This window comes from Heloderma suspectum, chromosome 1 (genome assembly GCF_057233095.1).
Source record: "Heloderma suspectum isolate Gila_16-S chromosome 1, 16-S_ref, whole genome shotgun sequence".
NCBI classification, from domain to species: domain Eukaryota; kingdom Metazoa; phylum Chordata; class Lepidosauria; order Squamata; family Helodermatidae; genus Heloderma; species Heloderma suspectum.
In genome coordinates this window covers 100360311-100432399 of record NC_139458.1, presented here as the reverse complement: position 1 = coordinate 100432399, position 72089 = coordinate 100360311, and the positions used below count along the sequence as shown (strand labels likewise).

The window sequence follows — 72089 nt, the reverse complement described above, 5'->3', positions numbered from 1 at the left end:
CCATGAAGCTCACTTGGTGACTTCGGGCTAGTCACAGACTCTCAGCCCAACCTACCTCACAGGGTTGTTGTAAGGATAAAATGGAGAGGAGGAGGATCATATAACCAACCTTGAGTTCCTTGGAGGAAAAAGGGTGGAATATAAATGTAGTAATAAAATAATAATGGGGAGAGCAATCCTCTTGTCCCTGGGAGAGTGTCCCAGGGAATGTAGGATTGTTTGGAGTCCCCCACCCAAGGCCATAGACACTGCTATGACCTTAGCAGGGGGACTCTGGGCCGATCTACATTGCGCCTGTCATCGCAATGAATTCAGTGTCCCGTCGGGTTAAATGCTCTCGCATTAAAATGTGATTATTCACACTCACCCATTTTCCCCGTTGCAGTGCTTCATCAAATGCACAAGCTCGGTTCACACTTGAGCGCTGTGCTGTTTTCCTGTGCGCACACGTCTGATCTCGGCTGCTAAGCGGGGTCGGCCCCGGTCAGTAGTTGGATGGGTGACCGCCTGGGAATCAGGCTTTCTGCACTGAGCAGGGGGTTGTTGTATCCCCTCAAATGAGACTAGGTTTTACCCCCTCCTATCCCCCACTCCGGATGTTTTTTTTAAAAAATTAAGGTGTTATCCTCGCAGAATCGGGGCTTCTCTGTGATGTTTTTTTTTTTCCTAATTCAGGCATGATCTCTGAAGCTTTGAAGATGCCTTAATTTAAAAAAACAAACAAACATCCAGAGTGGGGGATAGGAGGGGGTAAAACTTAATCTCATTTGAAGGGATACACATCCAGCCCTTTGCTTGTTGCTGAGAAAACGAGGGCTACTGAGGAAGCTATGCAATTGGTAGCCAGAAGAAGGCATGGGGCCGTTGAGAGCTGTGATTGGACAGGAAGGAAATACAAACACTGCCATATATGGACAGGCGGGGGAGGGGACTATGACTGCATATGGTAGCGAAGGTGGAAAATCAGAGCACATTGAGGGGAATTACCGGGATATTAGGGTATTGAGAGCCGGAGCACGGAAGTGGGAAATTCCGGTTCTAATTTGAGGCTGGTACTGCGTAGTGTGAAAGGCGGGCAGTGAAACCCCATTGGAATTTGGAAGCGAAAAAAGGTGGTAAGTGTAGATTCAGCCTCTGAGTTCTGTTCCCCCACCCATGGCCCCTTGCAGCCACTGTGGAAAAGAAAAGTGCCAGCTGGTTCCCAAGGTCACAAATGCAGCCTCAGAGGAAAAGAAAAGGGAGTTTTCCACTGGGTGGGGAAGATAGGGGAGGCCAGGATACAAGAAATCCTATGGCTTCTCCAGCCCCAACCCAGCCCTCTCCAGAACACCCTCTCTAGACATGCTCAAAGGCCCTTCTAGAGGAAAAACATTTAAAAGGAGGACACCTCCATCTGCCTTCTGCCTTGCCAGCAACAACCCAGCAGGGCATTGGATATGTGGAAGCCTCTGAGATCAGAGACATCTGTCTAACAAAGGGGCAACCCATAGGATCACACCCAAAATAAATAAAATGACTGCAGATCTTTCGGTTGGAGCAAATGAGACTAATTTGTCTTTAAAGTGAGTACTTAGGCTTAACTGGTTGTGGATCAGATTGATAAGGTGATTAAATTCTTTAGGTGTCCCTTTGATCCAGCTTCGCTGAAGGAAATTTACAAAAGGAAGGAGAGGATTCTTTCAAAGCAAAAAAACAAAAAAACAACCTCATGAAAGAATCAAGATATTGTTTGCTTGTCAAATGCATGCTTCATTATGTGCAGTCATTACTCTGCTCTCATTTGGTTAAATCTGACAGCTGGGAATGTTGCAGTCTTTGATGTGAATCTGATATATAATATTTGTATACACACACATTGAGAGAGAGAGAGAGAGAGAGAGAGAGAGAGAGAGAGAACATTTGGGCCAAATTCTCAGCTGCTGATTCTGCTACTGGCTGCCTTAAACGTCTGGTGGATTCACTCCAGATTTTGTCATGTGCACACTTATTGGAAAACACTGAACGCACACATTTTCTTGGCATAATGAAAGAAACACATAGATATTAGCTAAAAGCCCTCTTGAGTAATGTGTTGGCTTGCTGCATTGGCAATGGGAGACAATCATTCTTCACCTCAAGGCTGACAGTTCAAAATCCATCCTAGCGTGATAGGGAATGAACGCTGATACCAGCTGTTGACTATAATATTTTGAACATGAATACATCTCCCAGTCAAATTCCCAGTGCACAGGTGGCTGCTTAATATAATATGAAAAAACAATTACAGCTCCAATGGGTTAATTGTTCCCTCTGTTATTTCCTAATTAAAGCAAGTTACCTGAGAATCTTTTGGATAAAAAATTATCATGGGGCTGCATGGGTGGGCTTCTGGGATACGTTGGCAAGAGACAGTGCTCTATATTTAAAATAATGGGTTATAACAGGGCTGCTTTTGGACCACCAGAAGTTGCCCAAGAAGACTTAGAGATACTTCACAAACTGGGAATTTGGAAAGCTACAAGTGATGTTACTGTTTCAGTAATGCTGAACCTTAAGTTCACAAACATTCATTTATTTAATTTTACCCAGAAAAAAAAAAACCATTTTCCAATTTCCAGTATGAACTAAATCCACTGTGATGGTTGCCTCTTAGATCTAGCCTAAGATGGTAAGACACACGCTCCAATCCAGATAAGGAGACCTTCATGCAAAAAAAGCAGGGTTACCTGTGTGTATTGCTTGCTAGATCAGGAGCCATAAATGTAGATGAAATGCACTCCAAAACTGGATATCATCAATAGAGGCTGGTGGCTCCTATTTCAGTGAGGCAGTAAATCCACTCTGGGTTTCAGTCAGAACCAGTCAGAACTCTGAAGGAGCTATCCCTGGTGCCAAACCTAGTTTGGGGATAGGTTTCAGCACTTTGGATAGGTCCTTTTGTGATCTGATTGGTTCTGACTGAAACCCAGAGTGGATTCACTGCCCCACTGAAATCAGAGCCATCAGCCTCCACTGGATATCATCCACCTCCATTGTACTACTTTCAACTGGATGTGCACTCAGATGTGCTGTGAGTCCCATCCACATTCTGGCATAACAAGTCACATGTCACTATGTCAAGAGCTGGATTGGGGTAGTTTTCTAGTCCTCATTATATTTTCATTTTGTATCCCGTACCCATTCTGTAGTGAGGTCCAGTTCATCATTATCCTTCTGTCTCTATTATATTCTTCTTACCTTGTATTCCCACCCTAATGGCAGAACACGAAGAGGATCTAAAGAGCCTCTTGTTGAGGGTGAAAGTGGAGAATGCAAAAGCTGGTTTGAAACTCAACATTTAAAAAAACTAAGATCATGGCATCTGGCCCCATCACTTCCTGGCAAATAGAAGGGGAAGAAATGGAAGCAGTGACAGATTTTATTTTCTTGGGCTCCAAGATCACCGCAGACGGTGACTGTAGCCATGAAATTAAAAGACGCTTGCTCCTTGGGAGGAAAACTATGGCAAACCTAGACAGCATAGTAAGAAGCAGAGACATCACCTTGCCGACAAAGGTCCGCATAATCAAAGCTATGGTTTTCCCAGTAGCAACGTATGGCTGTGAGAGCTGGACTATAAGGAAGGCTGAGCGCCGAAGAATTGATGCTTTTGAACTGTGGTGCTGGAGAAGACTCTTACGAGTCCCCTGGACTGCAAGGAGGTCAAATCAGTCCATCCTAAAGGAAATCAACCCTGAGTGCTCATTGGAAGGACAGATACTGAAGCTGAAGCTGAAATATTTTGGCCACGTAATGCGAAGAGAAAAGCCACTGGAAAAGACCCTGATGCTGGGAAAGATTGAAGGCAAAAGGAGAAGGGGACAGCAGAGGATGAGATGGCTAGATAGCATTACCGATGCAATGAATATGAACTTGAGCACACTCTGGGAGACAGCGGAGGACAGGAAGGCCTGGCGTGCTATGGTCCATGGGGTCACGAAGAGTCAGACATGACTGAACGACTGAACAACAACAAACCTTGTATTCTCACAGAATTCACATGGATGACAAACTGAGATCATACCAACTGAAATCTGCCATGTTAACCACGGGGGCAAAACTGATTTTGTTATTTCCCTCCCACCTTTATTTTTATTTTTTTCCTGCTGTGATGGTTAAAAATAATTGCTGAACACTAAAGGCCCGTGTTACGTGTAAAGTGCCTTAGTTACTAAAGGCACTAAGGAGCTCCAAATGCAAATAGTAATTGCATATGTGATGTGCAGAGACAGCAATGATATACTGCATTGTCTATTTTGACATAAAACACACAGTTTAAAGGCTGGAAATAAAATGGCCTGGAATATGTAAGTTCATGAGCAGGAGGAAGTGAAGCATAACTGTAAACATGAAAAAGGAGATCAAAAATATCTCTAGCCAAAAACAGCAACAACAAACAGCAGTAATTGCATATATTACTTATACCTAAAAGTCAGGAGCATGATAAATAGTACTTGTGTAGCATTTACTCTAGGGTGCTATTCTAAATGAATGTCAGAACTTAGTATATTGCTTTTAAGGGCAGGAGGGGGTGGGGAGAGATAATATTGATGCACTGTGCCTGCCTCTGAGGACAAATGTGCAAAGTCAAGACGGCAGCTCTGCTACTGGCCTATCTTGATTCAGTACTAGCAAAAAGTATTTTTCTAGTTACTAACACTGGCTTCTGTGGCCACGTACTCCCACCAGCACACAGTCATCTTATTAGAATCATCCCAAGGTGAGAACAATGTGGGACTATTCTAACCTTACTGCCTCTTTTGTCATTAGGGTTCTTTAAGGGTGGGTTTACACCAGGGATGCAGAACAGTTTTATGGTGGGGGACCATTTTATGGTGGGCTGGACGATGTCAGGGGGCATGGCCCCACCCCCAGCTTCATCCCCCTTTTTTCTTTTCTGAGTTCCATGCCTTCTTCCAGTACAGAGAAAGGGACTCAGCTAGCGCCAAGAGAAGCAGCCACTCCTCCCAGGCCTGGCAGACTCCCTGGCTTCGCGTGGCTCCCAGCATCTCCTTGGATGGCTGGGCACCACACAAACCTACATGGCCTATGCCAGGGAGAGTGGCTGCTCTTTCTGCCACAGGCCAAGTGCCACCACACCTCTTCCCCTGCTGTTATCTCGGATCTGAGATTGGAAATAACTGTGGAGGTTCCACTGCTGGCTTGCAGCGCTCCAGGAAACCCCTGCTGTTACCTTCAATCTCAGTTCAGAGATAACGGTGGGAGATGTAGGGATGTGGGGCAGCTAGACTTAGCCCACAGTGGGAAGAGCAGCCATTCTTCCCAGAATGAGCGAGGCCTGCTGCCCCACCACCCCTTCCATCTCAAATTGGAGATAACAGCAAGGGTTTGCCTGTGTGCACCACATGCCAGCAGTGAAACCTCCACTGTTGTCTCCAATTTGGATATAGATAAAAGCAGTGACAGCAGTGGAACTAGGGATGGGCAAGCCTCCTGAAGTCTGGTCTCGGAGAGGTCCAGCATGGGAAAATCTGGGCCGCTCGGGTTCACCAGATTTCCCCAGAGTCCTGTGAGCACCCACCAGATTTTGCATGGCACCTTTCCAGTTTTAAAAAGGCAAGGATGGCAAATGGCAGCTGCCGTTCATGGACCTTGGGAATATTATGGCCGTAAATTGCACATTTTACACCATTTGCAGCCATAAAACAGTTACATCTACATAAATTGTTACCGTAAATCACTTTTACTGTGAATGGCAGCCACTTGCCCTTTTAAAACCCAGAAGCAATCCTGCGTGGAGTCCAGTGGGCATGGAGGAAAAGGGGACTGGTCCGCTGCGGACACTGTGGGTCAGATTTTTGGGAATCTAGCCTTATTGGGGTCTGCAGTGGATTTCTCCAGCATCCTCAAGTGGAACCCTTGATTATGTCCATTTTGGACTCAGCCCATACTGGGAACCCTTGCTATTATGTCCAATTTGGACTCTTCCTAGCACGGGCAGGTCTCACCACTCCACATCCCTGCTATGATTGGAGATAGCATTGGGGGTTCTGCTGTGCTGATGGTGTGCACCAGCAGGGAAAGTGCCACTGTTATCTCTGATCTCAGAGATATTGGTGACCCATAAGCTGGATTTTTGCACTGGCCTGCTTCTGTACTTCTGGGTGGAGATAATGTTGCTGTTGTTATCAGCAGCAGCATTCTGTGTCACTCCCAATATGGCACTCTTTGTGCATATCTACTAGTTAATCAGATAATTGCTTCAGAAGGGTGTGCACCTAGTTTAGCTTCTTCACGGGTCTGCTGAGAAGTTGCTGGGTAGTGCCACTTTCAGTCTTGTGGTGGTGTATTTTATTTTTTACTCAGCTGCAGCTCAGACCGGTCCGGCAAATGTATATGTTGAGACTGCCGTCCAAATCCTCTCTGATGCATTATGCAGCAGGAAGAGTGCAGAGGAGAGACAATGAGAAGGAGGGTGTGTGTGTGTGTGTGTGTGGCGGGGGGAAGTATTGAAACAGCCAAGTCATGATGGGGGTAGGGATAGAGAAAATTAAAACAAAATACTGCAAAGTTTAGCCCAGAGTTGTTGTTGTTTTCAAAAAAGGAAACTGGGAGGAGAAATTTACTGTGGTAGCATTTGATGGTTTAAACATATAGTGCTTTTTATAGGTAACTACAGCTTATAACATGCTGTAAGCTAGCAAATAGCACTTGGATAATTGCATTCTTTCCCCCCTCTCTTCATTGATAATGGAACCTCAAATTGGATTTGTCTGGTACATTTTGCAATGCTCTCCTCATAGGCCTCTCTAAGCAAAGTTAGCTTGATTTCAGAAATCTGAAAAGTTTGAATTTTGTACAACAGATCATCCATCATGCTCAGAATAAAGTGGTAACTGCTGCAACTGAATAGCTGTTGTTCGTTCACTCCACATTCCAATAAGGATGGGGTTATCCGTTGAGCAAGTACAATGGTTCCTTAGTTTCAACTACGATCTATAATATGGGCTCAGCAGAGATAAATATTAAGACTTGGCCCTCACAATATCCTTATGAAATGGTTGTGGGGAGGAACACACTCATTAGCTTAAAGCCTTAAAGCTTTTTAATGACCCTCAACTTGAGTGTTACAGGATGGCTAAGGAGGCAATCCTAACTAGATAGGCGGCCACCTCCGAACTCAGAGGCGACTGCCTATCCAAAGCAGGGTAGGAGAAGCACGGAGGGGATCGCTCCTCGACGCTTCCCCTGCCCTGTTTTTTTGGGTAGACAACTGATTGCAGCTGTCTAGCCACAGGAGCATGGAGTGGGAAAGAAGACTGCTTTACAACACATAGGATGTGTCCTATATGCAGCTACGCTCTCCCTGCCCTGGAACACCCCCAGACATGCCCCTTTCCAGCCGCTCCATGCTCCTCTTGTGAGCATGGAGGACATCAGTTCTCTGGGAACTGACCTCGGAGCGTGGGCTCTGAGGTCGGTTGCCAGAAAACACCAGATCCTATGGCCGTCTAGCCTCTGTCTAGCAGCCATAGGACTACTCCCTCCAGGGTGTTAAAAATGAGAGGTGCTATAGGTCCATGGTGCAACCCATGCTTTGCATTCACTTTCTGGCATCTCCAGGTAGAGCTGGAAAACTTCCTGACTAAAACCCTGGAGAGCCATGGCTAGATATGCTCTGTGTGTCCCCTTTTGCAATGGGTTGCTGTTCCAAGGGCTGCTTTTCCACGTTAAACTCTGAGGGTATAATTATTAACAACAACAACAACAACAACGTTGTCTTTTGTGTGGCTCTGTGAATCCCGCAATCACCACCACCTTAGCACTTACGATCTTAAAGTTTATGCACCCCAGTTTCCCCTTTTTGTAGTATGGGTCACTGGCTATTGGGGATTCAAAAGACTGTTCCGCCTCTGCTGACCACTTGTTTCTGTCTCTACTGACTCACTCTCCTCCCCAACAGTCAGATTGGCCACCAGCCACCACTACCACCATTCAGATAAGACATTTCTGTTTTTGCAGACCTTCAGCCTGCCAGGGTAAGGAGCTTTTAATACTGACCTCTTGTTTTAAGGTTATATGCTGTGGCCTGTCCCTAATCTTGTAGTTTTAACATTTCTGATAAGTTTTTGTTTGTGGTTTTAATATGCTGTGATCTACCTGAGCATTGGGTGGAATCCAAGGGGGTGCTTACGTCCCCACCAATTCCTTTTCCTCCCACTGATTCCCTTCCACAAGCAGCGGGTCTTGCCAATTTGATTGCACGAGCAGGACCCACTGCTTACACAAGGGAGATTTAGTGCTTCCTAAGAGAAGCCCTGAAACAAGTGGAAATTCTTATTTTTGGTAGGAGGCAGCTCAGCAGAGCTCCCTTGTGTGAGCTCCGCCAACCTGCCACCTTCCAGAAATGAGAATTTCTGGTCATTTCAGGTTCCCCTGGAAGTGATGAATTGCTATTGTGCAAGTGCTGGGGGTTGCTTGTGTAACACAATAAATGGGGCAAAAGAGAATTGGTGGGAGCATAAGCATCCCATTGGACTTTTCCCATTGCTTTTACAATGGAAGGGTGGGATATAAATACCCTTCCACCTCCCTCCCTAAAGATACCAGCAAAATCCAGGATTGGCCTTTCATTATTAGCTGTTCAGTGCAGTATTGCAAATATGATGTTAACCAGCAGGGTAGCAGAGCCTGTGGAAGCAGAAGATCACGTACTGTGAGTCTGCAACGCCATTTTTGACTATTGTTCATTCTTCAGGCCCAACAACCCCCACTAAAGAAAGTGGGTTTAGTAGATGTTTTATCAAACTGGTAAGTATTAATATTATCTGTTGTTAATATAATCTATTAATACTACCAGCCATGATGGCTATATGCTACCTCCAGTATCAGTGGCAGTATGCCTGTGTACACCAGTTGCTGGGGAACATGGGTGGGAGGGTGCTGTTGCACTCATGTCCTGCTTGTGGGTTATAGAATCATAGAATAGCAGGGTTGGAAGGGGCCTACAAGGCCATTGAGTCCAACCCCAATGCAGGAATCTAAGTCAAAGCATCCCTGACAGATGGCTGTCCAGCCTCGTCTTGAATGCCTCCAGTGTGGGACAGCCCACCACCTCCCTAGGTAACTGGTTCCATTGTCAGATTGCTCTAACAGTCAGCAAGTTTTTTCCTGATGTTCAGCTGGAATCTGGCTTCCTGTAACTTGAGCCCATTATCCCGTGTCTTGCACTCTGGGATGATAGAGAAGGGATCCTGGCCTTCCTTTCTGTGACAATCTTTCAAGTACTTGAAGAGCACTATCATATCTCCCCTCAGTCTTCTCTTCTGAAGGCTAAACATGCCCAGTTCTTTCAGTCTCTCTTCATAGGGCTTTGTTTCCAGTCCCCTGATCATCTTTGTTGCCCTTCTCTGAACCCTCTCCAGTTTGTCTGAAATGGATTCACCATTTAGAGAAGGAAATACAACAGTCTTGCTCTGTGCTGTTACTCCAAAGTCAGTCTTATTGAGCTCAAGGGGGTTTCTCCCTAGTACAGCCTTCCCCAGCCTGGTGTCCTCCAAATGTTTTGGATTACAACTCCCATCATCCCTGATTATTAATCATTCTGTCTTGGGCCGATGGGAGATCAGATAAACTAAAATAATACCTCTCAAAGCTAATTTAGCCTCTCTAGGTTCCTTGAGAGAGCCAAATATCTCCCAGCTTGGCCTTAAACAAAGGATAACTAGCTCATCACAGAGGCTGAATTTTGTATTATACTCACTTCCAAAATCATTCAATCCACTTCTTAGTCCTGTTATTTCCTGCAGTCTTTCAAGAAACCATGCTTGCCTGTTTGCTTTCCGCCCTTACTAATGGGACTCCTTGCCTTTTCTCCTGCCTCCTCCACCTATATTTCCTGCTGCTTATATCTCATCTTCTGTGGCTTGGACTCCTTGTTTGCGCATGACAGCTGAACCCCACCTCCTTCTGGAATGCTGTAAATGACTTCAGGTGGAATAACAAGCCTAGCAGAGTTTCCACTCATGCACAACTTCTCACAGGAGATTTAGTCCAAAACATCTGGAGGGTATCAGGTTGGAGAAGGCTGTTCTAGTAACTATGCTTAGGATTTCAGTTTTGGCCTCAGTCAGATAAGGTGTACAGATGTCACAAATTCCATCTGCCCTTTTCAAGAGGAAAGGGCCTTTCTTTCTTTCTTTCTTTCCCTCAATAACTTATTACTATGTGTTATGCCCTGAAGATAACAAGCACCTGTAAAAATACCACCAGTGAAAGCAGGATGGACCTAGGCATAAGTGGATAAATAGCTCTCTTTCTCTTCTGATTTCAACCCATGTGCAATTGAGAGACTTTACATTGCCTGTAGTTAGCTGTATTGATCTCTAGCGCATTTGTAATTTACAAGATTTTCTTTTTTCCTGGCAGTGCCTAATTGCTCTTAAGCCAGAGGAGAATGTCATTGGAGTTGAATTTTTAACCTCACAATGGAACTCAACCATTGTTGTTGCTCAGATGGGGTGCTGAGACAGCACCCACCCACCCACCTACCCACCAAAAAATGACAAAAAAACAACAACTAACCACCACATTTCAAAACCAGTGGACATGGCCACCTTTTGGTGGGGGCATTTTTTTTCTTGTGCCTGTGTCAATTTTTACCAACATTAATGCTGAACCCACATTACAGAAGTTTACAGTGGCATGCAAAATGAAAGGCTTTGTTGCTCAGAGAAACTGAGTAAGACAATCCAGGTTCCATGAGCAGGAAAACACTATGGGAAAATGAATAAAGTAGCTGCTACAAACCAGGCAGTTATAAATATTAGGCTCGAAAGCCAAAGGAGTGATACACAAATGGCTTGCAAGATCAGATTAACAGTTCTTTGGGTGTTGAGCTGTAAAAAGTGAAGATACCACTGCATATCCCCAACTGAAATTTATCTGTATTTAATGTAACTATAAGGAATTTACAGCCTAATTCTATGCATGTTACTTGGCAGATAGTCCCAATGAGCTTAATGCGACTTATTCCCAAGTGCATATAGGACAGTAGAGAACAATAAAATAAGTGTCATAAGACTGCATGTATTACACAGCAAGGTCCCCCCCCCCCCAACTCAATAGAATAAAATGCAGGAACACGATTCCAGTCAGTGGAGGCTGGTGGTTCCTATTTCGGTGGGGCTGTGAATCCATTTCAGGTTTCAGTTAGAAGCAGCCAGAACTCTATCCAAGGTGCTGAACCAATTTTGGGGCTAGTGTTCAGCACCTTGGATAGCTTCTTTAGAGTTCTGGCTGGTTCTGACTGAACCCAGAATAGATTTACAACCCCACTGAAATTGAAGCCACCAGCCTCCACTAAGGCTGGAGCACTCCACTAAGTGGTATCTTAGAGACTCAATGGTTTGTCTTCTGGATATCTGCATTACTATACATACCTGCTCTAAATTATTGTTACAGTATCCATTTCCACATCCCAGATGTTTTAAATAAAACTGTTGCTCAAAATGAAACATGCCAACTTCAGATGTACAGCTGGAAATTCCAACAGATGGAAATTCAGTGATTTCATGAATGAAACCAAACAACTTTATCACATGGGAAATCTAGGGAACTTCAGGATGTGTGAGAACAGACAACACCATCCATATAGGGTGAAAAATAATATTGGTAATTGGTATGACCCCATACTGTATTATACTTTCTTTCCTCAAATGCTACTTGCTTATTGAAATTTCGAAAAGTATAAATGCAAGTACTCAGGCCTAAGTGATGCATTAACCATTGTTTATATCAGGAATTCAATTCAGAACCTCAGGCCTGTGTGGTGTCCCAGTCAGGCCCTCTGGGGCTTGGCTGATAGCCACACCCCCTTTCCCTGGCTCCATCCCCTTTACCCCAAATGCTAATAGTTTGGTGGTTTCCCAGCTTTTGTGAAAAAAATTTCCCATTATATAAGGTTGAAATGCCTCTCCTAAGTCTCAGCAGGAAGATCTGTAGCCCAAATATGATGATATTTTTGGAATTTTTGCCCCTCCCCTTTCATCTTCAGCCTGCCACCACTGGAATGCAGCCCCCAAGAGCTTCTCAGACATTGAATTCAGCCCTCAGCTGAAAGAGGTTCAACACCTCTGATTTATATGGATCATTAGATAACCTTGCAGTAATATGGACACAGTTGAGATTGGTGCTACCTTTCCCTCTTATGAGGAGCATTATCCTTTGTGTGTTGATAGCATAGTAAGGTAGTCACCAGTGATGTCTGTTGTGACTGGGTCTCTGTGTCCCTATCTTGTATACCCAGGCATGGTCTGAAGGGACATGAGACAGCTACCTTGCTGAAGCTAAGCAGGTGTGGGTCTGGTCAGTGCTTGGAGGAGAGACCACCTGGGAACCACATGTAGCCACCTTGAGTTCCATGATGGAAGAAAGGTGGGATATAAATGAAATAATAATAATAATAATAATAATAATAATAATAATAATAATAATAAACAACCTTTGGGCTTTGCAGAAAAATGCTACAGAACTACAGCTGCTACCTTTTGCATGCAGGGCTTTTTCTCTTGTTCTTGCTGCCCATGTATATATCGGTTTGGTGACTTCATTTATCTGATGGATGTCAGTTCTAGTCTACAAACAGTTATGCCACAATGAATCTTTAATGTGCCACCAAACTCTTTGTGGTTTTCACACAGCAGCTTCTCCCTAGCCACTCCAGGTCCTGGAAAGGAGTTTGCCTCATGTTATGACTTAAAACAATGGCAAGTAATCCTATCACATAAAGACCCAAATGTCACCTTACTACCCATATGATTACTTTTATTTTCATACTGGCTGGATTGACAGTCAGTGCAAATTCCAGACCTGGAAGTCCAGATTACTCATTCTTGACACATACATACACATTTCTTTCTTTTTTTGAAGTTATCCAATAATTTCTCTCCTTTTTGTTTTCTGTGCATTCATTTATCTTTTGTCAGAAGAATTTGTAAACACATAAAGGCTGCAATCCTTTGAACACATACTTCAGAGTAAATTTGGGGATGTCAGTCTGTCAATTTCAGTTTTTTATGGTTCCAATCTTACATTCAGTTCATCTCAAACTTTGATAATTTCTCCAGTCTTAAGTTTGGTTTGTCTTGAACTTTGAGGATTTTTTTAAAGTTTCATGAAAATTCATGAGCATTGTGGCATATATTTCTCCTAATGCATACATTTTGTATGCATTTTTCTTATATACATATTTTTTGCAAGCAATTTTCCTAATGCAATGCATTTTTTATATTATTTCCCCAAATATACACATTTTTGTACTCCTGTTTCGATTGCAGAACTCCTTTGCAATGTTCTTGAGGATTACAACTTTCAATGGCTAAATGCGTTTTGGTTCACATAGTGGTTCAAAAGTGTGAAATTAGTAGGTAAGTTCACATTAAAATCCAACTGAACAAATTTATCTGCATTCCCTAAATAAATTCCATTCATCCTAGTGAGACTTCTGAGTAAACATACATAGGACTGCTATACAATTTAGCCATTTATTGGATGTAGCCCAAGCAACATCTGACTTCAGGAAGAATATCCAGAAAATGTTAATGCTTTTGAGAAAAAAGTCCCACTAGATAATTCATTAAAATACTTGCCAGGTTAATGCAATTGAAAGTAGGGATGTCAGAGAATTCCACCACGGATCTCGGTGAGGCCGAATGCCAGTGCATTCGGCCCCACGAAATCTGTGGCGGAATGGCCTGCCACCCCCCTGCCTCCCCGCGGATCCCCCCTGGGATGAGACTTACCTGAGGCAGATGTTCCGGGTGGCGGCAGCTCCGGCAGCGGCTTCGGTGGCGGCAGCGGCTGGTCTTCCGACCGGCTGCCGCCGCCATTTGCATTCTTGTCGTTTTTCTCCCCCCCCCCATAGATGTGATAGGCTACATAAAGACTTACGTAGCCTATCACGGCTTGGTTAAAAAAAAAAATGCATACGCAAATGGCGGCGGCTACGGCCGCTGCCATTTACATTCCTTATTTTTGGCCGTCTTAGTCTACGTAAATATTTACGTAGACTATTATGGTGAAAATAAATGGGAAAGCAATAGTGTAGCGGGCGCTATTTGCGTCCCCTTTTGATTCACCATTTTAGCCTACATAAATATTTATGTAGGCTAAAATGGGGAATCAAAAAGGGACGCAAATAGCGCCCGCTACACTATTTGCGTTCCTCTTTATTTTCGCCATCATAGTCTACGTAAATATTTACGTAGATTAAGATGGCCAAAAATAAGGAACACAATTGGCAGTGGCCGTAGCCGCTGCCATTTGCGTACGCGTTTGTTTGGTTTTTTTACCCAGAGCCCTCCGCGGCCGGAAATCCGGCTGCGGACGGCTCTGGCCTGGGCCTGGCCAGCTGCTCCACAGAGCTGCCGCAGAGCACAGCTGGCCATGGAGGATTCCGGGGGGAGCGACGGAACGCCTCCCCCCCACCATGAACATAATCCGCGGAAAGATAAGTGACTTTCGTACATCCCTAATTGAAAGTTTAAATCCCCGCACATAACTGTTTGCATCAGTGCTGACATATAAAATTGATTCTTTTGTATTTGTTATCTCTTTCTCTTCAAGAAGGTTATCTCATCTTAGTGTAACGCTCCAAGTGGTGGGGAGGGAGGAACTAAGCACCTACTGGGAGATGTGATAGCTAAATCTGCACTGGAGCATTGACTGATGTTCAGGTGAGCATTCCAAAACAAATCATTCTAATGTCATAAGATGCAGATCAGAAGAGGAATGCTTAGGAAATGGCAAATTATTTAGAGCTTCAGATTGCTTTCTAAACTTATCTATAAACTTTCTAAACTTATAAGCTTTATAAGCTTTCTAAACTTATCCAACAGGTGATCTCTCAGCTGAGAAGTGGGACTCAGTGCTGGATGTGAAACCTGTACTAATCCTCCCTCCACTGCACAAGAGTGTATTTTTCTCTAACGAGTAGTCTCCATTTTCATTCATAACCAAGACTATAGACCCCTGTTTGTTTCATTCATAACCAAGACCAGTGGAAGTTGCAGTTCAACAACATCTGCGTTAAAATAAATGGAGCAAAGAATAAAAGGAACATGGTGGTTGGAGTTTACTACCAGCCACCCAATCAAGGAGAAGACAAGATGAAACTTTTGAAAAGCAAATAGCCAATGTTTCAAGGAAGAATTATGTAGTAGTCATAGAATCATAGAATCATAGAATAGTAGGGTTGGAAGGGGCCTACAAGGCCATCGAGTCCAACCCCCTGCTCAATGCAGGAATCCAAGTCAGAGCATCCCTGACAGATGGCTGTCCAGCCTCGTCTTGAAAGCCTCCAGTGTGGGAGAGCCCACCACCTCCCTAGGTAATTGTTTCCATTGTCATATTGCTCTAATAGTCAGGAAATTTTTCCTGATGTTCAGCTGGAATCTGGCTTCCTGTAACTTGAGCCCATAGTGATGGGGGACTTCAATTTTCCCCATATTTGTTGGGACACAAATTTTGCAAAACTTGGCCCCTCCAAGAAATTCCTGACTTGTGTGTCAGAAAACTTCCTCCTACAGAAAGTAGAGGAAGGAACTAGAGGATCGTAGGGATGGACGAAAGGGACTTACCTCGTCCCGCAGCTTGCTTCGCGGTGGGGGGGAGGTGCTTCGCTTCTCCCCCCGAAGTTCAGGTGAGGGGGGGGAGGCGCCCCGCCTCACCCGGCTGAAATTCAGGCCGGGGGGGAGGCGCCCCATCCCTCGCCGCCGAAATTCAGACTGGGTAGGAGCACCCCGTCTACCCAGCCGCGAAAAAAAAAGTAAAACACACACACACACACACCCGTGATAGGCTACGTAACGATTTACATAGCCTATCACGGCTAGATTTCCAAAGTCAGCCGTGATAGGCTATGTAAATCATCACGTAGCCTATCACGGGTGACTTTGGAAAAAAAAAAAGCGCATACGCAAATGGCAGCTCCGATGGGGACCGCCATTTGCATTCCTTATTTTGGCACATCTAGTCTACGTAAAGATTTACGTAGACTACGGCGAAAATAAGGGCAACGCAAATAGCGTTGCCCTTATAGCGTAAATCTTTACGTAGCGTAAATAGCGTAAATCTTTACGTAGACTAGACATGCCAAAATAAGGAACGCAAAAGGCGGCGCCCCATGGGCGCCGCCATTTCGTACGCGCTTCCCCCCCCCAAAGTCAGCCATGATAGGCTATGTGACGATTTACGAGGCCTATCACGGCTGACTTTGCAAATCTAGCCATGATAGGCTACGTAAATCGTTACGTAGCCTATCACGGGTGTGTGTTGTTGTTTTTTTACTTTACTTTTTTTTTTGCAATGGCAGCGGTGGCAGCTGGTCGGGAGACCGGCCGCCACCCCCGCCCCCGCCGAAACGCCGCCGGGACCCACCACTGAGAGGGATAATCGCCGAAGGTAAGTCCCATCCCGGGGGGGACGGGGGGCCGGCGGAGAATTTCCCCAACACTTTCGGGGGGCCGAATGCGTCGGCACTCGGCCTCCCGAAGATTCGTGGAGAAATTCTCTGCCAACCCTAGAGGATCGGCTATCCTTGACTTGATCCTAACCAACAGAGATGACTTAGTGGATAAAGGAGCAGTTATAGGATCTCTAGGGGAAAGCAACCATGTTATACTTGAGTTCATGGTTCTTAAGGAAGCAAAAGCTGAGTGTAGCCAAACGCGTACCCTGGATTTTAGGAAAGCTGATTTTAAAAAACTCAGAACAATGATAAGTAAGGTCCCATGGCAAGCGACTCCAACAAGAAAAGGAATCCAATGCGTGGGAGTTTTTTTTTAAAGGAAATTCTCATTACACAATTACAAACAATTCCAACAAGAAAAAAAGGTGGAAAACAACAGAAGAAGCCAATGTTGCATCACAAAAAGCTTAGAGATGACCTGAAAACAAAAAACTACACATATAGGAAGTGGAGGGAAGGCTATTTGCGTTGCCCTTATTTTCGCCGTAGTCTACGTAAAGATTTACGTAGACTACAGCGACCAAATAAGGAACGTGAATGGCGGCTCCCTATGGGGGCCGCCATTTGCGTACGTCCTTTATTTTTTTTTTAAGTCACCACCCGTGATAGGCTACATGACGATTAATGTAGCCTATCACGGCTGACTTTGCAGATCTAGCCATGATAGGCTACGTTAATCGTCACGTAGCCTATCACGGGGGCGTTTTTTTTTTACTTTTTATTTCGTGGCCGGGTGAGGCGAGGCGCCTCCTCCCCGGCCTGAATTTCAGCTGGGCGAGGCGGGAAGCCTCCTCCCCGGCCTGAATTTCGGGGGGAGCAGCGAAGCGCCTCCCCCCCACCGCAAAAAGCTGCGAGACCAGGTAAGTGGCTTTCGTGCACCCCTAGAGGGAAGGCCAAGCAACAAAGGAAGAGTACAGGCAGGTAGCACACAATTGCAGGGATGGTGTCAGGAAGGCTAAAGCTGAGAACGAGCTGAGGTTAGCGAGGGATGCTAAAAGCAAAAAAAAGGCTTTCTTCAGCTACGTGCATAGTAAAAGGCAGAGGAAAGAAATGGTGGTTCAGCTATTAAATAAGGATGGCAAAATGATAATGGATGACAAAGAAAAGACAGAAGAGCTCAATTCCTACTTTGGCTCAGTCTTCTCCCAAAAGAGGGTCTATGACCTCTTCGCAAAGGCAAAGTACAGGCTGATGGTGAAGGAACACTAATTACTTTGAATGAGTTCAAATCTCCAGGGCCAGATGAACTGCATCCTAGAGTAATAAAGGAACTGGCAGAAGAACTCTCAGAACTGCTGTCTATTCTCTTTGAGCAATCATGGAGGACGGGGGAAGTGCCAGATGGCTGGAGGAGGGCTAATGTTGTCCCTATCTTCAAAATGGGCAAAAAGGAGGAATCTGGGAACTACAGGCCAGTCAGTCTGGCATCAATCCCTGGGAAAATTGTGGAGCAGATTCTAAAGCAATCCATCTGTAAGCACCTTGAAAACAATGCAGTGATGACTTGAAGCCAACATTTATTTGTCAAGAACAAATCCTGCCACACGATCTCATGTTTTGATCAGGTAACCTCCCTTGTGGACTGTGGGAATGCTGTGGACATCATATACCTCGACTTCAGCAAAGCTTTTGACAAAGTGCCCCATGATATCCTGATGAGCAAGCTAGCTCAAAGTGGGCTAGATGAAACAACGATCCGGTGAATCCACAGTTGGCTACAGAATTGGACTCAAAGAGTGCTTATCAATGGGATCTCCTCCAGCTGGGGAGAGGTAACAAGCAGCGTAACGCAGGGCTCAGTCCTGGGCCCAGTGCTCTTCAACATTAATTAATGACTTGGAGGAGCAGGTGCAGGGAATGCTGATCAAATTTGCAGATGACACAAAATTGGGTGGGATAGCTAATACTTTGGAAGACAGAAACAAAATTCAAAGTGATCTTGACAGACTGGAGCTCTGGGCAGAAAATAACAGAATGAAATTTAATAGGGATAAATACCAAGTTCTGTGCCTAGGAAAAAGAAACCAAATGCACAGTTACAAAATGGGGGATACGTGGCTCAACCACACTACAAGCGAGAAGGATCCTGGAATTGTTGTAGATCACAAGCCGAATATGAGCCAACAAGGTGATGTGGCTGCAAAAACGGCAAATGCTATTTGGGGCTGCATTAATAGAAGCATAGCTTCCAAATCCCGGGAAGTACTAGTTCCTCTCTACTCAGCACTGGTAAGGCCTCATCTGGAGTACTGTGTCCAGTTCTGGGCACCTTACTTTAAGGATGCAGACAAGCTGGACTGGGTTCAGAGGAGGGCAACAAGGATGATCAGGGGACTGGAAACAAAGTCCTATGAAGAGAGACTGAAAGAACTGGGCATGTTTAGCCTTGAGAAGAGAAGACTGAGGGGAAATATGATAGCACTCTTCAAGTACTTGAAAGGTTGTCACAGAGAGGAAGGCCAGGATCTCTTCTCGATCATCCCAGAGTGCAGGACACGGAATAATGGGCTCAAGTTGCAGGAAGCCAGATTCTGGCTGAACATCAGGAAAAACTTCCTGACTGTTAAAGCAATACATCAATGGAACCAATTACCTAGGGAGGTAGTGGGCTCTCCCACACTGGAGGCATTCAAGGTGAGGCTGGACAGCCAGCTGTCGGGGATGCTCTGACTTGGATTCCTGCATTGAGCAGGGGGTTGGACTCAATGGTCTTGTAGGCCCCTTCCAACCCTACTATTCTATGATTCTATGAGGTCAGGTTTCTCAGAGAAGCAAGACAGGAAGACATCAGCACCATGGAAAGCTCCAAGTGGGGCTGTAGGCCAGACAGGATTGTCTCTATGTTGCTCCTATAAGGAGAAGATCAAGATTAAGCCCTAAATAACAGTTTGGCTGCCTTTAGGCTGGTTGACTCAGGCTCCACACTGACTGAGGCTTTGTCTCTTAGAGCGGTCTGGCCTGTTTTAGCAGCCTCAAGCTGCAACAGAGTGGGAGTGGCTGTGGCATTTGAGGGTCACCATGGCAGGAGTCCTCAGAGGACCTGTGCTATCCATCACTGATCTCACCTCACCAATAAAAGGAATGGAGAGTAGGGCTCTTTCACTGGATGTAAGAATGCAGGGTGGCTCATATCGGGAATGGTACTCTCAAAGATAGGCAAGTCTACACTCAAGTGAGCTTTAAGGGTAGGGATCAGCTCCTGGATTGAGTCTAGAAATCAATTAGCAACTAATGTAGCTACCGCCATATTCATTCTGTGAATGTGCCTTGATGAAGACCTCTCCAGCTTATAAAACAGTGCCAACAATTAATCATCTAAGCAACCATGTATCCAACTACAGTGCTAAAAAAAAAAACTTGGGATGTGATCCCTGACAATTGTGAAAGCAGAAGAGAGCAGCCAAAGCTCCATTACAACTCTGGACAACTAAAGTAAAGGAATATTTCATTGAAGCCCTTATCAGAGTCAGAATGTTTTATTGCATTTGACTAAGAGCCATTACAAACAACATAACTTAATACATTGTTCAATAACAAAACATAGACAGAAATCAAGTTAACAAATCACCTGCACAGTCAGCCGTAATAGCATTCAGAGCAGTTGCACAAATGTTTTGCAGCCTTAGCAAACAGGGCTAACAGATGCCAAAATCTGACCCAATAATCTCTCCCTGGGGTTTTGATATAAATGGCAGTATAGTAAATAACATGAGATATTCTCTACCTCTTTTTTTTCTCAATGGTATTGCCTGTTTAAAACAGGTCATGAAAGAGCCTAATACCTGCAAACTCCGGCATTTGCTTCTTTGAGAACCTCGTTTACAGAACCATGTTTCCAAACCATACCCACAGCATTCCATCTTAGAATGCTGTGGGCATGGTTTGGAAGCGTAGTTCTGTAAATGAGGTTCTCAAAAAAAGCAAAAGTGAGAGTTTGCAAGTATTGGGCTCTTTCACAACCTGTTTTAAACAGGCAGTACCACTGAGAAAATAAAATAAAATTTAATTAGATCCAAGTCCTGGTTATTATCTATCCCATATATTCAATCTCTCAATTTGTTTTTGGCTCCCAGCATGGTGAAAATGTGTCTGGTGGAAGTTTTTGGAGACTAGCAACTATTGGCATGACTTAGTTCAGCCACCCCTCTTCATTTGTTCTCTCAAGCAAAGCTTGGGGAGGCAGTCTTCAGGCGTATCCAAGACCCTCTTGTAATACAGGAGGGCTGCCTTCTGAGCCCTAGCTTCTATGGTACCAAGTGTATCTCTGCCCTGAGGAAGGGAGCCCTGCCCTGTATGTAAGTATGCCAGTATGTAAGTATGAAGCACTTATAGCACTATTATATTATATCTTATGTATATAATTCAAAGTCGGGAGTTAGTTGGTCATCCCTTTTTGACTACCTTTCCCGTTGACCGATTCTCATGAAACACACTTCATTGGAAAGCTCTTGACATGCAGAGTCCAGTAGTAACAATGGTTTTAACTAGAGTTCAAAGTTGGGAATTCATTTATGTCCATAAAGCTTTTTTTTTTTTTTTTTTAAGAATTAGGCTATCTTCTATCACAATGTACTATTTAGTTTTAATATCAAAAAATGTCAAGTATAATTAAACATAAGAAATTGCATTAACTGTGTTTGTGGCTAACCAACTGGTTATATTATACTATATGATTCCTTTCCGTTTTGTGGCCTTTTCTTAAGAGTCCTGTATCAGCTGCCTTGCCTACACAAATTATACCTCAACCACTATGGCCTGCCTTGATGGCAGGCACATATAATTGTTTTTCAGTGAAGAAGCTGCTTCTTAAAAGAGGTCTGTACCGATCGAATGCTTCCTTCCGTTCCCCCCTGCAAAATATTGATGATTCACATCTTGCAGTGACTTTACTGTGATGAGATTTTGTAACACTAAACAGTGTTATTCCAAATTGTTGTCGATATTATGGAAAGCAGAATTTAGCCTATCGAATTTGCTTTCCCAGGCAGATGTAAGTAAAGCACAGATGTAGATCTATATAGGCTAACTCCTATCAGCATGTCCAATGAATCAATGTATGGTGAATTTATTCCTATAGAATGAATCTCCCTGCCCTGTATTTTCTTTTCTTGCAAAAGCTAAGCCTGCTGGAATTCCTTTGTGATTTGGAACTGTTTTGTACATTTTCTATTGTTGTCCCACAATGAAAACATCTGCTAAATTTTGTATGAAGAGGTCCCTTTCATGTTTCTGCGACATACTTTCCTTGTTAAGTGAGAATTGTGGGAAGTTCTTTATAAATATTTCCCAAACAAAAGCCATCTCTGGCAAGGGTAACCACAGCTTTCTCCAGTGGTATATAAGCACTAAATACCTCCAGCATTATCCCTGTCTGCACAAAAGAGAAGATGGTGGGGCAAGCCTTGCAGAGGAAAGGGAATTCTGCATAGGCAGAGAACCTTAAACATTCTTGTTTATAGAATAGGGCTCTTGAACCTCTTTCAGCCCAAGGCCCTAATTCAATTTCAGGGAAGCTTTGGCTGGCAGGCTTGAGTGTCAACACCTTGTTAAAGAGAATACAGTCTAGTCCGGGAGAGGATTAGCACACAGCCATGAAAAAAAAAAAAGGAAACTAAGGGGGTGTTTCCACCAGAGATTTACTCTGAGCCAGCTGCGTGTGGAAGTTGTTAGGGATACATGATGTCGTGGCCATCCTGCATCCACCTCGGAGCTTATCAGGAAAAACCTGGATTTCCTGTGACTGCTTGAAGTCCAATTCTTTGCCTTAAGTCGGGTTCTCCCTGGTATAGTTGCTGTATGCCCCAACCTTCGCATTGACCTCAGGTATGCTAGCCCTGCCCAGGGGTGTGCCTTTCAACATGACCCCAGTCAAGGGGTGTTTCCTCCCATTGTGCTGAATGAGGTTTGCCCTCTGAATGACCACAGAAGTAACAGAGAAGCCCCTCAATTGACAGGCACATATCAAAGCCCATTTCCTTAAGTGCAATTAAGCGTGCTCTTGAGGTTCCGATTCATTGCCTCAGGAAGTAACTACTTCACAGCTTCCTTATAGAGATTCTGTGCATTAAAATGGGGGCTGGTTTCTGTCTCTTACCCTCAAGAAGCCCATTAGTGTCTCCCCAGAAGTAACTCCCATTGTGGTCAATAAGGCTTGTCTTTGAATGCCCACATAAAAATTTACAGAGATCCCCCTCAATTGAAATGGCACCTGTTAAAGCCCATTTCTTTAAGTGTGATTAAGCATAATCTTGAGGCTCCGATTCATTGCCTTAGGAAGTAAGTATGCGGATTACAATGGGGGCTGGTTTCTGTCTTTGTTTTTACTGCTCTCTTTCCCACAACAAACCCATTACTGTCTCCTCAGAAGTAACTCCCAGTGTGGTCAATGAGGTCCTGCAGGTTAAAATGGGGGCTCGTTTCCATCTTTGTGTTCTCCCCCCCTTTTCCAGTACAAGTATATGTGTGTCTACTCAGAAGTAATTCCCATTGTGCTCAATGAGGCTTGCTCCTGAAATGCAGGTGCATCTGGACTTCCAGGGGAAAGCAGAAAGGGGGAGAGAAGCAGGAAGCCTCTCTTATTGGTTGAGCAGCCCCTGCCAGTCAGACAACATTCACTCCAACCCTCAACCCACCAGGAAGTATGTTCTGTGAAGTGATTTTTACTGCTGCAGAGAATCTGCTTGTGGAACCCTGCTCACAGCAAGGCCGATTCCTTTTAAAAAAATCCGGTACTCCAACATTAGCTTCTCCTTCTGTTGTCATGGAAACACAGCCTAAGACAGAAAAAATACATATCACTAGAAAACTCAGAAAATGGCACAGGCAGTAGCAATCGAATGCCATCTAACATAACATCCTTGCGGTAGGGGACTGAAATGGCTTCACTTTAGAGAATTCTGCCACGGATCTCAGTGAGACCGAATGCCAGTGCATTTGGCCCCCCGAAATCTGTGGTGGAATGGCCTGCCCCCCGCCCCCCTGTGGTTCCCCCCTGGGACGAGACTTACCTGGGGCAGATGTTCCGGGCGGCAGCGGCTTCGGCGGCGGCTTCGGCTGCGGCGGCTGGTCTTCAGACCGGCTGCCGCCGCCATTTGCAGTCTTGTCTTTTTTCTTTTTTTTTTTTTACAGAGACGTGATAGGCTACGTAAGTTTTTACGTAGCCTATCACGTCTCTGTAAAAAAAAAAAAAAAAGACGAAGAAAAATAAGGAATGCAAATGGCAGCGGCTGTAGCCGCGCCGTTTGCGTACGTGTTTTTTTTTTTACCCAGACGTGATAGGCTACATAAGTTTTTACGTAGCCTAAAACGTCTGGGTAAAAAAAAAAAAAAGTGTACGCAAATGTCAGCGGCTATGGCCACTGCCATTTGTGTTCCTTATTTTTCTTCGTCTTAGTCTACGTAAATATTTACGTAGACTAAGACGAAGAAAAATAAGGAACTCAAATGGCGGTGGCCATAGCCTCTGCCATTTGCATACGCGTCCCCCCCCTTACCCAGAGCCCTCCGCAGCCGGAAATCCGGCTGCGGACGGCCCTGGCCTGGGCCTGGCCGGCTGCTCCGCAGAGCCGCCGCAGAGCACAGCCGGCTTTCGAGGATTCTGGGGCGGAGGACCGGATCACCTCCCCCCTGTCGAGGATTCTGGGGGAAGGGACGGAGCGCCTCTCCCCCCCAGCAGAACCTTGCAAAGCCATGTAAGCGCGGTTTCGTACACCCCTACTTCACTTTGGGGGACTGCGAATTATTATTTACCAAGCAGCATCTTGGATTAGCTGCCAGTAGAGAGCTATTCAACCACAATAGTAGTACATCTTGGGGCAATATCATCTGATTAGTTCTGTTACCTTTACCACTGTGGTATCTTGCCAGGAAAACACAGCATCTGAAAAACAGCCTTCAGGCAGTACTATACTGCACAACCCTTACTTGATACTTTCTAACTCTATTTCCTCTCCTTCACCCACTACTATTTTTTTTTCACTCCGCTCCTTCACCACCACTACCACTTCCATCACCCGATAACTGTAGTCAGGCTTGCCCACAGTAATTGGGCTACCCTGCACTGTCAGTAACTACAGCTTCCAGAACTTGACATGATGTATAAGGCAGGCTTCATAGGAGGAAGAGAGGGCATAGGAGAAGTGGGAGACAGGGTGGCCACATCTTGGGAGCTAGCCAGCCAGAGCCAGCCAAGCAGCATTAGCCACCATGGCCTACAAGAGACCTTAGCCTGGCAAGCCAGGAGGGAGGTGATAGAGCTCATTGCCTCCTTGGGCCTAGGAAGGGACAACTGTGCAAGGAATAACAGACTGACATAAGCTGTCCTCCAGTTGAGATAGGATGCTGGGCCTGATTGAGGCAACAAAGACTCAATTTTTTAATTTTTCTTTTCCGCATTAAAGTGTCAGAGGTGACACACTATGCTGAGGCCCAGGAAAGCCCTTGCCAACAAGGCTATTCAGTGGAAGCTCAACAAATCCTGCCCCCTACCACCACCTAGCTGGCATCCTTCTTCCAGGTGCACACCTTCCTTGGAGCACACCTTGAACCCGGGGACATGGCATGACTACAGAGTACACACTGCTTTGTTGACTAGCCAAAGGTGGATGCCAGGCTCCCAGTACCACCTATACTAGGTCTGGCCAATCCATCAGCTTCATGCTTTCTGTCAACTGTCAACTGCAGGGTCCACTGAAGGGCACTCTTCTTCCAATCTGCGCTTGAAGAGGGATCTGCACCCTGAACACACGCTATCTATGGCACCCTTCCCCAATCTCCTTCTCTCCAGATGTTTTGGACTACAACTCCCAAGAATCTTGACCATTGCCCATGGTGGCTGGGGCTAATGGGAGTTGAAGTCCAAAACATCTGGAGGGCACCAGGTTGGGGAAGGCTGATCTATGGTACCTCAGTAGTCTAGGTTGGCTCCTGACACCCTGAAATCCCTGTTCCCTAGATATGGCAGATAAGCCGTATCCCTTATGCTACCCAAAAACCTCCCTTAACACATTTATTTTTAAGGATTTTTTGTAGCATAAGACAAGCATATAACTTACTGTCTTAGAAGCTTTTGCCTATATATATGTTTCTCTTTTTACAGGAAAAAAACTACACTGGGAATTGTGGCAAAGGTACACTTTTAACGCACATTGAAATAGAATTCAGCTTTGAAACAAATTGTGTCAGCACAGCAACTGGCCAATTTAGGGAAGCTCAAAGCTACCCACCGCAAACATTTTGCTAGATTTCCAGTGGTGTACCAGCAACTTCCTTCCTTTTCAATACTCTTTGTTGTACACCCTAAGAGTTCGCTGGTTGAACTACGTAGGTATTATATTCATGGAGCTCTGCAAATGGATCAACTATTAGCTGAGTTCAGTGGCTTGCATTTCATCATGAGACCTAGCAATGGCTTCTTGGTGGTTAGCTTAAGAAGATGCTCACCAGGGGATCCTGAGGTTCTTGCTCTCAGACTTTTGAGGGAAACTATTTGCTATCTGTGCCAAAAATAAAATAAAAAATTTGGCAACTTTAGAAAGTGTGAGTACAATACTTTAGCAGGCCAGGTTACTTTCCCTGGCTACATTTCCTTTTGTCTATTATTGTCAGAAAGAGTGTGTGTGTGTGTGTGCGTGTGTGTGTGTTTGCAATTATTTGGTTCACTAGCTTTGCTTCCTTGATCCTACAGTACCCTCTTTATATCTATATTTCCGTCATTTGCTAATATTTTTGTCATGTATATCAGTTTTGTATACCATCCTGGAAGCATTATGCTGGATGGATGGATAGATAGACAAATAAATAAACCAACATAGACAGGAAACGAGATACAAATTGGGATATTTGCATAGTACAGAAGTCTTGGATTTTCCAGAAACTATCAGCAAATTCTAGCAACTTCCTTGTGCACAAGTGTGAAACGCTCCAGTCTATCAAGGCAAACAGAGCCTGGAAAAAATAATGTGTAGTGTGATCCTAAGCAGGTTTACTCAGAGGTAAATCCTGCTGAGTTCAACAGGACTCACTCCCTGTAAATATGCTGAAATGGGCGCTGCCTAAGCATTGCTGTATAGAAGCAGAGGCTTCTGACACATAGAACTCTTTCACACAAGTTGTTGTTAAACCATGGGTTGTTGCTGAACAGTGGGCTGTTGTGCTGTATGAACCCAGCCACACTAATAAACTATGGTTTGGTAGCACAACTGGGTTCGTACAACACAACAACCCACAATTCAACAACAACCCACAATTCAACGAAAACCCACATCAAACCCATACCCTGGCTTGTCATGTTGTGTGTGAACACAGCCATTGAAGGAAGACCTTGTGCACTTTGGAAATGTCCCCATGCTGTGCTGAGCCTCACCTGACGAGGCAAGTTTACTTGTGTCCACCTTCTCTTCTTCAACTAAGGCAAGCTTATTGCTGCCACTCCATTGGCTGGAAACAAGTGGTGGGAAGGAAAAAGACAAGGTCTGGCTCCCATATTGTTGCCTTTCTGTCACAAGGCAAAACCAGTGTTATGCAGGCAGACCTTTGGCATGTGAGCCAGTCTGCTGATGAAGGGGGCTTAACTGGCTGGGTGCTGGCTATGTCTTTCACTGTTGTGTTTTCAATTCCGTTTTCAGTTGATTTGTTTTTATGTTATGTTTTAACCAAAATGTTGTTTGAATTTGTATTTTATTATTGTTAGCCGCCTTGAGCGTCTTTTTTAGTGGAAAGGTGGGATCTTTTATTTATTTTTATTTTATTGAAAACATTTCTTGGCCACCTTTCAGGACAGTAGCCCTCCCAAGGCAGCTTACAGCAGTAAAATACATAAAAACAGTTAAAATATTAAAAGTGATAAAAACATAAAAAACATAAAAATAACAGTAGAGCCAACAATAAAACCAGCAACAATGTTAACAGCAGTAACAGTAACAATAACAGTCATTTTAAGAGAAAGCCAAGGTAAAATACTAAGTTTTCAAGGCCTTCTTAAAAGTCTGCAATGACGGAACATGGCGGACCTCTGATGGCAGCTTGTTCCAAAGGTGTGGGGCAACTGCAGAGAAGGCCCTCTCTTGTGTGATCACCCACCTGACTGCTTTCATGGGTGGGTAAATGAGAAGGGCCTCTCTTTCTGATCTTAAAGTGAGGGCAGGCTGATATGAGTGAAGGCAGTCCTTCAAGTACCTTGGTCCTAAACCATTTAAGGCTTTAAAGGTCAACACCAGCACTTTGAATTGGGCTCAGAAACACACCGGCAACCAGTGCAGTTGGCACAGTATAGGTATTATGTGATCGAATCACCTTGCCCCCACTAAAACTCGGGTGGCTGCATTCTGCACAAGCTGGAGTTTCTGAACCATCTTTAATGGCAGCCCCACATATAGCGCATTACAGTAGTCCATCCTGGATGTGACTAGTGGACATGGATAACTGAGGCAAGGTCCATCCTCTCCAGATAGGGCTGCAGTTGGCATACCAGCCTAAGCTGGTAAAAAGCACTCCTGGACAACGCAGCCACCTGGACTTCCTCAGTTAGCTCAGAGTCCAGGAGGACTCCCAGACTGCGCACTTGGTCTTTCAGGGGGAGTGCAACCCCATCTAAGACCAGTTGTAAACCTCCACCCAAAGTAGTTGGTTTCCCATATAAATTTAATGAATAAATAAATAAGGCCATTTCCTTCAGCACACAACAGAAGGCAGAGGTTAACGCAGGGTTTTCTGGAGTAATGGAGAAGTGAGGTTAAACATTTAAAAACAGGTTATCCTAAGCAAAACTGAGTGGAGGAAAAACCATTTGTGCAATCAATAGGAAACTTGAGATTTCTGTAAAAGGCATCATCTGGGGACATACTGCCATGTCTTCCCTGGACCTGTGACATGTCTCCTTTCCTACTGGATGAAATCATAAAGGAGTGTGCAGGCAGCAATGCTTCACAGCCAGTCAAGGCAATAATGAACAACAATCAGATAGCAGTAATAGAAAAACAAATTTGTTAACATCAGAGGCTGAAAAAATCACAGCCTGTCTTTAACAGAAAAATAAATTGACAGGAAAATAATTCAGACCAATGTTTCCTGTCCCTCAGAATCTTAAGCAAATGGAGTGTCAGGGATGAGTCCAAGCACCCTGAGATGTCTGACAGCTCCAACTCTGAATCAGAGATGGGAACAGCTAGATCAGAGCCTTGGGGAGGAACCTTCCCTAGAGCCCCAAGACACTGGGAGAGATTCCTCTGAAAGCCTGGATAAACAAATGGTCCAGGCTGAGTCACTACCTTCTCCCTCCACTGTTAGAACTCAGGTTTCGGAGGAGGAGGAGGAGGGATGTGACTTGAGAGATGCTAGGGCACATCACATTAGGGATGTACGAAAGGTACTTACCTTTCACGAATTATGTTTATGGTTGGAGGGGAGGCGTTCTGTCCCTCCCCCTGGAATCCTCGCTAGGGGGGGAGGCGCTCCGTTCCTCCCCCCCCCAGAATCCTGGCCGGCCGGCTGTGCTCCGCAGCGATTCTGCGGAGCCGCTGGCTGGCTCCGCCAGCAGCCAGACATCCGGCCGCTGGCTAGCAGGGATGCAAATGGCGGCGGCCATAGCTGCCGCCGTTTGCGCCCCTGCAGCGGCTATGTAAATGTTTATGTAGCCTATCATGGCTGACTTAAACAAACAAACAAATAAATGTGCGTACGCAAATGGCGGCGGCCACGGCCGCCGCCATTTGCGTTCCTTATTTTGGCACGTCTTAGTCTACGTCAAGATTTACATAGACTAAGACGGCGAAAATAAGGGGAACGCAAATAGCGTAGTGTCTACGCTATTTGTGTTCCCCTTATTTTCGCCGTCTTAGTCTACGTAAATGGTTACATAGACTAAGACGTGCCAAAATAAGGAACGCAAATGGCGGTGGCGGTGGCCGCCACCATTTGCGTACGCGCGTTTGTTTGTTTTTTTAAGTCAGCCATGATAGGCTATGTAAACATTTACATAGCCTATCACGTTTTTTTTAAAACCTAGCCATGATAGGCTACGTAAATCTTTACATAGCCTATCACGTGTTTTTTTTTTAACTGGAAATGGCAGCGGCAGCAGCCGGTCGGAAGACCGGCCGCTGCAGCCGCCACAGCCGAACCGCCACTGCAGCCACCGCCGCCGCAGCCACCGCCGCCATAGCTGCCAGGAAGATCCGCAAGGTACGTCTCGTCCCGGGGAAGGGGGCAGGGGGAAGGTACCCAAGGTACGTCTTGTCCCGGGGAGGGGGCAGGGGGGCAGGCTGTTCCGCCACCAATTTCGGGGCGCCGAATGCGCTGGCATTCAGCCTCCCCGAGACCCGTGGTGGAATTTTCGTACATCCCTACATCACATAGCAAAACTGGAAAAGTTAGGGATAGGACTCAGAAGCTCCACCAGGATAGCCACTCTTAGAAGTCAGCATAGGGAGGGGCATCACTGCAAAGCAAGTTTGGCTCTGAGGTTCATGGGCAAACTGTCAGCAACTTCACTATCCTCATCTTCTCTGAAGAGGGATCACAGATTAGTTGTTTAGGGCCTGGGGCAGTTTGAGAGCTTCCTTGAATATGCATTTGTAGAAAGGCTAGTCTCTAGCAAAATAAAGTCATAATAGCTTGAAGCTTTGAGCCTCTGTGGTGCTGATTGTGAAGGGGGAGGATGATCTATTCCTGTCATGGAGATTCACAAACCTGTTTTCAAACATTTCTCCATAGTAGACATTTAGTTGGTTATTTAAATTTTTAAAAGCACCTGACAATTTTTATCTTTTGTTTTGAATGCTTTTAAAAACTCCTCAAACTGCACGACTCTTGAAATGTGACATCTGAAAACTCAAGCCTATAGGCTCCTACCAATGTGTGCAAAAGTAAGAAATAATACAATGTGCTACAGTTATTTCTCTCAGCCTGTTGTGAAGCTGTCAAAAGTGTTGGCTGTTGTAATTCTCTCAGGATGCAGAGAAGCAGCAGCAGTGGGCGGAAGGAGTGATGCTGGCTCGGCCTCCCTTGCTGAGTGGAAGGGAAAGAGAAAGGAAGGGGTGACAAAGGAGAAAGCTTTCCCAGTGCACTCCTGCCTCCCTATCTAGCTTATCGGACATCCAGCAAGTGCCACAGGTCACACTACATACACTGCTACCAATTCTGGGAGGAGCAGAAGGCCTCAGGTTGCTTATCATTATCTTCATCATCAACAACATTAAAAGCACTGGTATCACATCTTTGGTTACCTACATATGGCATATAGTTCTATTCACCGCACCTCAGAAAGGTTATTGTAGGGTTGGAAAAGGTGCGGAAAAGGGCAATGAAAATGATCAAGGGGCTGGAGTGATGGCCCTATATGTTACACTGTTTGGGGCTGTTTAGCTTAGAAGAAAGGCAAGTAAGGGGAAACATGGTACAGGTGTACAAAATTATGCATGGAGAGGAGAAAATGGATATCTCTATCATGATACTAGAACCCAGGGTCATTCCATGAAGCTGAATGGTGAGAGATCAGCAGAGGTAAAAGGAAGTATTCCTTCACACAGTACATAGTTAAACTATGGAATTTGCTACCACAATATGTCCACCAATCTGGAGGGATTTAAAAAGAGATTAGGCAATTTCATGGGGGAGAAGGCTATCAGCGGCTACTAATCACGATGGCTCTACGCTACCTCCAGTATCAGAGGCTGAATGTCTCTGTATGCCAATTGCTGGGGAATGCAAGAGTGGTGCTATTGCTCTCATGTCCTACTTGTGGGCTTCCTACAGGCAGCTGGCTGGCCATTTGGATGAACAGCATGCTGGACTAGGTAAATCTTTGATCTGACCCAACTCTTCCTATGTTATTTTGTTCTTAAACAACTAAACACAAAGCAACAACATAATAAAACACAGAACATCACAGCATTATACATTATAAACTTAGTAATAAACCACAAGCATAAAACACACACCCAAAGAAAATAACAGGAAAACGTTTAAAAACAATGAATAGCAGCAGATTGCCTACATATGCAGCTGCAGGAAGTAGCAGACAACTAAATTAGCACAACCTAATTCCTTTTGGAATTAAAAAAAAAAACTATTTCCCCTCTGCTGGAAAATCAGCAGAGACAGATAGACAAAGGAGTATCTCAGGGTTGGGAATTGCAAAACCAGGGCATTAACTGCCCAAAAGGCTCCCTCTTCAGAGGCCAGGGAAACACTGAGCAGGAACTGTACTTCTTCATATACAGTGAACCCAGGCCGTTTAGGGCTTTAAAGGTCACTACCAGTACTTTATCTGTTGTTGTTGTCAGTCGTTCAGTCATGTCCGACTCTTCGTGACCCCATGGACCACAGCACGCCAGGCCTTCCTGTCCTGCGCTCTCTCCCGGAGCGTGCTCAAGTCCATATTCATTGCATCAGTGATGCTGTCTAGCCATCTCATCCTCTGCCGTCCCCTTCTCCTTTTGCCTTCAGTCTCCTTTTGCCTTCAGTACAATATACTACTTCCCCAGTAGTATATTGGACACCTTCCGACCTGAGGGGCTCATCTTCTGGCGTCATCTCTTTTAGCCTTGTGATACGTTCCATGGGGTTTTCTTGGCAAGAATACTGGAGTGGATTGCCATTTCCTTCTCCAGTGGACCACATTTTGTCAGAAATCTCTGCCATGACCTGTCCATCTTGGGTGGCCCTGCATGGCATAGCTTATGGCTTCACTGAGTTACGCAAGCCCCTTCACCACAACAAGGCAGTGATCCATGAAGGGGACTTTATCTGTATTGGGCCCACAATTTATTTATTCATTTATTTCATTTCTATACCACCCAATAGCCAAAGCTCTCTGGGCGGTTCACAAAAATTAAAACCAAAAAGCACAGGATAAAACAATATAAAATATATAAACATTAAAACCACAATATAACAATATAACCAGAATAAAACCTAGCAGCAATGCAGAGATTTAAAATACAGATTTAAAATACCAAAGCTAAAAGGCTGTGGGTTCCCCGACACTGAGCTTTTATCGTGCGATTGAGTTTGCTCCTTCACGGAAGTTTGCGGGCTCTTTACATGATGCCATGACTCTCCTGCAATAAATGCCCATTGTTCCATTTTTAAATAGATCATAGATAATGAGCTACCAAATTACCCCATTGTGTTCCACTTCAGTTTCCTCCGTGAAAAGAGTTAAAGCGGCAAGAAAAGCAGCGAGATCAATGAAAGACAATGGAAGACTCAGATACGGGGAGGTGGAGGGGGGGAAAGGAAGCACATGTAAAGGGAGTCAGTTGTGATCCTGCATTTAAAACAGACACAGAAAGCCCCATTTTAAATGCAGGATTTTAGGCTGGTGTAGAGATGCCCTATGAAGCTAAAATGCCTGGGAGAATAAAAAAGTCTTCACCTGGCACCAGAAGGAATAAACAAGTTGAATGCCAATGGAGACAGGAAGGCACTGGCATTATAGGCTGATGGTTCCCAGTAAGAATCTTCTCACAGCTACATTTTCAACCAAGCATTTTGTGATGCTGTAGCTCTGTGTATTGCTGTGTGGTGGTAACCTCTGTAACCTGCCCTGTGCATGTGGAGAACAGGATCACGCATTTTATTAATAATTACAGATAGAACAAGATTTCAAGTGCTCATGATGTGAACTCCCTCCCCCCACTCCCCCTCAAAGTGACTGGCCCCATTTTGTGTCTGGTATAGCCCTTGTTGAGCCATGCCTGATTCAAGATGGGTCTCCCATCCTGATTCTGCTGCTACCCCTATCCATGCCAGTGCTCTTTTCTCACCTTTCTCAAGCCAAAAAAAAAAGCCCCACCTCTTATCTTGGGGAAGATGGAGAGATCACTTTCTAAGAGGAGGGTCCTGAACAGCTTCTCTTTAGGGCTAAATGATGCGAAGCATGTCATTTCCTGCTGAGGGATTATGGGGCTGGTAGTTGTTGTTTCTAAATCTCATCCCCTATAATCCCACTCATAGCAGGAAACGAAGCTCCATGCGTCATTTACAGTGAAGGAGAGGACTTGTGGGGACTCTCCTATCTGAAAGGTTGGTGTGTGTACACTTTTTTGTGGGGGTGGGGGACTAGCAGAGAATGGGAAGATAGAGGCAAATTTAATTGGAGTTTTCAGGTGTTTATTGAACACACACAAAAATCTCGCGTTCAGTTGGAACATGCTGAAAGCCCAATTAATTTTCTGAGCGAGCCTGAGGAGGGCTCACACATCACTGTTAATGATGTGTTCAGTACCTCACCCCTAAGAAGCAGGCAAAGTGGTGGGGCACCAAAACTAATGCCATGTGTGGACCTCTGTTTCCTGTGCCTTCTCCAAATTGCTCCACATAGCAAACTGTTAGGGTCCAGAGGGCAAGCTTTGCTAGACTGCATGGCCGTTTTATCCTTGCCACTCTTTTTAGTGTTTCTGTGCTAATTTGATGAAAAGACCCAAAACTCTGTAGCGAGCTTCTGCATATAAAGGCTAAGCATGTGGAGATGGCAACTGCAAGGAGCAACTGTTTTCTATTCACTGGACCTTAATAAAAAGGCAACAAAATACCATGCCATGCACGCTAGATAAACAATATTCTTTATTCAACTGAAAGTAAAATCCTCCAGGATATGCCTTTTTATCCTATCTTCTTAGAAAGTTTTAGTTTTCTATGTGTCTTACTTTGATTCAAGTGCTACTGTCAGAAATAAATGCTTTTTAATTTATTTATTTTTTTAACAGCCACATACTTAAATCCTGATGTTCCAGTTCTGTTTGATTTCTCATAAATAAATGAATGTTAAGGAACACCTTTGGGCAATGACCATGCATAGAAAATATCAGGCCAAAAGGCATTTGCCTATGTTTGAAATGGTGTAAAATATTTATCATAGAAATTGTTTTCCACCAATAGCAGTTATCAAGTCCTCCTCCCTAAAATTGCTTAAGCACACCCCTGGATTTATTGCTGATTGACTTTGGGTATTGATTTGGGTTTCTTCCCAGTTCCAGCCTCTAAGGCTCAGAGAAAGTCACAATCTTTTAAACACACACACACACACACACACACCCCACACACAGTGTCCAAATAAAAATGAGTAAAAGTATATTTTACAACTTCACACTGTGCTCAAGGATTACACTGTATTTAATCCTTGCCACTTAAGGTCAGACTGAGCCAGACAGAAAATATTTCATGTGTCAATACAAATACATAGGGAGCATCTTGTACAGGCTAACAGAAATCCACATGCAAGATTAGGAGCACCCCACATTAAACCCTTCCCATCTCCCAGGACACGTTAGCGGATCTTAAAGCAGAGGTGCCAAGCCTCAGGCCTGCAGACCAGTTCTGGCTTGCCTGCAGTCCCAGTCTGCCTCCCTGGGTTTCTCAGTAAGCCAACCCCCTTCCACTGGCCTACTCCTTCTCCAGCTCCACCCCCTTTCTCCCAACTGCCAATCATTTGGTGGTTTCCAGGTCTGGGGAAGTTTTTTCCCATTCCAAAAGGTTGAAATGCCTCTCCGAAGACTTAGTGCCAGTAAGAGCATTATGCTAAAATATGCTGGTATTTGGGGCCATGATGATGATGTCAGTATCAGGTTATCTACTTACATAGGTGACCACTTTCATGCATCTGAGGAGGTGGGCTCTAGCCCACAAAGTTTATCCCACAGTCAATTTGTTGGACTTTAAAGGTGCCAAGGCTGAGCGCCGAAGAATTGATGCTTTCAAACTGTGGTGCTGGAGAAGACTCTTGCGAGTCCCCTGGACTGCAAGGAGGTCCAATCAGTCCATCCTAAAGGAAATCAACCCTGACTGCTCATTGGAAGGACAGATCCTGAAGCTGAAGCTCAAATATTTTGGCCACCTAATGCGAAGAGAAAACTCCCTGGAAAAGACCCTGATGCTGGGAAAGACTGAAGGCAAAAGGAGAAGGGGACGGCAGAGGATGAGATGGCTAGATAGCATCACGGATGCAATGAATATGAACTTGAGCACGCTCCGGGAGAGAGCACAGGACAGGAAGGCCTGGCGTGCTATGGTCCATGGGGTCACGAAGAGTCGGACACGACTGAACGACTGAACAACAACAAAAGGTGCCATAAGACTCTTCATTGTTTAGCAGAAGGAAGTTCTATAATTGTGGGACAGCACATTTGGTTTCTTGCTGTTTAAACATGCTGAAGATGGGAAAATGAAAAGGATATTCTCCATAGATCTAAGAGGCCACAATAAGATATGAACAAGGAGGTGGTCTCACAAGCACTGATATTGCTGTAAATGGGATGGCACAGAAAATAAATCTAGATGGGTGGGGCGGGTTGACCCCTGATAGGATCCAAGCTTTAGAAAATGGTGACTTTCTTTCTGAATTGAATCATTTCCCATTTTTTATGAGTATTTTCAAATTGGTTTCATAAGAAATACTATTAAAACCATATTATCAATGGTGCATCCTTATCATTTCTGCTCAAATTGAGCAAGGCTTCACATAAATATTCATGAGAAAAAGCTCATTCACTTGCACATTCTGCATTCTTGCTGGATGGTCTGGAGCTCAGTTTCCAGTACTGTTCAATGTCAAGGGCAATGCAGCTTTCTCTGAGCAAACCTTTATGTTCAGCTAAGAAAATTTAGCTGTCACCTTCTCATTTTGCTCAAAAAAGGGGGAGCAGTCTTGATACTGTATGTGCGTGTGCATGTGCGTGAGTGCATGCATGTGTACAATAGCATGAACACCTCTACCACTTTTTCTCTTATATTTATTTTATTTTATTTTATTTTATTTTATTTATTTATTTATTTATTTCATTTCTATACCACCCAATCGCCGAAGCTCTCTGGGCAGTTCACAAAAATTAAAACCAAACGGCACACAATAAAACAATTTAAAATATATAGAACTTTAAAACCACAATATAACAATACAACCATATTTATGAAACACATTGAGATTTATGTTTATAGAAATATTATTTGGATGCTTACTTTCAAGTCAGCTCTGCAAGTTCATCCACCAATGTTTCTAGGCCACAATATTTTTAAAAAAGTTTCCTTGCCTATGTATAGTTGTTTAAGGCACACTGAGAGCCTGAAAGAAAAGGAGAAGTAACTCTTTTTCCAGTGTAACTCAATTTAAACATTTGTGCTTGCATGTATGTGCTTCACACTCTGGGAAAGGTAGCATTATGGGATATTGCATTTGTATGCCTAGTTTTAACAACTCCCTGTATTTGAAGGCCATGCATACTGGCTACAAACAACTTTGGAGCCTAAAGACTGGGCAGGACCAGGAGAGGAAAAGAAAGACAAAGATCCCCTGACATCTACAGATGAACATTGGGAGGTCAGAATGATACTCTCCAACCCCTCAAAACAAACCAAGGCTTGTTGGTTGCCCGTGCAAATTGCACTCATGTAGCCAAGGGAATGCATGTGTGATGATCCTTCACCTAGCCAGGGTTGAGAATTAGGCTGAATGGCAGCAAGCAGCTTGACACTAACTCCTTTAGCCTGGAGGGAGGGGATTTGGCTTGGCGAATGCATGCCCTGTGAAACATGTCCTCCTGTGTGAGAACGTTCTCTTGCAAAGGGTCCCATTCAGCAGTGACCAAGGACACCCCCTTCACCACTGAAAGGATTTCTGGTGAGATAAGGTTCAGAAGACATACAACTCCTGAGCTAATCCCTCCCCCTGTGCCCATGAAATGTTCACGGATTTCTGCTTGCAATTACTGTAGTGCTCTCAGTGTACAAAATACATGGATTCTTATTTATTTATGTATTTATTTGCACAAATCCCCATGAGATAGTTTAGGTTGAAAAGTTATAACCTATGTGTCTGCATTTATTTGTTGATTTATATAGCCCCATCAATGTACAATGTACTTTACAGGCTATAAGAAAAGTCCCTGCTCCCGAAGAGCCTACAATCTAAAATTCAACACAGGGGCAACAACAGGGAAAAGGAAGAGAAATGGAGGCAGAGGAAAAGACTCTTCGAGTGCAGATCTTGAGTGTCTGTACCTTGTGTTGAGTACCCGGGACAGATTAGGGATTCTGTTGGTGTACCGCCCACCCCGCTGCCCATCGGACTCCCTGCCTGAGCTGACGGAGGTGGTCTCAGACTTGGTGTTGAGGACACCCAGGATGATGGTTCTGGGGGATCTCAACTTCCATGCCGAGGCCGCTGTATCCGGGGCGGCTCAGGACTTCATGGCCGCCATGACAACCATGGGGCTGTTCCAACATGTCATCGGCCCAACGCATATAAAAGGACACAAGCTTGATCTGGTTTTCTCAACTGGGAAGGTGGATGGTGATCTGAAAGTGGAGGAATTAACATCTGTCCCTTTGTCATGGTCAGATCACTTCCTGCTGAGGTTTAGACTTCTGGCGGCCTTTCCCCTCTGCAAGGGTGGGGGACCTATTAAAATGGTCCGCCCCCGGAGATTAATGGATTCCGATGGATTCCAGAGGGCTCTGGGGGATTTTCCTGCTGGTATGGCTGGTGCTCCTGTCGAAGCCCAGGTCGCTCTGTGGAATGCAGAGATGACTCGGGCGGTTGACACGATCGCGCCCAAGCGCCCTCTCCCTCTGAGCAGAGCCCGGCCAGCTCCTTGGTATACACCTGAGCTGAGGGCAATGAAGCAAGAGGGGAGACGGCTAGAACGCAGGTGGAGGAAAACTTGTGCTGAGTCGGACCGAACACAGGTAAGAGCCCACTATCGAGCCTACTCTGTGGCGGTGAGGGTGGCAAAGAGGCAGTTCTTTTCCACCAGCATTGCATCTTCTCAGTGTCGTCCGGCGGAGCTTTTCCGAGTGGTTTGCGGCCTGTTACATTCTGGGCCAGGGAGAGAGACGGTGGAACTCTCGGTAGCACGCTGTGACGAGTTTGCGCGGCACTTTGAGGATAAAGTCGCTCAGATTCGTCATGAATTGGACACCACGATTAATGCAGTTCCATTGGTAGAGGCGTTCAGAGCACCGTCTGGTCCAGTTTTATTGGATGAGTTTCAGTTACTGAGGCCTGAGGATGCAGACAAGGTGCTTGGCCAAGTCCGATCGACCACTTGTGTGCTTGACCCTTGCCCTTCATGGCTTATTAAAGGGAGTGGTGTCTGCTGCTTTAAAAGAGGCAGTAATTAGACCACTCCTGAAAAAGCCTAACCTGGACCCAGAGGATGTTAACAATTATAGGCCAGTGGCCAACATCCCCTTCCTGGGCAAGGTGCTTGAGCGGGTGGTTGTAGGACAGCTCCAGGCACTCTTGAATGAAACGGATTATCTAGATCCATTTCAATCGGGCTTCAGGCCTGGTTTTGGAACGGAAACTGCCTTGGTCGCCCTGTGGGATGACCTCTGCCGGGAGAGGGACAGGGGGAGTGCGACCCTGTTGATTCTCCCGGACCTCTCAGCGGCTTTTGATACCATCGACCATGGTATCCTTCTGGATAGGTTGTCTGGGTTGGGAGTTGGAGGCACTGCACTACAGTGGTTCCGCTCCTACTTGGATGGCCGATTCCAGAAGGTGGTGCTGGGGGATTATTGCTCTGTGCCATGGCAATGGTGCCATGGGGTTCCACAGGGCTCTATTTTATCACCCATGCTGTTTAACATCTACATGAAACCGCTGGGGGAGGTTATCTGGAGGTGTGGGCTGAGGTGCCATCAATATGCGGATGACACCCAGCTCTACCTCTCTTTCTCATCAAAACCAGGTGAGGCAGTGGCTGTTCTGAACCAGTGCCTGGGCACGGTAATGGACTGGATGAGGGCTAATAAACTGAAACTCAATCCAGACAAGACGGAGGTACTGTTAGTGGGTGGTTCGTCTGCCCGGCTAGGTGATATTCAACCTGTTCTGGAGGGGGTTGCACTCCCCCTAAAGGATCAGGTTCGTAGTTTGGGGGTGCTCTTGGATCCAGAACTGTCACTTGAGGCACAGGTGAACTCAGTGGCACGGAGCACTTTTTATCAGCTTAGGCTGGTATACCAACTACGCCCTTATCTGGACAGAGATAGCCTAGCTACAGTTATCCATGCTCTGATAACTTCTCGTCTGGATTACTGCAATGCGTTATACGTGGGGCTGCCTTTGAAAACGGTCCGGAAATTTCAGCTGGTCCAAAATAGGGCAGCAAGGTTGTTAACAGGGACTGGCCAACGAGCTCATATTACGCCAGTACTTTTCCAGCTGCACTGGCTGCCAGTCCATTTCCGGGCCCGATTCAAAGTGCTGGTGTTAACATTCAAAGCCCTTAATGGCTTGGGGCCAGGTTACCTGAAGGATCGCCTCCTCCCATATGTGCCTGCCCGGACCTTAAGATCATCATCAGCGGCCCTTCTCCGTGAGCCCCTGCCAAAGGAAGTAAGGCGGGTGGCTACTAGGAGGAGGGCTTTTTCTGTTGTGGCACCCCGGCTCTGGAATGAGCTCCCTAGTGAGGTTCGCCTGGCGCCTACATTGTATTCCTTTCGGCGCCAGGTGAAGACCTTTTTATTTTCCCAGGCATTTTAGCTTTCTAAATTTTTATCTTTGCTGTTTTAAATCTGTATTTTAAACTCCTGTACTGCTGCTAGGTTTTATTGTGGTTGTATTGTTATATTGTGGTTTTAATGTTCTATATATTTTAAATTGTTTTATTGTGTGTTGTTTGGTTTTAGTTTTTGTGAACCACCCAGAGAGCTTCGGCTATTGGGCGGTATAGAAATGAAATAAATAAATAAATAAATAAATAAATAAAAGACAATGTCATTAATTCAGTTACATGTATTTAGGCTTGGTTGCAGTAGAGCAGCCTTCCTCAACCTGTTGCCCTCCAGATGTATTGGACTGTAACTCCTATAATTCCCAGCCAGCTTGATCATGATGGGAGTTGCAGTCCAGCACATCTGGAGGGCACCAGGTTGGGCAAGGATGCAGCAGGGCATGGGAACTACAGGGCTGTGCCAGAGACTTCATGAAAAGGTGATTTTGAGAAGGGTTTGAAGGAAATAAGAGAGGTGGCATCATGCAGGTATTCTGGGAGGTAGTTCCAAACATAAGGGGCAGCAAGGGAGGAAAGATAGAATCATTTGAGGGAACAAGAGACCTTCAGCCAGCCGAGGATGGCAGAGATAGAGGAGCAAGATATAACAGCGAAGAGAAAAGAGGCAAGGCCATGGAGACTGTGACCATGTTCACCCAAAGACAGTTACAGCCTCTGCTCAGACCTCCCTGGTCAACACAGGGAGTTTGCGATAGAGAGGAGAGCAGTGAAGGATGCTTCTGGTCAGGGCTGGCCCAAGACCTTTTGCTGCCTGAGGTGAAGAATGAGATGGCCCCCTATGGGGGATTTATTCTCTCCCCCCCTCTGTGGGGAAACTGGTCCTTCACTGGGCAGTGCCACCTATGGCATTTCTTATTTGGAGCAAATGCTTATATTTTGGGGTCTAAGGGACTCTCTTCCACTATAACTCAGTTCCTCAAGCTAACCCTTTCCTGCTGACACCAATTCTGTATAGTTTAAAATCTAGTAGCTGGTATGAGAGACTTAGGCATGAGATGGGCACCTACAACAGAGACCAGATGAACAATTAAACAAGTAATTTATTGCAGGGATATTTTGTACATAAGGCGTTACTAATATTTGAAGTTTTCAAAAGACTGCTTAATGACAGTTCTTTAGGACTCAGGAGACACAGTTGCTGCTACAAGCCTCTTAATGACTTCTTTTACCTCTGGCCAAATTCCCTAAACCGCCACCTGAGCCAAATACCCTTACAACCAGGTCCAACTTCTGTGTACAGTCTTCCTCTGCCATCCAAACTCCTCCTGTTTGGTTGCTTGGATGGTTCATTTGGGTTTTTACTGCCTGCTTGAATAACCTTCTTCTAGCTAGATCTTAGGGTAGCCTCTTCTTGGCACAACACAGCCATCTGCTCCCTACTCCTGATCTTCACCAGCCACCTAAGATTATCTCAGAGAGAAAGAATAGCTATTCCCTTTCTCCTCAGCTTTATCGTAGTCCTTCTAAAACACCACATATCAGCCAACAGACCTTCTCTCCCTCTCTCTCTCCACAGACTAACTCTGACTAAACTTCCAGTTGTCAACTGTCATAGCTTAACTGTCATTCCCCAACTGCTTCTTTCCACCCAGCTAGAATCCCAAGCCTATCAGCCCTGAATTTCCCTGCTCCAAGCCCCATCTAACAATATTCAAAATGATTGTCTCTCTCTCTTCCACTTCAGAATGTCACTCAGCAACTACTACATGGGCCTTTTACCATAACAAAACAGGGCCTCGGGTCTACTCTTATACACTGTAGCTTCACAGAGGCCAGAGAAAGTAAACCTTATGGAACAACAAGTTATATATAAGTATCTGTTCACAGTCCCCCTCCCATTCCATGTATAAAAGCCAACTGGCCTGGCAGTTGAATCTTTCTTCAACACTGCTGATGGGACAGCGTCCTCCTGCACCACACCTGAAGGCAGCAGACTAACTTATGGAGCTCAGAGCAGGCTCCTTAGCACACAGCTCTCTCCTCCATCACCTTGCTACCAACTTCCAACATCTGCCGCCAGAAACGACTGCCTCACTCTGCCTAATGGTAGGGCTGGCCCTGCTTCTGGTCTTCCCTCCATGCATGTCCAACTCCCCTCCACACATCCTATTTCTGAGTGCTAAAGTTTCCTTAGTAAATACGCACAATACACACACTTTTTGCATATCTAGCTATGCAAGTCACTATTTGTACATTTATTATAAGCATTCTTGGTATGGTTTTTTGTTTCTGCCCTGGATGCAGCAACCATTACTTTTGACCTGATGAAACTGAACTGGAGTTCTGCTTGACTGAGGAGGAAGGTGGCCAAACCATTATAACACAGAGGCATTCATTCCCATATAATGTGTTGCTGCCCTGGTGCTGTTAAAACAATCCAAGGAAGGACCTGGGAACAACAGGATGCAAAAAAAAATCCATGTACAATGCAGCTCCCATATTTTTTCGCTCACATTTATTAAAGCTTATGAAATTAATAAGAACGATCGTGAGTACACTTAAACATTTTAGATTCGCTAGATCTCAGTTATCTGCACATATACATTATGTAGAACAATAAGGAAGAAAGGTAAAACAATTCCAGAAGCTAAAATAAAATATATTAAGGAAAGTGACACATCTGTTACGCTGATTGACACTTCATTATCTAAATGCCTAACATCCCTTTTGCTTTTCAATAATGAGTTGTCAGTTTGCAAAACCAATTACATTTTAAATGTTACCATAGTTATTCAAAGGACCACGTAGACTTCTTTTTTCTTGCAGCTGAATTGGTGTTCACATCTCAGCCAAATATATAGCCCTCTGAGGGATATGCATTGGCAAACAAGAGCAATGCCTGAGCACTGTTCACGTCCCTTGGACAAAGCAAAGATAAATAACGTTTTCAGAATCAAGGAGCACATGATACCATGCTGAGTACAAAGTAATTCTTCAAATGGAATTACTTTGCCTAACCTTGTACTATAGAAGCAAACTGTTCGTTTATCTTGGGTGCCTGGCCTTGTATTCAGGCTGTATCTGGTTCAAGCCCAGTTCATGGGGCTAATAATTGATTTGAAAGCTCACAGGATAGGTGGGGGCGGGGAATGCTATTTGGATCATATTCAAGAGCAAAAAAAAAAAGAAGTCAATGGCCATGTTAAGCAATAATGTTTAGGCTGCAATCCTGTTCACAGTTATCTGGGAGTAAAGCCCACTGAACTCTATGGGGCTTACTTCTGAGTAGATGGGAATAGAATTGTGCTGTTAGACCATTTTAATGCCAAAGTCAAACTCTTGCTTCATGCTGCATTTACTTGGACTTTTTGCCACCAAGACTTGTTGAAGGGTCTCTAAAAATAACAAAACAGTCTAATGACACAAGTGCACACTAGAGGTAAACACTTCCAGGAGATGCAATGAAGCTATTAAATGAGGAATATTATCTTGGACAGGAGCTGTCAAGTCCTTTTTTCCTTCTCATTATCTTTCTGCCACCTCCCGTTCTAAACTGTATTACTAGTATTAGTATTAAAATACTGCTTACCATACGTAAAAATGTCTCAAAGCAGTTTCCAAAATCAAATATTATATTACATCATAATAAACACAAATATTAATCCATTGAAAACATTGAAAACCAAAAACTCAAAACAATTAGCAAACTAGGCAGCGCAATCAATTAGAAAAGGCCTGGGTAAAGAGATGGGACTTTAGCAGGCACCTAAAGCACACCACAGTTGATACCACCTGAATGCCAGCTCCATTCTCACAAGCCCTCCACCTAACTATATAGAACCCCCAACCCTTCATGTGTTACTTGCATGAGGGGGACATTATGTGATTAATGAGGAGTGGGGCTGTGGTCCTGGCCCTGCCCCCAATGTATAGTGCAGTGCTGGCTCTGGACATCAACGCATCAGCACGGTGATCCTCATCTTCTGCTTGCATTTTGGCATCCATGTGATTGGGACATCTGATCATGCTGGTGTGCTGACTATGCTGCTGTTCTGATCACAGCTGCTCATGCATAGACTTCTTCTCTGAAGATAACCACCCTAACAGGCAGGCGTCCAGAGAAGGACCAGCAGGGTGCCTGATGCTGCAGGCAGGGCCAGGAGCACACCCCTGCTCCCCATTAATTGTGTGATGGCTTTGTCATACAAGGAAAGCATGAAGAGGGCTAGAATGTTGAGCCTTTGATGATGACAGTCCCGCCTCATTTCAATAGAAAGTTGCCTTGTTAAAAAAAAATAAAGCAAAAATAAAAGTGTCAGTTGGTTAAAGAATTTTAGGGACCAATCCTATGCAGATCGATGGCTGCCTCCAGACTGGGAGGCGACTACCTATCCAATGCAGGGCGGGAGGAGCATGGAGGGGATCATCTCCTCTGAGCTCCAGCCACCCTGCATTCGCGGCTAGATGGCCGATTTCAGCTGTCTCGGGTGAGGAGGCCGGACAACAAGTAGGTAGTGTCGTACCGGCACCTCTGCGCTCCCCAGCCCCAGAAATGTCCCCTTTCCCCCTGCTCCACGCTGGTCTTCTGAGCATGGAGCACAGGGACAACCTGCCGTGCCTACAAAGCGGGGAAGGGGGTGGGGAGGCGGTTCTTTGGGAATCGACCAATTGTATGGCTGTCTAGCCGCTGTCTAGCAGCCGTAAGGTTGTGCCTTTAATTGATTAATCACCTGCCTTTCCACCAATTAATGAAGGTTATAAAAAAAAATAGGGGCGGGGGGATTGCATTTCAACAATGTCCCTATATAGGTGCCTGTTAGAGATACAAAAGTGTAAGAGAAATAACAATTTGGTACTCGTTGTCAGAAGGAAAGACTGCATGTAATATTTTCTTGTCTAATCCCAATGTGATGTCCTTTGAACCTTGATGACTGAAGTCAGGTTCCACATGCCTATGGGTAACTAAAGTAACAGGTTCAGTTAAACAGGATTATATACGCTCCCTCACAGGACTCCTAACTCAGGCCTACACCAGGGTTTCTCCTAATCCATGGAAAGAACAGGAGGGGTGAGTCTAGACAGTAAGTTATATTCAAGGGAGCAGTGCGCATTAAGTTCAGTGTCCCTGAACACAACACACCTATTACAGTGACACACCAAAATGGCTCTAGAAAGATAAAAGAGAAGAGATGTGTCCTTACCTCACAGCCCTGCTGATCAAAATTGTCTTCAGCTAATCTGACAATGAAAGCTTGCACCCAGGGGCAGCTGGTGACTTCAGTTCCAGAGAGTCTGTGATTTCAGTCAGGGTTTTAGTTGCTACCATCCAAAATTCTAACAGTGCTATCTCAGGTGCTGAAAGGTTCTATTCCTCCAGAATTGGAGTCACCAGCTGCCACTGTTTGCTCCTCTTGAGAAGGCTGCCAGCAGACCAGAAAAAGAGGGCCTGACCTGACTAGCATATTCTTCTGCAGAAAAGTCAGCAGTTGAAGCTTCCCATGCTGTAGTGATAAGCATTATCATGGCTAATAGCTGCATGGGCTAATGCAGGGGTGTTGAACCTCAGGCTTGTGGGCCCAATCCAACACACCTGGGGTTCCAATCGAGGCCTCTGGGGTTCCCCAGATGGCCACTTCCCTTTCCCCCAGCTGCCCATCATTTGGGGGTTTCCTGATTTTTGCACAGGTTTTCCCCCTTTCTGAAAGGTTGAAATGCCTCTCCTACAGAGCTTTAAGCTAAAGTAGGCAGGTCTTTGTGTAAGTTTTGGCCCTGCCCCCTTTTGCCTTTGGCTCCACCCACTACTGGAATTCAGCCCCTAAGAGCTTCTCCGGAATAGAATTCCTTACTCGGGCAGAAAGAGGTTCAACATCCCTGAACTAACATCCACAGATGGAGCTGCTATTTTGGGATGTACAAAACGACTCACCTGTTTCGTTTCTGACATCCGTGGTGGGGGGGGAGGCGCTCCGTCCCTCCCCCCGAAATCCTCGCAGGCTGGCTCCGCTCTGCTCCGCGGTGACTCCACGGAGCCGCCAGCCGGGGCCGCCCGCAGCGACATCCGGCTGCTGCTGGGCTGCGCAAGGACGCAAATGGCAGCTACCGTTTGCGTTCTCTTTTTTTCCCCGTGATAGCCTATGTAAATATTTACGTAGCCTATCATGGCCTCTGCAGGGATGCAAATACTTACGTAGCCTATCATGGGGGAAAAAAGGGGAATGCAAATGGCAGCCGCAGACGCGGCCACCATTCGCAACACAGCGTGAATGGCACCAGGTAGGTGCTCCATTTTGCGTGTCTTTTGCGGGGTGGTGGGGCGGGGGGGGGGGCTTCGTTCCGCCACGGATTTTGGGCAGCCAAATGCACTGGCATTTGGCCTCACTGAGATCCGTGGCGGAATTCTCTGCCATCCCTACTGCTATTGAAGGCTGAGGAGCAAGGATATTGTTTAAAGATATTGGCAATTCTAGTCCAAAACACACTTAAATGGGGAACGGAGCAGAAAGCATAAACTTCCAAATGCTGTCTCTTATAACGAAACTGAAATATCCTCAGCTTTCCATTGATAATGCCTATTGCCTGAAATCTGAGTTTCTGGCTCTACTATCTCCTATTCAGTTTTCAGCTAAGAAACCATTAGGAAAGCTTTCTTTCTTTCTTTCTTTCTTTCTTTCTTTCTTTCTTTCTTTCTTTCTTCCTTTCTTTCTCCAGAAACCATCTCCCCAAAACTCTTGTCTGGCTTTAACTATTCAGAGGCTGTTTCTGCACAGTCACTTGGGGTTCTAGTATAACGTTATGAATGCTTTATTGTGATAATGGGTTGCGACCTGGCCAGCTTTAAATTCACCTGACTAGTTCCCAGCTCATCCCCAGTGCTAGACCGTTGGCAGCTGCATATATGCAAATGTACCAGCGCAGGCAAATATACCTTGACCTTTTCCTTCCCTCTAGAACAGGTGAAAAAACTGGAGGTTTTTTGTTTATTTTTACATGTACAGCACCAATTCTTCATCATTTAATTAAGTTTGGTTTCTCTGAAACCAATTTTTCCAAATAAGATCTGGTATATTTCACTGAGAAAGTCCAAAACTATTGCATTAAGATATTTGTTTGGTGTTTTTGTGCTCTCTCTTTTGTGCACGCTGTGTGTGTGTGTGTGTGTGTGTGTGTAGTGAAGCGGGCAGGGGGGCAGTTAAACAAATGATGCTGTTCATTGTACAAAGAGTTTTGTAGGCATGGCTTGCTCTTAGCATGTGGTCTTAAATAAACACACTGTGTAGATACGGACCAAGTTATAATTGCATCTGTGTTCCAGAGACATTTCTCATAATAACAGTTGAAAGGACAGAAAGATGAATTGGCACTGCAGGTTTTGGTATTCAAATGCTTTCTTTCTGTGCGGAAGTAACTAAATCACCATGGCCCCCTAAGGAGCATTCAGTCCACTGACAGAGTCTGCTAATAAAGGAGCATGCAAGGTTCAAATGAGCAATGTTTCGACACTGCAGAAAAGCCACCACATCCACTGCTACAAGAAAGCAGTCGCATCAAACATGACACAGCTTTCCGTCACAAATGCCACCTGAAATTGCAGGTTCTAAAAAGCACAGACAGCTTTTCATCTAAGCATCTCAAGCTATTACAGTGCCTGTTAATCTGAGAGTCTTTGTTTTTCTTTGCATGATAAACTCAGTAACTTATTGCATAGGATCTAGATGGATATAGTCTCTGAAGATAATGCTGTTGTTATCAGTACATTGTATTGTCCCAGTGCACACACTGTAATAGAGGTGTGCATTCATTTGGGGGGAAATGCAAAACCAAACCAAATGAGCTCTATTTTGTTCAGTTTCTGTTCGTCCCAAAATGATTGCTGAGGGAGGTGAATGAGCACAAATGGTAATCCCTTTAAAGGGAGGGGTACCTTCTCTACCAGTGGCAGAAGTTATCTTTTGGCTTTCTTTTTCTTGTCTATTTTTATGCTGCAGGTGCTGGCAGCAGCAAGAGAAGGCCGCTTCAGCAGCCACTCCTGGCAGCCACCATTTTAGCTTTCCCACAATGCCGTAGATGTTGCATTGTGCCAGCACCGGGGCTACTATTTTATAATAACAACCATTTTGTTTTTCCCATAATGCCCTGGAACAATGCAATATCCAGGGTAGTGCGGGGGGGAGGGGAATGGGAGCTGCCAGGAGTAAGTCCTCCCACTTCTACTATCACCAGCTGCAGAACATAGGAAAAGAAAGGGGGGAAGCCAAAGATGAATATGAGTGCCATAATTACATAAATTGAACACACAAAATGTAATGGTTCCATACACGAAACCCTCCGCACCTAATTGTCTGAAATTTGGCAAGCTCCACCCCATCAAAACGGGCTACTTTCATCCAACTCGGCAAATAAAAGAAAAGGGTATAGGCATTCCCTTTTTAAACAAACCATCAAACTAAAAATGCCTTGCACAAACTCCTTCTCATCTATTTGTCTGAAATTAACTCAACTGGGGTGGGGCGGGGTGGGGTGGGGGAGGGGAGGGGGAGGAGGGAAATGCCCTAGCCCACATCCAGCTTGCCTGGCCATGAGGGGGGCATTGTGAGTGGTGGTGGGGTGAGGAGACGTGGGTGACTGCCATTGGCAGACTCTGGTGATCCCACAAGGGGCAGGGAGGGACTGTGAGGCACTCTTAGCTCTCCGGTGCCCCTCCTCAACACCTCTTTGCAGCGTGGCTCCCTCCCCCCCTGCATGCAGTGTGGGTTCTGCTGGGTGCCCTTTTATGAGCCAAGTAGGAATTTTTGACTCAAAGTCTGATTGGCCAGGCCTGTGGGACTTTTTGCCTACTTCACACTCTAAGTGGGGAGGATGTGTCCACTAGGTTCAATTTGGCCTTATTTGCTGGTCAGGTTATCCAGTCACATTTTCAAGTTTGCTGTCCGGGATGGGCAATGGGAGGAGAACAGGGCTGATGAACATTCAGGGGAACGGGTTTGGTGACAGGTAATGCCTGAGGCCTCCTACTATGGGTTTTGCAGCCCCAGTGGGGGGCAGGGATAAGGGTTACCTGTGAGGCCAACTCACCTCATGCAGACAGGGTTTTACAGCCCAGGAGGGGGTGTCAGGGGAAGGCCTACCTCCCCCCCCCAAAGGGGTAGTCCTGGGGGTGGCGATCTCTTTGACACCACTCAGCAGGCTTTAAACATTTCGCCCAATATAGCGCCTGGCTAGTGGCTGGCACAGATTAGTTGCCCGTCTAGGTCTTCCCCTTTGCAGATGGATCAATAAATGTGGCCCAATTTGATACCAATCACTTGTGCCTCGTTGATTCACAACAGTTTTAAGGCAGTGAAGGAAGAGTAACATAGTTTACAATTTACTATCATTTATTGTTGTTCACCAAGGGTGCCTATAATGGTAATTTTTGTTGTTCCATATTATTACATTAACATTCCAAAACCAAAAGAGTCTCAAAAAATAAACAAGTGTGTCCCCACTCTCAGTTCCACTGATTAATATTGATCCCTACCAACTAATTAACTTTAGTTGATTGATCTACTTATTAAAAATTGCAGCCCTTCTCAGGTTTTCTGAAACACCCAGGGGTTTTTCCCAGCCCACAACTGCTGTTTTCCTCCAATTGATGGATCATTTCAGAAACCTTTACTGGGTGTTTAAAATCACATTGCTGGAGTGCTTATCCTATCGCATTGATTAATTAACAGTGCAATCCTATGCATGTCTACCCAGAAGTAAGCATCATTGCGCTTAATGGGACTTGCTCCCATGTAAGTGAGTATGGGATTGCAACCTCATCCATGAAATATAAGTTTATGGACGGTAACATTGCTCCTCCTCCTGCAGGAAGGCTCATCTTCCAGGAAGTAGACATGGGATACTAGTACTATCAGCACTGGATCAAATATGATGCTAAAGGAAAAACAAAAATGTTATAGTCTAGAAAACCCACAGAGCTGTCATTAGAGATGCAAGCCCCCCTTCTCAAATGGCTGTGATCAGAACTAAAGGGGTTACACCCAGGTCAAGAAAGCCCCTTGCCTTACTATGGTTGCATGCTATCCTCCACTGCCTGCTACCCCCTCAGATCATTTTTTAAAACATTCTTTGTACAATCGTGACATCGTGCTATTTCCCCATAACTAAAGAAAATAAAATGAGAGGAAATCAGTAATTAACACTGCAATCCTATACCCATTTCACCAGGATTAAGCCATGTATAGGATTGCACTGTAAAGCCTCCCTGGAACAGAATCTGAAACTGGGGCAATTCAGAGAGGCCATTTAAGGGGCAATTAACTAATTATTCATCTCTATTTCTAGGCAGGATCAACAGAAAACACTAAAAACAGGCTGAATATGCAAAGGGGAAGTGTCTGTGCAACCACATTTTATCACAAAAAATATTGCTATGCATCAGATCTGAAAAACCATGGAAGAAGAAAACAGAAAACTTTGGCTGCAATGCAATGGTTGCTCCAGAAAGCATGACTTAAAAATGGATGGCAGTTCTAAAAAAAAGATCTAGTGTGGAATCAAATTCCAGAAGGAAGGATTTGTATTTATGATGAAATAAGAACACAAACAGTATAACATTGCTCAAGGGGCAAATAATATACTTACTTAAGTATAGTAACTTTTTCATATTAATTAAGGAGAAAACATTGCAGGCATCATACTGTCAATCAAATCTTACAGAGAAGGAATGATGTTGTGCCACCATTGACTGCCCCAAACCTTGCCGGCACCTCTGTGGTCACAGAAACTGTGCTGATGTTAGAAGGTGTGGCAGTGAAAAGCAGACAGGTTAAAAAGGCCATCCTTTCCCTCCCTGCCACTGACACATTGTAGGATCAGAGATAAGTTGCTGAAAATTACACATTTGAATCTTATTTACCATATCAGCATACCTTATTTGCATAATATGCAGATGATTTGGCCTAAGTTGGGACCTTTCCATATGGCAACCTTGCTTAGGAAGCATTCACCACTGTGTATGGGTTATGCATGCCATGAATATGGATATGGGTTCCAATCAGCTAATAGAAATATCAGAGGGCAAGCCCCAGAAAGCAGCTGCCTTAAAGATCAAAAACTCTTCCTTTTCGTCTTGTGCATTGTACATTCAGTGTGAAATCCTGGCATAAATGTTATAGCCAGACCAGTGTAAAACTGGGTTAAAATAAAGGAGAAATCAATCCCAACATCCTACTCCATTCTACTGCAAGTCATGAATCTGCAAGCATATGCATATATCCCCGCCTGCTATACCAGAGAGGGAGAGAGAGGGAGAGCCCTTGCTTCACAGAATCTGACTCTGAATTGAGGTCCTGAGACAACAAAATGGACACGGCAGAACATTTCCTAGCCTGTGTCTCATCTGCATTGGAGTCAATTGGAGCAGCAAGGTTAAGCTTCTGTATAATTGTTGCATGCATGGAGCCATTATTCAAAGTAAGAGGGGGAAAACAAAGTCACAGCAAGAGGGAATCTAGCCAGTAAGTGCTGCGTCAGACATTTTTTTCCTGCATAGAGATTATCCTTACAAGGGGGGAAAATGTGCATAGTGTCTGATGTCTTGTGCCAATGCCCTCTCCTAATTACACCTGCAGATGAAGCAACTGCCTAGAATTAGAGCCAGAGATGCCAACCCTTTAAAAAAATCTTCAGACTGCATTTTAAAGTTTTTCAGACTATAGTGATATGTTCAACTGTTTTCTGTTGTTGTTCCTGATGGCTAGAATCTTTACAAAGAAAGGAGTTTGGGGCTCTTTGAATTATAATACTTCTGATTAAAATATGAGAGATGGTGTAAGCACTGCATTTTTATGAAGCAGACCTGAGCAGGATTTTCTAAATCTGGGGTAGTTTGAGAGTACAGATGCCATATATCTTTTTGGGGCAGGGGGGTTGCTGGTATTTTAGCTGGAAGAATGAATACAGAAACCTATTCCTCTTTCTTCAGGCAATTCCTTAGAAATAAAGTCTATCAATTGATTCGAAGTAAGCATTTCTCAATGTGTAACTGTAGAACCCCCAGGGAGCATGTACACTTGAACAATTATTATATCTAGGATATGATGAAAATATTGATACGCTGGCCCTGGTTCTCAGTGGTGAGGTTTCAGGGTGCAACACTGGCTCTGAGTTTGGTTTCCTTTGGAATAAAGGAAAATTTCCTTTGGTTTTGTAATATCTGCATTGATTTACAAATATACAGGTTGAACATAGGTGGTGCTTCTCCAATTAATCCACTCCAACAGATATCCCAAAGTGTCTTTGTTTATTCAAAGCAGCTTTATCCCACCCTTCAGTCAAAAAAAGGGTCCTGGAACAGCTTACAAGAATCAATAATTAGACAGTCCCTACCCTCAGGCTTTCAATATAAAAAGACATGAGGCACAAGGAAAGGGTTTGGGAGGGAGAAGGAAAAAAGCATGATGGTGATGTTTGATTTGGTTGCACAGATGGATGGGGAGATACCTATAATGGAATCAATTTTACTCAGGTTGGCACTGCATCTATTGTCCTTCTGTTCTTTGCTGGCAAATGTTCTCCTTTCCTTTCTCCTCTTCTGCAGTTTCTCTTCTGTAGAATTCAAGCTTAATCTGTTTCTTCTCCTATCCTCTTTTGGAAAGTCTTACAGCAGAGTTGCTTTATATAGAGAAAGTGTGGTGACACAGCATCAGAGAAGGCTAACTCTGTTTAACTACAAGCACACCCTAAAGCTGGGTGTGTGAGTGTAAGTAAGCGAAGGCGTGACGTATCATTATTTGCTTCCTCTAGGGAGAGTAGGGATATTGGAGTTATCTGTCCAGGGGGTCACATCTGTCAAGCTTTTAGCAGCTGCCCCCTGCCCAGACTCCGTCTCACTTGTCCGCAAGCAGGCCCAACTCAATCTGTGTCGAGCTGGGCCAGGTCACAGACCGGGGGGGGGGGGGAATCTGTAAAAAATGTCATTTACTCAAGTTGCGACTGTAATTTATGAAAGTTATGCAAATTTTTGCTGTAATTTGCATAATTTGTGCAAATTGCAGACATAAATATGACTAATTTGTGCAAATTGTGGCCAGAAATTGTAATTCTGACCACAACTAGCACAAATTAGGCATATTTACAGCTGCAATTTGCGCAAGTTACACACATTACGGCTGAAAATTGCATAACTTACGCAAATTGCTGCTGCAGCTTGCATTAATGACGGTTTGTACAGAACACCCCCCCCCCCAATGAAAGTTCCCAGATTTCGGGAACAGCCTCCCCCCCCACTTGACTCGCAAATGCAAGCTGAGCCAGGGGGGCTTTGGGAAATCTGGCAAGGAAAAAAAGGGCTGGATTTTCCCACCATAGCCATCTCTAGGAGACAGCCACATGCTGCAGAGGCAAGAGGAAGAAGGAAGAGCAAAAGGAGGGAGTGGGAAACAGGAACTGATCAAGCTATAGGACATTATCTATCGCCCCCTAGTGTCTGAAAACGTGCAAGGTTTTTCCTATTATCCAACACCCCTCAGGGCAAGTTGTTTCCTCATAAGTCCTTCTGATGGCCATTTGAGGAGGGAGGGGCCACTACTGGGAGCGAGATGGTGGCAGCACACCCAGTTGTGTCTTCTTCTCCCATCCCCTCAGAGCAAGATGGCAAGTTCACTGCCCTCCCCTCCCCCATCAGATGTCTAGGAGGGCAACCATCACTTCAGAGCTCCAACAAACCCCAGCACTTACCTTTCCTCAGATGCATTTCTCTGCTGTTTCTTCACACACAGATCTGAATTACCACATTCCATAGGTGAGAGGGAAGAAGGTGGAGGAATGAAGAGTGCCCCCTTCCAGAACTGTCCCTGGCCATTGTCAAAGCCAGCTATTCTCCTTGAGAAATGGAAGGCACTTGGTCCCAGGGCACAGTCTGAAGGCACATGAGGCAGCCACCTTAAGCAGGTTTGGGTCTGGTCAGTGCTTGGAGGGGAGACTACCTGGGAACCACATGTAGCCACCTTGAGTTCCATGAGGGAAGAAAGGTGGGATATAGATAAATAAATTTTGCCAGGGCCAGTCCTACTGATTCAACCAGTTTGGCAGACCCACTTTTACTTTCAAGAATCCCAAGGCTGGAAGGCAGGCACCCTCAAAGTATCATTTAGTCCAAATCCCAATCTCATAACAATATAAAGCTACCTTATACCATTTTGGAGTATTGGTCTGTCTAGCCAGTACTGTATCTCCAAAGTGCCAGGGGCTATCCAAGGCCTGAAGCACAGGACATTCTCAGCCCTGCTACCTGAGATTATCCTTTTTCCTGGGGATGTAAGACATGAACTGAAAAATGAATAAATGCCAAGGATTGGACCTGAACCTTTTGCATATAAGGCATGTCCTCTAGTAGCTAAGGCAGTGCCCGAGTGATAAAGAATCATGTCACTGAACACTCCAGTGTAAATTTTTCCTGGACAAGTCAATGCAACTATACCACAAGGCCCATTTTTCCCCATTAAATTGTTTTTCCTACTTCCATTGTCTTGGATCATAGGGACAATTCCCCATGCTTCCAGATACTAGGGGGTGATAGAGAATGTGTTGTATCAACAGCCCCTTGTCTTGTTCATCCTCCTTGTTGTCCCGGATCTTCATTGGTTCCCTTTTTCGACTTCTTCCCCTTCCTCTTCCTCTTTGCCTCTGCAACAAGCAACATGTGCTCTCTCCCTGAGGGAAGCAAGTAACTAGATCTCATGCCGTCGCTTATTATACTCACACAGCCAGCTTTAGGGGGTTCTTGTTGTTAAACAGTGTTACACAGCCTTCTTCAGTGACGTGTATAAAAGCACTAATAAGTTAATTTGCACTTCTTCTAAACTGGCTTTAGCCTTCATTTATTCCCTCTAGTGTTAAATGCTGTGTTACCACACTTTCTTTGTATAAGGCAACTCTGCTGTAAATCACACCAGACTTTTCAACACATTGCACAGTGCTTTCATGAGATATATCCTTTTTGCTATGAGGATTGTCTGCTCTGTTTAAGTGCCCATCCATATCTATACCTCCTTTCCTTCCTCCTTTCATTGCTACTCTGGGCTTCCTTCTTCTACGCATTCCCCTGACTTCAATTTCCAGCCTGTTTCTTATTTACTTCACTCCTCCTCCTCGCAACTGCTGTCACTTCACTTCAGACAGTTTGGTTTAACTCAGAAGACCATTCTCTAGGTCTTCCTCAGAATTAGCAAGCCCACTGGCTAGGATTGGAACACTGAAGCTTTACCTTCTGGTAAGGTGTGATGTTTTGTGATGGCTTGTCCTCTAGATATAATCCCATGGACTTTGAAATGACTTTGATTTCAGGAATCTTTAAGGCCAAGTGGATCCAAACTTGCTCAGTGTATAAGAAGTGATGAACAAAGAGCCAGAGGTGATATAAGAGTAGGCAAACATTTGTTGTTGTTGTTCAGTCGTTAAGTCGTGTCCGACTCTTCGTGGCCCCATGGAACACAGCATGCCAGGCCTTCCTGTCCTCCACTCTCTCCCGGAGTGTGCTCAAATTGATATTCATTGCATCACTGATGCTATCTAGCCATCTCATCCTCTGCGTCCCCTTCTCCTTTTGCCTTCAATCCTTCCCAGCATCAGGGTCTTTTCCAAGGAGTTTTCTCTTCACATTAGGTGGCCAAAATATTTGAGCTTCATCTTCAGTATCTGTCCTTCCAATGAGCAGTCAGGGTTGATTTCCTTTAGGATAGACTGATTTGACCTCCTTGCAGTCCAGGGGACTCATAAGAGTCTTCTCCAGCACCACAGTTTGAAAGCATCAATTCTTCGGCGCTCAGCCTTCCTTATAGTCCAGCTCTCACAGCCATACGTTACTACTGGGAAAACCATAGCTTTGATTATATGGACCTTTGTCGGCAAGGTGATGTCTCTGCTTCGTACTATGCTGTCTAGGTTTGCCATAGCTTTCCTCCCAAGGAGCAAGCGTCTTTTAATTTCATGGCTACAGTCACCGTCTGCGGTGATCTTGGAGCCCAAGAAAATAAAATCTGTCACTGTTCCATTTCTTCCCCTTCTATATGCCAGGAAGTGATGGGGCCATATGCCATGATCTTCGTTTTTTTAATGTTGAGTTTCAAACCAGCTTTTGCACTCTCCACTTTCACCCTCAACAAGAGGCTCTTTAGATCCTCTTCGCTTTCTGCCATTAGGGTGGTATCATCTGTATATCTGAGGTTGTTGATAATTCTCCCGGCAATCTTAATTCTGACCTGTGATTCATCCAACCCGGCATTTCTCATGATGTACTCTGCATATAAATTAAATAAGCAGGGCGACAATATACAGCCTTGTCATACTCCTTTCCTAATTTTGAACCAATCGGTTGTTCCATGTCCAGTTCTTACTGTTGCTTTTTGTCCCTCGTACAGGTTTCTCAGGAGACAGGTAAGGTGGTCTGGTACTCCCATTTCTTTAAGAATTTGCCAGAGTTTGTTGTGATCCACACAATCAAAGGCTTTAGCGTAGTCAATGAAGCAGAAATAGACGTTTTTCTGGAATTCTCTTGCTTTCTCCATGATCCAGCAAATGTTGGCGATTTGATCTCTAGTTCCGCTGCCTCTTCGAAACCCAGCTTGTACTTCCAGTAGTTCTCAGTTCACATGCTGCTAATGCCTAGCTTGTAGGATTTTGAGCATCACCTTGCTGGCATGTGAAATGAGCGCAATTGTATGGTAGTTTGAACACTCCTTGGCGTTGCCCTTCTTTGGCATTGGAATGTAAACTGACCTTTTCCAGTCTTGTGGCCACTGTTGAGTGTTCCAAATATTTTGTTGGCATATTGAGTGCAGCACTTTAAGAGCATCGTCTTATAGGATCTGAAATAGCTCCGCTGGAATACTGTCATCTCTGCTAGCTTTGTTGTTAGTAATGCTTTCTAAGGCCCACTTGACTTCACTCTCGAGGATGTCCGGCTCAAGTTCAGTGACCACACTGTCATGGCTATCAGAGACATTAAGATCTTTCCTGTATAGTTCTTCAGTGTATTCTTTCCACCTCTTCTTAATTTCATCTGCTTCTGTTAGGTCCCTGCCTTCTTTGTCCTTTATCATGCCCGTCTTTGCTAGGGATGTACGAAAGGGACTTACCTTGTCCCGCAGCTTTTTTCGCGGTGGGGGGGAGGCGCTTCGCTTCTCCCCCCGAAGTTCATGCGAGGGGGGGGAAGCTTCCTGCCTCGCCCGGCCGAAATTCAGGCCGGGCGGGAGGCGCCCCATCCCTCGCCGGCGAAAGTCAGGCTGGGTAGAAGTGCCCTGTCTACCCGGCTGAGGAAAAAAAAACAAAAAAAACCCACCCCCGTGATAGGCTACGTAACGATTAATGTAGCCTATCACGGCTAGATTTGCAAAGTCAGCTGTGATAGGCAACGTTAATCGTCACGTAGCCTATCACGGGTGACTTTGGGGGGGAAAGAAAAAGCGCGTACGCAAATGGCGGCCCCCATAGGGAGCCGCCATTTGCGTTCCTTATTTGGTCAACGCTATTTGCGTTGCCCTTATTTTCGCCGTAGTCTACGTAAATCTTTACGTAGACTACAGGGACCAAATAAGGAACGCAAATGGCGGCTCCCTATGGGGGCCACCATTTGCGTACGCGCTTTTTTTTTTCAAAGTCACCCGTGATAGGCTACGTGACGATTAACGTAGCCTATCACGGCTGACTTTGCAAATCTAGCCATGATAGGCCACGTTAATCGTTACATAGCCTATCACGGGGGTGGTTTTTTTTTTTAACTTTCCTTGTAATGGCGGCGGCGGCAGCCGGTCGAAAAACCGGCTGCCGCCCCTGCCCCTGACGAAGACCCGATGAACCGCCGCTGGGACCCGCCGCCGGGAGGGACATTCGTGAAAGGTAAGTCCCATCTCGGGGGGGGTTGCGGGGGGTGGCGGAGAATTTCACCGCCGATTTCGGGGGGCTGAATGCGTTGGTGCTCGGCCCCCCGAAGTTTCGGGGAGAAATTCTCCCCCATCCCTAGTCTTTGCACAAAACATTCCCTTGAGATCTCCAATTTTCTTGAAAAGATCTCTAGTCTTTCCCATTCTATTGTTTTCCTCGATTTCTTTGCATTGTTCATTTAAGAAGGCCTTCTTGTCTCTCCCTGCTATTCTCTGGATCTCTGCATTCAGTTGGGTATATCTTCCCATTTCTCCCTTGCTTTTCGCTTCCGTTCTTTCCTCAGCTACTTCTAAAGCCTCATCAGACAGCCACTTGGCTTTCTTGCATTTCTTTTGCTTTGGGATGGATTGAGTTGCTGCCTCCTGAACAATGTTATGGACCTCCATCCATAGTTCCTCAGGCACTCTGTCTATCAGGTCTAATCCCTTAAATCTATTCCTCACCTCCACTGTATATTCATAAGGGATATGATTTAGGTCATACCTGAATGGTTTAGTGGCTTTCCGTACGTTCTTCCATTTTAAGCCAAAATTTTGCAAGAAGCAGCTCATGATGTGAGCCACAGTCAGCTTCAGGTCTTCTTTTTACTGACTGTATAGAGCTTCTCCATCTTTGGCTGCAAAGTACATAATCAATCTGATTTCGATATTGACCATCTGGTGATGTCCATGTGTAGAGTCGTCTGTTGTGCTGTTGGAAAAGAGTGTTTGCTATGATCAGCGTGTTCTCTCAGCAAAACTCTCTTAGCCTTTGTCCTGCTTCATTTTGTACACCAAGGCCATGCTTGCCTGTTATCCCGGTGATTTCTTGACTTCCTACTTTAGCATTCCAATCCCATCTGATGAAGGGGACATCTTTTTTTGGTGTTAGTTCTAGAAGGTGTTGTAGGTCTTCATAGAACCGATCAACCTCAGCTTCTTCGGCCTCAATAGTTGGGGCATAGACTTGAATTACTGTGATGTTGAATGGTTTGCCTTGGAGTCATACCGAGATCATTCTGTTGTTTTTGAGATTGTACCCCAGTACTGCTTTTCCCACCCTTTTGTTGACTATGAGTGCTACTCCATTTCTTCTAAGGGATTCTTGCCCACAGTAGTAGATATGATGGTCACCTGAATTAAATTCGCCCATGCTTGTCCATTTTAGTTCGCTGATTCCCAAGATGTCAATGTTAAATCTTGCCATCTCATGTTTGACCACCTCCAGCTTACCTTGATTCATTGATCTGACATTCCAGGTTCCTAAACAATATTGTTCTTTACAGCATCAGACATTCTTTTCACCACCAGACACGTCTACAGCTGAGTGTCCTTTCGGCTTTGGCCCAGCCGCTTCACTCCTTCTGGCACTACTTGGAAATTCCCTCTGCTCTTCCCCAGTAGTATATTGGACACCTTCCGACCTGAGGGTCTCATCTTCCGGCATCATCTCTTTTAGCCTTGTGATACGTTCCATGGGGTTTTCTTGGCCAGAATACAGGAGTGGGTTGCCATTTCCTTCTCCAGTGGACCACATTTTGTCAGAACTCTCCACCATGACCTGTCCATCTTGGGTGGCCCTGCATGGCATAGCTTATGGCTTCACTGAGTTATGCAGGCCCCCTCGCCACAACAAGGCAGTGATCCATGAAGAGGAGGCAAACATTTAGCTGCTCTTAATTACTATTTATAGTTCTTCTGGCAGTAGCTATCTTCTCACTTTATAAATGACTTGGGTAATTGCATTAAGCAGGGTTGCACATAACACTTGTGGTCAATTACTTCTTAAATTATGTATATTTACTAGATTAGAGAACTTTTTTTTTTCTTTCACACGTAAGCTTCCAGTTCCAAATATACACTTAATTTATTCTCAATGGTGTCAGCCATTCAAACATAGAGACATTATGTGCAGGGGTGCCTTTCCAGATGAAGAAGCGTGCTTCTGTATGAAACACCTGCCTATTATTTTTCCAGGTATGAAAGAGGTTTCAACTCACATATGGACAAACCGATGGGTGCCCTATTTCCAGTCTGGGAATTGTCTATGAGACAAATGCATTTGCTCCACCAGGGCAAGAAATCTGCATATTAATTAAAAGAGTAACAATATAAAATGAGCACTGCAATGTTAATCTTGTCCTGGGGCTTAATTGTAAGAAAGTTTGGAAGTTAACTTCAATAAAGTCAAATTATTTTTGATGCTATTAGAATTAACGTTTGAACTTCCTAACTAGGATATCTAATTGTTTCTGTTTCATGTGTAGCAATACTCCCAAGCCACACACACACACACACACACACACACACAATTATAGACCTGATACTGAACTGCCTATTTAGGGAAGAATGGAGTGTAAGAACTGGATCACGTATATTGTGATAACAACCTAATTTTCTACACACCTGCCTACAATTCACATGGATGAACTAGCATGTAACTGAATGAATGTTACCTGTATTCCTGGTTACAGATGGTTGCTATGATTTCTGAGATCATGGTCTTCAAAAACTGTGTTATTATATCAGTGAAGTCAGATATTGGTATCATAGAGTGGACGCAACATTAGGGGTGTACGAAACCCCGCTTACCTGGCTCCGCCGGGTTCCGCTGGGGGGGAGGCGCTCCGTCCCTCCCCCCAGACATCCAGCCAATGGCTAGCAGGGACGCAAATGGCGGTGGCCATAGCCGCCGCCATTTGTGTCCCTGAATTCAGCTGTGATAGGCTACATAAAGACTTACGTAGCCTATCACGTCTAGGGATGTACGAAAGTGACTTAACTTTCACGGATCATGTTGATGGTGGGGAGGGAGGCATTCCGTCCCTCCCCCTGGAATCCTGGCCGGGGCGGGAGGCGCTCCGTTCCTCCCCCCAGAATCCTCGAATGGCCAGCTGTGCTCCACGGCAGCTCCACGGAGCAGCTGGCCAGGCCTGGCCTGGCCAGGCCAGAGCTGTCCGCAGCCGGATTTCCAGCCGCAGAGGGCTCTGGGTAGGTTAAAAAAAAAAAAACGCGTACACAAATGGCGGCAGCTACAGCCGCCGCCATTTGCGTTCCTTCTTTTTACATAGGCTAAAACGGCGAATAAAAAGGGGACGCAAATAGCGCTTGCTACGCTATTTGTGTTCCCCTTTATTTTCACCGTCATAGTCTACGTAAATATTTATGTAGATTAAGATGGTAAAAAGAAGGAACGCAAATGGCGGCGGCTGTAGCTGCCGCCATTTGCATACACGGGTTGTTTTTTTTTAACCCACCCAACCATGATAGGCTATGTAAAGATTTACGTAGCCTATCATGTCTTTTTTTTCTTTTTTTTTAAACCTAGCCATGATAGGCTACGTAAATATTTACGTAGCCTATCACGTCTTTTTTTTTTTTTTACACAAGCCTGGAAATGGCGGTGGTGGCAGCCAGTCAGGAGACCAGCCACCGCCGCTGCCACTGGAGCCACCTCCACCCGGAAGATCCGCCCCAGGTGAGTCTCGTCCCAGGGGGGATCCGTGGGGGGGTCGGGGGGCAGGCCGTTCCGCCACGGAGTTCGGGGGGCCGAATGCACTGGCATTCGGCCTCACCGTGATCTGTGGCAGAATTCTCTGCCATCCCTAATCACGTCTGGGTTAAAAAAAAAAAAAAAGCGTACGCAAATGGCAGCGGCTACGGCAATAAGGGAGGGTCGGAGCGCCTCCCCTCCACCGCGGATTGCCCGGCGTGGAGTCAGGTAAGACTTTCATACATCCCCACCATAACCATATTCCTTGCAGACATCTAAATGAAGAAAAGGGGAGGGAAGAACAGGATCATGTGGCAAGCTCTGCCCCCAGCTTGCATGTGTTCCCTTTAACATCTGAAGTAAGGCATGTACAACTGCATGCACTCCATGTGACCAGGAAGTCTGTCTTCTGACTTTCATATGAACATCTCTATACCAGGGGCACAGCCTTCCCCTAGGATCCCCCCTCCTCTCCCTCTTCCACCCATAAATAAGCGTTGCCCTTATTTTCGCCATAGTCTACGTAAGCTTTACGTAGACTACAGCGACCAAATAAGGAACGCGAATGGCGGCTCCCTATGGGGGCCGCCATTAGCCGTACATGCTTTTTTTTTTAAGTCACCCGTGATAGGCTACGTGACGATTTACGTAGCCTATCACGGCTGACTTTGCAAATCTAGCCGTGATAGGCTACATTAATCGTCACGTAGCCTATCACAGGGGCTTTTTTTTTCCTAACTTTTCTTGTAATGGCGGCGGCGGCAGCCGGTCGAAAGACCGGCTGCCGCCCCCGCCCCTGTCGAAGCCCTGCCGACCCACCGCTGCGACCCGCCACCGGGAGCGACATTCGGGAAAGGTAAGTCCCATCCCGGGGGGGGGTGCGGGGGGCGGGGGTGTGTGTGGAGAATTTCTCCCCGAAACTACTTCGGGGGGCCGAATACATTGGCACTCGGCCCCCCGAAGTTTCGGCGAGAAATTCTCTGACACCCCTACTGTATGCAGAACACATCATGCGACGTGCTGGGCTTGATGAAGCTGAGGCTGGGGTTAAAGTCACTGGAAGAAACATTAACAATCTCCAATATGCAGATGATACCACTTTGATGGCTGAAAGCGAGGAGGAGCTGAGAAACCTCATGACGAAGGTGAAAGAAGAAAGTGCAAAAGCTGGGTTGCAGTTAAACCTCAAAAAAACCAAGATTATGGCAACCAGTTTGATTGATAACTGGCAAATAGAGGGAGAAAATGTGGAGGCAGTGACAGACTTTGTCTTTTTAGGCACAAAGATTACTGCAGACGCTGACTGCAGCCAGGAAATCAGAAGACGTTTACTTCTTGGGAGGACAGCAATGACAAATCTTGATAAAATAGTGAAGAGCAGAGACATCACACTGACAACAAAGGTCCACATAGTTAAAGCAATGGTATTCCCCATAGTAACCTATGGCTGCGAGAGCTGGACCATAAGGAAGGATGAGCAAAGGAAGATAGATGCTTTTGAACTGTGGTGCTGGAGGAAAATTCTGAGAGTGCCTTGGACTGCAAGAAGATCAAACCAGTCCATCCTCCAGGAAATAAAGCCAGACTGCTCACTTGAGGGAATGATATTAAAAGCAAAACTGAAGGACTTTGGCCACATCATGAGAAGACAGGATACCCTGGAGAAGATGCTGATACTAGGGAAAGTGGCAGGCAAAAGGAAGAGGGGCCGACCAAGGGCAAGATGGATGGATGATATTCTGGAGGTGATGGACTCGACCTTGGGGGAGCTGGGGGTGGCGACGGCCGACAGGAAGCTCTGGCATGGGCTGGTCCATGAAGTCACGAAGAGTCGGAAGCGACTGACCGAATAAACAACAACAACAAGGTCTTTAACAAGAGCATGCACCTGAATACTTTTTGAAATGTGTGTAGTGGTGTGTGTGTGTGTGTGTGGGGGGGGAATTATGTGTTTCTATTTGGTCTGTGCTCTTATATCATATTTTAAGAAATGTAAAGATTGCTTAAGATTTTGAAGGAAAAGTTGCAAAGACACAGCTGATCTCCAAGTCCTATCTTAAAAAAATGTATCTGTGTGTTAATACCAGAAATCAGTAAACCTGAAGTCCTGGTGGGACTTTGTTCTTGGGAAAAATGGTGTGAGGTACATTACCTGCTGCCCCATGATCAAGCTAAATACCGAAATCCCATCTCATAAAATCCCTAGACAGGGAGAAATTAGTCACAATTGATTTCCTCTTGTGGTTGCATCTGCGAGGAAGATATCTGATATGTGGGAAACCACCTCTATCAGTGACTCATGTGGGTCACAAGCCTGGGATTCATCAAGGAAATGTAATTATGACCACAGTCAAAACAAATCAATCAGCTGAGGGAAACACAAATATCAACAGTGGTAGAATTTCACTAAAGCTGTTAAAGATCTCGGAAGCTAAGCAGGGTCAGCCCTGGTTAGTCCTTGGATGTGGGACTGCCAGGGAATCAGGCTTTCTGCATTGAGCAGGGGGTTGGACTCAATGGTCTTGTAGGCCCCTTCCAACCCTATGATTCTGTGGTTCTAAGTAGTCCTGTTGCAGAGCCATAAACTGCATAAGAATATGTACTAGTGAGAGAAATAAAAGCCTGCAGAGAATACAGAAGACTATCAACCCATGAGGCTAATTTCTATGTAATATATTACATGGCTGAAAGACCATCAAGTTTTATGGTCATGGGAGGAGGAAGGGATAGGAAGGTCTTTCTCAAGTTCCGCTCACCACCCTCCCTGCCAAAGCAGAGAAGCTAGACTGACCCTATCATCGCCCTATGTAGTGGTTCTACATCTGAGTAGACTAAGGCCGGATCTATACCTTGTATCATGAGCCCATCATGATATTTGTTGTGGTATTTTGGATAATGTGGAATAAAAAGCAGGAAGTAACACTACAACAGTGGTTTATAGAATGTGTAAGTTGCCCCAACATTTATCAGTGCACTTAAATACCACTATAAAGCAGTAGTGTAGATCTAGCCTAAATGCGCCATGCGTTTCTGTCACCTTCTACTCATCGAGGATGACTTTCTGAAGAGGAGACTTTCCGCTTCAGACCATTGAACTCCATGCATATATAGGGTGATGATGAAGGAGATGAGGATAGCATGTTCCCCCTCCTTGTGCATTTAAAAAACATGCTTTCAGAATGGCTGAATAGTGTTTGTTTATTACTTCTTATGATCTGGAAAAGTGCTTTCAGGCAGTTGTGCTTCTGTTTTCCTCCATGACCAATGTTTTATTGGATGTTACTTAATTTTGTTGTAATTTTAAATTGCATTTATTTTCTACTTTTTGTATTGTGTGTTCTTATGTAAGCCACCTTGAATTTGCTTTGTGAAAAAAGGTGAGATCTAAGCATTTCACATACATACATACATACATAGCTTCCTACCTATGTGACCCAGGAAAGTTTGCCTGCCTGCCTGCCTGCCTGCCTGCCTGCCTCTCCCCCCCCCATTCTCTTGTAGATTGTAAGGACTGTTGGGGGAGGTAGTATGTAACATGAAGAGCAGTGTGTCTGTGAAATACATTGAAGTACCTTGCAGGATCATTGTCAGTAAGGGAGAGGCCACCCAGAGCCTTGTACATGGAGAGCACATTTTTCCATTACCACAGCAATGTCTACTCATACAGCACTTCCACTGTTATGGGAGAAAATAAAGGGTGTATTGATCCTTCTTTACTCCTTTCAGGCCCCACTGTTCCTTGCCATTAATGACCCCAATTATTGAGAATCAAGTCCAACTTTTCCTTTACATAGTGCTATCCTGGGTTCTCTTTCTCGGTCACACTCACATGTGACAGAATGATGGGAGAATGAGACCAAATGTTGAGAGTAGGTATATATACCTCTCTCTCTCTCTCTCTCTCTCACACACACACACACACACACACACACACACACAGAGAGAGATCCTAAGCTCTAGTGTACATAGCAAAGCTTTTGCAATGCATTGTGCAACTGTAGCTATGGATACAGAGCCATATCTGTGGTTAAAAGTGTTGAAAATTCATTTTATGTATGATACAATATTTTAAAAAGAGTTATGATTTTATATCACAGTTATATAATAAATGGTTAGAAAAGGCCTGGAATAAAACTAGAAAAAGATGAGGCTATATTCATTCTCCCAGGAAAGAAGGGAGGCCTGCCATATCAATTGTCTACTTTAGTTTCTTAATCCTGTCTCAAACACCTTGTTCTTAGCCCTTCAATCACATCTCAGACACAAATGGACTACTTGCCACCCAATTTGTGCTCCAATCTATCAACGTTTTGGCTAATATATGATTCCATTCTGCATCATCCGGCATTATCTCTTTGTTCTCACCATGTCAGGCACACCACATATGCCAGCACATACTCCAACAACTGGTCAAAGCTGCATTCACCGTAAGCTATATTTGAAATCTTCTACATTATCTTTGTTTCTCCTCTTTTGTATTCTGTCTCCTTTATTTCTCTGGGAGAACAGAGCCCAGTAATTCAGAGATCATAGATAAGAGAATGCTGGTTCTTTTCATATTCATTAATACACAGAGGGCTTTATAATTCCATGGGAAGAAGTTCTGCAGTATCTTATAATTTATCCTTTGTCCATTTCACTTGTCTTAATGTTCTTTGACAACTACAGCCCAAATATTTGTAATTAGCTGTATCAGCCTTCCTGTTTTTGCTTGACTTTATTTAAATTCTTAACGCTGTATTATAATTCTTCAACCAATTTTATTCTAAGGTAATTGCAAATGTTGGATGTGTGGCCAAGAGGTTAGGACACCTGACAGCATTACTGAGAGTTGTGTGGGTTAGACTTTTACTTAGTGGCTGTCACACCAATATGGCTACACAGGAAGTGACACATATTCAGCATAGAATAATCTCAACTGCAAGATAGAATTTGTCTTCCGAATGACTCCAGCTACTAGGGCTGTGCACCGCTTCGGCCCTAAGCCCGAGCTCCGAGTTCAAGTGGGCCATTCCAGGCTGCTTCTGAGGCAAGGCAGTGGGGACATGAAGCAGCCCAAAGCATGCTGGGGGCTCTCCGAAGCACTTCAGTGTGCTTCGGAGATTAGGCAACCCAGCCCAGCCACACTGGTGCATCCAGCTCCTTACCTGAGCCCTCAGGATGTGCACACGCAAGCACCCCAAGGACTCTGGAATTGGCAGTGGTGACAGTGGCAATGACGGTGGCAGTGGCAGTGACAACAGTGATGGCAGTGGCAGGGGCAATGATGGCGATGATGGCGGCGGCAGCAGCGGTGGCAGTGGTGAGGACCATGGTGACTCCTCCTCCCTGGAACGTGGTGGCTGCTGGCATGTCTCTCGAGGGCCCTGGTAAGGAGCTGGGGGCTTGCACAGCATGGTGGAGGCATCGTGGAGAGGCAAAGTGGGATTCAGCCATCTGAATCCCGCTTCGGTTTTGGGGTGAGGTGGATCAAGTCAGGGGGGGCAAATCAGCCCGAAGCAAATAGGGCCCACCTTGGAAGCCCCAAAGCAGTCTCTGAGTCAGATTGGGGGGTCCATGTACAGCCCTACCAGCTACCATTGCAAACAAAACTCAGTTATTACTAAGGATGGGGGAGACATTTGTTTGGTTCACATTTTAATGTGAATTTCACAGTTTCGAACTAATATGCAAACTGAAACTCAGTTATCCTAAATTTGCAGTTCTCCAAATTTTGTGAGTTTTCCAATTAAAACTACATACAAAAATGTGTATATTAGCAAAAACACTTCAAAATGCGCTATATTGGGAAAATTGCTTGCAAAAAATGTGTATATGAGGTAAAATTGTGTACAAAAATGCATGTATTAAGAGAAATGAGCACAAAAATGTATATGAATGTTCATGGAAACTTTTTAAAAACATTCTCAAAGATCAAGATGAAGTGGATTTAAGATTGGAAAAATGAGAAATGCAGAGAAACCAAAACTGACCAGTTCATCCATCCCTAGTCATTACTACTTCTCATGAATAGCTAGTGTGACAATCTGGATCGACAGCCATGGCTCTGGGGCTGGCTGCCAGGTGAAATCAGTAAAATGAAATCATCAGTTCCAGAATCAGTGGTCAGCATGGTCTGGAAGTCCACACTCCACCAAGAACCTACCACTGACTATAGACCAATGAAACTGTTGTTGTTGTTGCTTCTCCTTCCCATCACCACACCATTGTCCACAATGCCAGGATTTCAAGCTGCCTGTGAAGGGTTAGTGATAAGACCGCTTTTAAAAAAGCCCTCCTTGGATCCTCAAGTTCTGAACAACTTTCACCCAGTCTTGAATCTGCCATTTTGGGGCAAGGTGATTGAGCGGGTGGTGGCGATGCAGTTGAAGGCACACTTGGAAGAAGCCGATTATCCAAATCCATTTCAGTTGGGCTTCAGGCCTGGGCATGGGGCAGCAACAGCCTTGGTCACCTTGGTGGATGATATGAGGAGGGCTCTGGATAGCAGCGAATGCTCCTTCCTTGTTCTCCTCGACCTCTCAGTGGCTTTTGATACCATTGACCATGGTATCCTCCTGGACCACCTGGAGGGTTTGGGCATTGGAGACACCATATTACAGTGGTTCCGGTCCTTCCCCTCCAGCAGGTACCAGAGGGCAGCACTGGGAGAGGAGGTTTCGGACCCATGGCTGCTCACTTGTGGGGTGCCACAGGGTTCCATCCTCTCCCCAATGCTATTTAACATCTATGTGAAGCTGCTGGGGGGCTATCATCAGGAGGTTTGGGGTGCTGTGTCATCAGTATGCGGATGACATGCAGCTCTATCTCTTGTTCAAGTCTTCACCAAGGTTGGCTGTAGAATTCCTGTCCAAATGTCTGGAGATGGTGAGTGGCTGGATGGGGAGGAATAAGCTGAAACCGAACCCTGACAAGACCGAGGTACTTTTGGTGGGAGACAAGAGGAGGTTGGGGGATGTTGACCTGGTGTTGAATGGGGCATGGCTATCCTTGAAAGACCAGGTCCACAGCTTGGGGGTCATCTTAAACTCCTAGCTGTCCATGGAGGCTCAGGTGTCAGCTGTGAGCCAGACAGAGTTGTACCAACTCCATCTGATATGGCGGCTGCGCCCCTAACTTCCCGACCATCTGCTCCCATCGGTAGTACATGCCCTGGTCTCCTCTTGTTTAGACTACTGTAATGTGCTCTACATGGGGTTACCCTTGAAGACAGTTCGGAAGCTGCAGCTGGTACAGAACGTGGCGGCTCGCCTGATTAAAGGCAGTTGCCAGTGAGATCACATCACTCCAGTGCTGAAGGAGCTGCACTAGTTACCAGTTGTTTTCCGGGCCAAATTCAAGGTGTTGGTTTTGACATTTAAAACCCTATACGGTTCTGGCCCAGCCTATCTCAAGAAGCACCTCCAGCAACACCAGATAGGCCGCTCAACAAGATCAGCCTCGGATGGCCTTCTCTCTGTCCCATCAGCCAGGACAGCTAGGCTGGTGAGGATGAGGGAAAGGGCCTTCTCTGTGGTGGCCCCCACTCTGTGGAACGCCCTCCCTAGGGAACTCCACCATGCCCCCTCTTTAATGAGCTTCCGCCACGCATTAAAAATGTGGTTGTTCAGGAAGGCATTTGGGGTGGGTTAGGGTAATTTTAGAAATGTGATGTTTTTAATGTTGAATTTTATTGTTTTGAACTGTTTTTATTGTTGTACATCACCCAGAGTGGCTGGGTGACCAATACATTTAATAAATAAATAAATAAATTAGTGACCAGCACCATGAGGAAGTTGGGAGGAGCAACTGGGCTGGCAGAGCTGCCTGAGACAGAAGAGGGAGAAACAGAGCCAAAACACAGCAGCACAGACAGAAGTAGAGACCCAGTTGTTCTGGAGATAGGCATGCATAAATCAGAGATTCAATACTGCCATCTTCACATCACACCTAGTTTGTCACCAAGAGAGCTATGATACTGTAATAGCTAAGAGACTGAGCTGTGGACCAGGAAGTTCCTGATTCAAACCTCATCTCTACCATGACCTCAGTAGGCTATACTGTAGCCCTTTATATATAGCCTTTTATATGGCTGCATGGAAAAAGAGGGAGAGCAGGATCTTGTTCACAAGTCCTATGAATGTACAGGTGCAGCACGGGGTAGGGATTCATGAGCAATTCAGTCCATCAAGTTATTTTTCAATGGATGTACCGAATGTGTAACTTCCCAAGCCGTTCAGTGAGCCAAGACAGAGTTGCGTGCTGAAATCCACATTTTGGCAAGTAGTCCAATGCAGCTTGTTGTGGGAAGAATGCACACATAAAAAAAACATGCATATTAGGGAAAGGTTTGCATGATATAAGTATATTTGAGAAAAGTGTGCACACAAACTACATTTCAGCAATGTAAAGTACTTCATGGGACATGCGTGTGTTTAAAAACATGCACACACAAAATACATATTCCCATACGGATTAAAAACAAATAAATCACAAGCTCATTTAAAAAGTCAACGGGACAGAGAATGAGCTTGACCTTAAACACCCAACAATTTTGGGTAGACCAAGACTAACAGATCTGTTCATTCCTAGCTTAGGGCTCTTTTCAGATGCTGCTGGCCCTGTTTGGATGCAACAGTGACAAATTATGGATTAATTAACTCTCACATTGTGTGGACACACACAAGTCACTTCCTGTTTCCATTAAGAACCCTCCAATGCCACATTTGAGGGCTGTTAACAGAAACAGGAAGCAGCTCATGTGCAGCTTTGTAGTTTAATTAACCCATGATTTGCCACTGGATGTCACTGTTATGGCCGAACAGGGTAATTGTTATGGATACATGGAAGCTGGGTTTATAGAGTCCTGCTTCCCTGTGCCCCCGTTCATATAATTTATGAAAGGGGCTTATGTTACCCTCAGCCACTCATCTGTCATATGGGGATACTCAGTATTAGTATTAGATATGAACCTACCTAACAATATTGTTGTAAAGATAACTGAAATAAAGTATGTGAAGACCTTTGAACACTCCAAATAGTTACTAAGAAGGAGGGATGTGTGATTCTGGGAATTCTATTCCATTTAAGCCTGATGGGATTTCAGAGTGTTTCCATTCTAATAAGCAGCAGTGGATTGTAGCGGGTTTTTTTCCTCCTGATCTGGAAATGTTCATAAGGGTTTTGGACATTAAATAAATAGATTTCTGTGGGGCTTTCCCGGGTCCCATAATTTGTGCAAATGGGATCGTTGCTGTTGTTGTTATTATTATTGCTGTCTTTAAATTTGCGTAATTGGTATTATGGGTTTTCTAAATATTATTTTTCAGGTCTTTAAATTTGCACAAATTGATTATTTTATTTTATTTTTTATCAGTTGTCTTTCACAAGTCCACCTGTCCGCGATGTATTCCTGTGTAAATATCCTTGGCAGTTTCATCCTCTCCACATGCCCCTTAGTTTAGCCCAGCAGAGCCATATTACATACTATTCAAAGAACTTGTCAGTTTCATCCTCTACTTTGGTGCTCCCCCCACCTTTGGCGCCCCTCCACCCCAAAGAGCCAAAGTGGAGGATGCACTGATTGCTGGGGGTGGGGTGGCAAGAATGAATGCTGTAGGCCAGATGGGAGGCCCTTGTGGGCTGCATCCACCCCTCAGGTTAGGCGCTCCCTAACCCTGATTGTTGCACTCCCATCAATTTACAATTTTTATAGTTCGTATGTTTTTTGCTGTAACTCAGACACTGAATCTGTTAATAAGATTTTTGGTGAGCAAATAGTAATTCTTTGATTAAGGCTGTTTGTTTCTCATACTTTGTGTTGTTGATTTTTGACTTCCTTGTCACTCTGTATTTTCTGCCTGCTGTGTGAGGTGAATAAACTACTTCAGTATAGTAGGGAATTTACTTTCCCTTGGGAATGAATCATGCTTGTGAGTATCAGCTCCGATGACCTATAGACCTTGATGCTGTTATTTTTCAAGCTTTCTCATTTCCTAATGGTTGCCATATCAGATTTCCAGACTAGATCTTTATTTGCCCCCCCCCCCTTTTTCTGGGTGTAAAAATCTCACCAAGACTTTCTCTGAATCAAACTGCAGAGTTTGCAAAGACAGATCTTTATAAAGAAATGCAACTTGTATCAGATCAAAGACAGACAGACATGACCTAGACAATCCCATTCCAAAAGGGAGAAAAGAATACAGGTTGGAGGTCTTGTGGTGACGTGTTTCTTGAGGTGAGGTGGGGGGTAGTGAGGTTATTGACATTCGGCAGGAATTAGAGCAGTCACCCCATCTAAAAAAAAAACATTGATTGCCTTTCCTTGGAGAGAAGAAATGTGCATTTGAGAGAATGAGTGATTAAGAAAGTAAGCTAAGAACCCTCTGTTCAATCTGGGGTGTAAAGAGTATCTTTGTTTGTTACATTTACATCCTGCCTTTCCTCCAAGGAGCCCATGACAGCATACATGATCCTCCTTCTCCCCTCCATTTTATCCTCACAACGCTGTGAGGTGGCTTAGGCCTAGAGTCAGTGGCTGCCAAAAGCCACCCAGTGAATTTCATGGCCAAGTGGGGACTAGAACCCAGAGCTCTCAAATTCCATTCCAACACTTCTAACCACTACACCACACTGTCTCTTTCTTCTGAAAGTGGTTGGCAACATGTGGACATGGTGGCCAGTATCGCTGTCTCTCTCTTTCAGGTGGACTGCAGCTGTATGAGGACTCATGCGCCAATTTATCTCTT

At 45.0% G+C, this 72089-nt stretch overlaps 1 long non-coding RNA gene across 1 annotated transcript; it reads right to left on the bottom strand.

Annotated features, from left to right (window-relative positions):
- Positions 1-21049: 21049 nt before the first annotated feature.
- LOC146357623 (uncharacterized) lies at positions 21050-42964 on the bottom strand. Its single transcript, XR_014786769.1, has 3 exons — positions 42747-42964; positions 36464-36566; positions 21050-23280 (listed from the first exon to the last, which is right to left on the bottom strand). It is a non-coding gene; the product is annotated as an uncharacterized LOC146357623 (long non-coding RNA).
- Between the last annotated feature and the right edge of the window lie 29125 nt (positions 42965-72089).